Here is a 72,089-nt window from a genome sequence, read left to right as displayed (position 1 = left end):
CGACTCTTCGCGACCCCATGAATCGCAGCACACCAGGCCTCCGTGTTCATCACCATCTCCCGGAGTTCACTCAGACTTACGTCCATCGAGTCCGTGATGCCATCCAGCCATCTCATCCTCGGTCGTCCCCTTCTCCTTCTGTCCCCAATCCCTCCCAGCATCAGAGTCTTTTTCCAATGAGTCAACTCTTCTCATGAGGTGGCCAGAGTACTGGAGTTTCAGCTTTAGCATCATTCCTTCCAAAGAAATCCCAGGGTTGATCTCCTTCAGAATGGACTGGTTGGATCTCCTTGCAGTCCAAGGGACCCTCTAGAGTCTTCTCCAACACCACAGTTCAAAAGCATCAATTCTTCGGCGCTCAGCCTTCTTCACAGTCCAACTCTCACATCCATACCTGACCACAGGAAAAACCATAGCCTTGACTAGATGGACCTTAGTCGGCAAAGTAATGTCTCTGCTTTTGAATATGCTGTCTAGGTTGGTCATAACTTTTCTTCCAAGGAGTAAGCGTCTTTTAATTTCATGGCTGCAATCACCATCTGCAGTGATTTTGGAGCCCAAAAAAATAAAGTCTGACACTGTTTCCACTGTTTCCCCATCTATTTCCCATGAAGTGATGGGACTGGATGCCATGATCTTCGTTTTCTGAATGTTGAGCTTTAAGCCAACTTTTTCGCTCTCCTCTTTAATTTTCATCAAGAGGCTTTTTAGCTCCTCTTCACTTTCTGCCATAAGGGTGGTGTCATCTGCATATCTGAGGTTATTGATATTTCTCCTGGCAATCTTGATTCCAGCTTGTGTTTCTTCCAGCCCAGTGTTTCTCATGATGTACTCTGCATATGGGGCACTGTTTAAGGATACTAATGCCCATTGCTTTACAGTTCAAGTGGAAAATAAGAGATATATTAATGTGCTTTTTAAAATAAAGAACAGATTATATTTATAGATCTCTTTATGAGTAGGAAGGATGTCAAAGAATTTCAGTGAAAGTGAAAGTAGAGTCGCGCAGTCATGTCCTACTCTTTGTGACCCCATGGACTATAGCCCACCAGGCTCCTCCATCCACGGAATTTTCTAGGCAAGAGTACTGGAATGGGGATTGCCATTTCCTTCTCCAGGGGATCTTCCTGACCCAGGGCTCAAACCGGGTCTCCCACGTTGTGGGCAGATGCTTTACTGTCTGAGCCACCACGGAATCCCAGAATTACAGTAGAGCTATTACAAACCCTAAAGGATGATGCCGTCAAGGTGTAGCATTCAATATGTCAGCAAATCTCAAAGACCCAGCCGTGACCACAGGCTGGAAAAGGTCAATCCTCATCACAGTTCCCAAGAAGGGTAGTACTATGCACTCATCTCTCATGCTAGTAAGTTCACTTCAGTCGCTCAGTCATGTCCGACTCTTTGTGACCCCATAGATTGCAGCATGCCAGGCCTCCCTGTCCATCACCAACTCCCAGAGTTCACTCAAACTCATGTCCATTCAACCATCTCATCCTCTGTCATCCCCTTCTCCCCCTGCCCTCAGTCTTTCCCAGCATCAGGATCTTTTCAAATGAGTCAGCTCTTCACATCAGGTGGCCAAAGTATTGGAGTTTCAGCTTCAAGATCAGTCCTTCCAATGAATATTCAGGACTGATTTCCTTTAGGATGGACTGGTTGGATCTCCTTGCAGTCCAAGGGGCTCTCAAGAGTCTTCTCTAACACCACAGTTCAAAAGCATCAATTCTTTGGTGCTCAGCTTTCTTTACAGTCCAGCTCTCACATCCATACATGACTACTGGAAAAACCATAGCCTTGACTTGACTTACTTGCTAGTAAGGTCACACTTAAAATCTTGTATGCTGAGCTTCACCATTATGTGAACCAAAAACATCCAGATGTCCAAGCTGGGTTTAGAAAAAGAAGAACCAGAGATCGAATTGCCAACATTCACTGGATCATTAAAAAAAAGCGAGGAAATTGCAGAAAAACATCTACCTCTGTTTCATCCACTACCCTAAAGAATTTGACTGTGTGGATCATAACAAGCTGTGGAAAGCTCTTAAAGAGATGGGAATACCTGACTATCTTACCTGCCTCCTGAGAAACCTGTATGGGGTCAAGAAGAAACAGAATCCTGCATCAAACAACTGATTGGTTCAACACTGAGCACTGAGCACATCATGAGAGATGTCGGGCTGGATGGGTCACAAGCGGGAATCAAGGGAGAAACATCAGCAACCTCGGATATGCAGATGATGGCACTGTAAAGGCAGAAAGTGAAGAGAAACTAAACAGCCTGTTGATGAGGGTGAAGGAGGAGTGAAGAAGCTGGCTTAAAACTAAATATTATGAAAACCAAGATCATGGCATCCAGCCCCATCACTTCAGAAGGGTAAAAGGTGGAAGTAGTGACAGATTTCCTCTTCTTGGGCTCTAAAATCACTGCGGATGGTGACTGCAGCCATGAAATCAGAAGACAATTGCTTCTTGGCAGGAAAGCTATAACAAACCTAGATGATGGGTTGAAAACCAGAGACATTACTCTGCCAACAACGGTCCGTATAGTCATGACTCTGGTCTTCCCAGTGGTCACGTGTGGTTGTGAGAGCTAGACTGTAAAGAAAGGCAGAATGCCAAAGAATTGATGCTTTCAAATTGTGGTGCTGGAGAAGACTTCCTGAGTGTCTCTAGGACAGCATGGAGACATGGAGATCAAACCAGTCAATCTTAAGGGAAATCAACCCTGAATACTCGTTGGAAGGACTGATGGTGAAGCTGAAGCTCCAGTATTGTGGTCATCTGATGCAAACAGACAAATCTTTGGAAAAGTCCCTGATGCTGGGAAAGATTGAGGGCAGAAGGAGAAGAGGGCGTCAGAGGATGAGATGGCTTGATGGCATCACCGATGCAATGGACATGAACTTGGGCAAACTCAGGGAGATGGTGAGGGACAGGGAGGCCTGGCGTGCTGCAGTCCATGGTGCCTCAAAGAATTGGACACTGGGTGAATGAATAGAAAATGAGTGGGAAAATAGAGAGAAATGTAATCTACTTAAATGTAGGATGATTTTGTTCAGCTAAAGACAGATCTGTATTAGTTTTGGTTATGAAAATGAAAAGCAACTTATTAAAAATTGTGTCTAGATATTATCTTTAAGAAGTATATATATTACAGTCAGACCTGTAATATCTCAGTAGTTATAACCTAATTGAGTCTGCAGTTTTATAGAATACGGACTGATAGTATAACTGTAGGCTGAATTATTTAGATTACAGTTGTGAGATAGAGTAAAACAGTCTAATTTTCAGTTAGCCACAGTTTAATCCATTTATTTAGTAGAAGTTTATTGACAAAGACAGCTAATCTGAACAGATACTTAGACAGACATTGGGGAAACAAAGATGCTTTAATGCAGTTTCTACCCTCATGGGACTTACTCCATTGATAAAAATAATTTATTAGCATTTTAAACATTTATTTTTGCTGGCACTGGGTTGTCTTTGCTGCACGCAGGCGTTCTAGTGCCGTGAGCAAGGGGGCTGCTCTGAGTTGCAGTGCGTCAGCTGCTCGTTGCGGTGGCTTCTCTTGCTGTGGAGCACAGGCTTCAGCAGTTGTGACATGTGGGATCAGTGGCTGTGGTTCATGGGCTCTAGAGTGTGGTCTCAGCAGTTGTGGCACACGGTCTCAGTTGCTCCATGGCATGTGGAATCTTCCTGGACCAGGGATCAAATCCACGTCCCCTGCATCAGCAGGCAGATTCCTATCCACCGGACCACCAGGGACAGCCCCTAGTTTATTAACGTTTTTAAAGAAAAGGAAAGGCTTGCTTTCTTTTTGAAGTGTTAGGGTAAGAGTTAGTTTTAGCTTAGACAATCCAGAGGAATGAAAAGATATAATAGTTGACTAGATGGAGAAGTAGTAATCATGGAAACTAAAAGTATTATCCTCAAAGAATGTTTTTCCTTTTCTCTTCATAGGAACCTAAAAGGGGATCGAGTTATGCCAGAGGAAATAGCTCGCTACTATAAACACTATGTCAAAGTCATGGGTCTTCAGAAGAATTTCAGAGAGAATACTTACATTACCTCTGTATCAAGACTCTACAGAGATCAAGTTGATAATGATGGTCAAGGCCGAAATATCTCAACACAGCATTTACAGATAGAGAAGTCAAAATTTGCCAAGAGAAACTGGGAAATCAGGGGTTATCAGCGAGTAGGAGATGGCTCTCATATTCCCTTCTGTCTCTTTGCTGAAAATGTAGCTCTGGCAACTGGAACATTAGACTCTCCTGGCCGTCTGGAAATCGAAGGGGAAGATTTTCCTTTTGTGTTTCATTCAATGCCTGAATTTGGAGCTGCTGTAAGCAAAGGAAAGTTGCGTGGCACAGTGGACCCCGTGTTAATTGTAGGCTCTGGGCTTAGCGCAGCTGATGCAGTCCTGTGTGCTTACAACAATAATGTCCCTGTGATTCATGTGTTTCGCAGACGAGTAACTGATCCAGACTTGATTTTCAAGCAGCTTCCCAAAAAGCTTTACCCAGAATACCATAAAGTCTATCATATGATGTGTACTCAGTCATATTCTTCAGACTCAAACCTTTTATCTGATTATACTAGTTTTCCTGAGCACCATGTGCTTGCCTTTAAGTCGGACATGAAATGCATTCTTCAGAGTATCTCTGGACTGAAGAAAATATTTAAGCTCTCTGCAGCAGTAGTGTTGATAGGTTCTCATCCCAATCTGTCTTTTCTGAAGGAGCAAGGGTGTTATCTGGGCCATAACTCAAGCCTGCCAATCACATGTAAGGGTAATCCTGTGGAAATAGACGCGTATACCTATGAGTGTGTTAAAGAAGCCAACCTTTTTGCATTGGGTCCATTGGTTGGAGACAATTTTGTTCGATTTTTAAAGGGAGGGGCACTGGGTGTTACACGCTGTTTAGCTATAAGACAGAAGAAAAAAAAGCATTTATTTGTTGAAAGAGGAGGAGGAGATGGCATAGTGTAGAGCAGGTTTACAAGTAATTTATATGGACACTTTACCATTAAAGAATTTTAATAGAGATTTTACAGTGTACTGGCTTGAATTTTCTGAACTTGAATTAACTAGGAGAGCCTCAAGCGATAGTAACTATTTTTTAAAGTTAACTAGAATTTTTGTCCTGATTACATTGTAATGTATCAAAGGTGTCAATTGTCAGACAAATAATAGAAGCACTGCCAATCTGATATACTTTAAGTTCTCACTTAACGGAAACATTCTTTTCTTCTAAGACTTACTTTTTTGTGATCACTGTTGATTATTTATGGTTGATTCCAAAATATAACAGCATTGAATCTATAAAACCGCAGTCATTAGATGGCCAGAGCTCTCCCTCACTTTATATCTCGAGTTACTGTGCTGGTCAAAGGACGGATCAGAGACAGCACCAGCTCCATTTGTGGCTTGTTAGAAAGGGAGTCTCTCAGGCCACATAGCAGACTTATTGAATCAGAAACGGCATCTTAATGAGATCCTCAAATATGTGTGCTTATTAAAGTGTGATACACACTGGTCTAACAGAAAATGGGATATAAATGTATATATGCTGAGGGTGGGTGGAAATAGAGGGCATAATCAACTCAGGTTTTATTTATTTTGAAATTATCAATTGTATAAGTCTAATTTATTGACAAATATGATGGGATTTAAATTGTTTTATTGTTGAAACCTTGACAGGCAATTCATATTCCCAGCTTCTAATAAACCATTTAATAATGTTGGCATATATTCAGGAACTTGCCAAGGTAGTTTCTGGAGCTATATTCTCTAGTTAACTAGCATAACCCTTAAACGAATTTGCAGTTCAATAAATTTTGAATGCAACTACTTATTTCTGTGTGAACACTGAGTTAATTTCTGTCACTGAAACTTAAAATGTTTGGCTGTAAGTACTTTCAATATTGCAGTACTTTTTGAGTATTACCAGAATTATTTTTATCAGAATTATTAAAGTTTAAAATATAGAAGGTTAAAATCTGCCTTTCCTGTTCTCAAGATGGTTACTTTGAAATTCTTTGTTGGAGATGACATAGCATTTAATCCTGTGGTTATTTATTGAAGTATGTGTCCTGTCTTGGTTTATACCTAGGTGTGCTTAACGTCTGTATTTTCATACAAGTCTCCAGACATTTTGTGTTAGACAAAGAAGTGTTACAAAGTTCTCTGTGGCAAATTGAATTTCCCGGTCTTTCTCTCTCTCTTTTTTCTTTTTGGTTAAATTTATTTCATCTGGAATGTGTTTATTGAAAGTCTGTTTCTGTTTTTTTGGTATAATGGACTAGAAGTCAGTATTTATCTGTCCATGTGCTTATAGATTTATTATTATTAAGAATTTATTAAAATTATTAATTCACCTTAAAATATTGTTTGGAATAGACATCTACAACTAGTTTTGGATGAATTCTTATTCTCTGATAATGTCATGTCTCATTAGCTTGATTTTGGAACTGATGTACCAGCTTTTATCATAACTTTTTCAAATTAATTTCACACCTATTGATATGGTATGACATCCTTTGGTACACTTGATTGAGCACTTTCTTGTTTGTGATTTTGAGCTCTGAAGGAGTTGATGGGATGCTTTTCTTGATGTTGCTTCTAAATTGAAAATGAGTTTGTTATGAAGATGGTTTCTTGTTGTTAAGTTGCCAAGTTGTACCAACTCTTTTGTGACCACATGGGCTGTAGCCTGCTAGACTCCTCTGGCAGGAGGAGTCCCTTTTACCCATTCAATAGCATTTTTACAATGAGAACATTCACCAAAAAAAAAAAAAAAAAAAAAAAAAGACTTCAGGGAAAATAAAACTTCAGCAGGGCCCTAATAAACCTGGTTGATAATTCCGTTTTTAGTAACCTCCCATTTCTAAGTTCTCCCTCAGACCTAGCTGCCCTGTGTTGTGAGCAACATCAAAGTGTTTTCTCTGTTGTAATATACTCTTGATCAATTTCTGTCCTATTATTTTAAATCTGTGATTATCCATCAGTACCAACTACTTATTCAGGGAGGGAGGAAAGCACTAAATATTTTGACTAGTCATACTGTGATAAGGGCATCTCCTTCATCCCTCAAAAGTGTAGCTCTTGAAAGAATCATTGAAAAGCAGAATCTCTTTGGAGTTTTGGAAATAATACAATAAAAATAAGATTTAGTCGTAGCTCTCTGTTTTAAGCAGTCTGAGTATGTGAACTTCTCACAACTTTACTTTGGTAAAAGTTAAATAAAGGCCAGACATTCAGTTGAGACCCTAAACTGGCCAAGTCTTGGAAATACAGTTACTATAAATCTGCATTACCCTAAAATCAGTCCTCAAAAAGATCACAATAAATGTGCCAGTAAGTTAAGTAACTGCTGCCACAGAACCTGACACTCTTCAAAGACAACAAAATCCAGGTCCTCAGCGGCATTACAGCATCTGCAGTGTACAACGTGCAATAAAAATTAGGTGTGAAGACAAGACATGATCATGAGCAGAGGGAAAAAACAAGTCAGCAAAATAGATCCAGAGTTGACACAGATATTGCAAATAGCAGAAACTTTAAAAGCTACTACATAGATTTCAAAATATTAAAGAATATTTAATTCTTAAGTGAGTGAGTCTGAGAATAACAAAAACCTCATATATTCTACAGCTTAAAAATACATTCTGAAATGAAAGATTTACCACATGGGCATAAAAATACACAAACCACTAGGAATAAAGATCAGTGAACTTGACAGTTTAATTGGAACTGTTCAAACTGAATATTTAAAAGGAATTTAAAAAAACTGACATATGAGCTAATAAAACAAGTGGTCTAACATGTATAGTTGGATCCAGAGGAAAGCAAGTGTGACTGGAACAGGAAAATATATGTGGAGAAATAAAGGTTAAAAATTTTACAGACTTGATTTAAAAAATAAAAAGCAACCCACGCATCCAAGAAACTCAAACTGCAAACAGTACATATTAAGACAACAATCAATTGCTAAAAAAGATGAAAAATTGTAAAAATCAGATTTTGACACATAACTGAACAATGGAAAGAACGAACAACTTAGCCAGGACAACATAATCAAGAATACAGTAGAACAATGTCTTTAAAATGCTGAATTAAAAAAAAAAAAAGTCAAGCTAAACTTCTATAATGAAAACAAAAAAGATGACACCAGGAAATATGCACAAAAAGAAATGCTAAAGAAAGTTCTTCACACTGAAGGCATGTGATATCTGCTGAAACATACCTACATGAAGGAAAGAAATTTCAGAAATGAAAAATTTCAATTATTTTTCTGATTCCTTAAATTATTTAAAGTCCAGTTGAGTATTGTGAGGAAAATGACAGCATTTAATGAAAATAAGCTTAATTCAGAAATTGAAAAGGAAGACTTGGGATATGTAGAAGATATGGGATGAATGGAAATGCATATTTCCTGAGCCTGGCACATCAGAGCAACCCAGAAATCTGGGTCTTGCTCGGGTGGTCGGCTACTCCATTTCTTCTAAGGGATTCCTGCCTGCAGTAGTAGATACAGTGGTCATCTGAGTTAAATTCACCCATTCCAGTTATTTTAGTTCGCTGATTCCTGGAATGTTGATGTTCACTCTTGCCATCTCCTGTTTGACCACTTCCAATTTGCCTTGATTCATGGACCTGACATATTGGTCTTTACAGCATCAGACCTTTCTTCTATCACCAGTCACATCCACAACTGGGTATTGTTTTTGCTTTGGCTCCATCCCTTCATCCTTTCTGGAGTTATTTCTCCACTGATCTCCAGTAGCATATTGGGCACCTATTGACCTGGGGAGTTCCTCTTTCAGTATCCTATCATTTTGCCTTTTCATACTGTTCATGGGGTTCTCAAGGAAGAATACTGAAGTGGTTTGCCATTCCATTCTCCAGTGGACTATACATTCTGTCAGACCTCTCCACCATGACCCGCCCATCTTGGGTTGCCCCACGGGCATGGCTTAGTTTCATTGAATCAGACAAGGCTGTGGTCCTAGTGTGATTAGATTGACTAGTTTTCTGTGATTATGGTTTCAGTGTGTCTGCCTTCTGATGCCCTCTTTCAACACCTACCGTCTTACTTGGGTTTCTCTTACCTTGGACGTGGGGTATCTCTTCACGGCTGCTCCAGCAAAGCACAGCCGCTGCTCCTTACCTTGGACAAGGGCTATCTCCTCACCGCCGCCCCTCCTGACCCAGCATCAGGGTCTTTTCCAATGAGTCAGCTCTTCACATCAGGTGGCCAAAGTATTGGAGTTTCAACTTCAACATCAGACCTTCCAATGAACACCCAGGACTGATCTTTAGGATAGACTGGTTGGATCTGCTTGCAGTTTATTAATAAAACCAAGACTCCATTTTAAAGAAGTGATCACACTAGTTGGGAGGCTAGCTTATACCAATAGACATATCAGAGTGGCACTCAAGCCTGTGGTTTCAGTTCAGTTGCTGTCGTGTCCGACTCTTTATGTCCCCATGGACTGAAGCACACCAGGCCTCCCTGTCCATCACCAGCTCCCAGAGTTTACTCAAATTTATGTCCATTGAGTCGGTGATGGTATCCAACCATCTCATCCTCTGTCATCCCCTTCTCCTCCCTCCTTCAGTCTTTCCCAGCATCAGGGTCTTTTCAAATGAGCCAGTTCTTTCAATCAGGTGGCTAAAGTATTGGAGTTTCAGCTTCAGTATCAGTCCTTCCAATGAATATTCAGGACTGATTTCCTTTAGGATTCACTGGCTTGATCTCCTTGCAGTCCAAGGGACTCTCAAGAGTCTTCTCCAACACCACAGTTCAAAAGTATCAATTCTTCGGCACTCAGCTTTCTTTCTAGTCCAACTCTAACATCCATACATGACTACTGGAAAAACCATAGCCTTGACTAGACAGACTTTGGTTGGCAAAGTAATGTCTCTGCTTTTTAATATGCTGTCTAGGTTGTTCATAACTTTTCTTCCAAGGAGTAAGCGTCTTTTAATTTCATGGCTGCAATCACCATCTGCCATGATTTTGGAGCCCAGAAAAATAAAATCTGTCTCCATTGTTTCCCCATCTATTTGCCATGAAGTGATTCCATGGTTTAGAGCAATAAAATAATTTCTAGTAAGTCTGCTTAGCCCACATCAACCTCTTATGAAGGTAAGCAAAGTGACTTCACAGCATCATATTTGTGAATTCACAATTGATAACAGCCTGACAAAAGAGCAGTTCAGTTCAGTCGCTCAGTTGCGTCTGACTCTTTCGACCCCATGAATTGCAGCACGCCAGGCCTCCCTGTCCATCACCAACTCCCGGAGTTCACTCAGATTCAGGTCCATCGAGTCGGTGATGCCATCCAGCCATTTCATCCTCTGTCGTCCCCTTCTCCTCCTGCCCCCAATCCCTCCCAGCATCAGAGTCTTTTCCAATGAGTCAACTCTTCCCATGAGGTGGCCAAAGTACTGGAGTTTCAGCCTTAGCATCATTCCTTCCAAACAAATCCCAGGGCTGATCTCCTTTAGAATGGACTGGTTGGATCTCCTTGCAGCCCAAGGGACCCTCTAGAGTCTTCTCCAACACCACAGTTCAAAAGCATCAATTCTTCGGCGCTCAGCCTTCTTCACAGTCCGACTCTCACATCCATACATGACCACAGGAAAAACCATAGCCTTGACTAGACGGACCTTTGTTGGCAAAGTAATGTCTCTGCTTTTCAATGTGCTATCTAGGTTGGTCATAACTTTCCTTCCAAGGAGTTAAGCGTCTTTTAATTTCATGGCTGCAATCACCATCTGCAGTGATTTTGGAGCCCCCAAAAATAAAGTCTGATACTGTTTCCACTGTTTCCCCATCTATTTCCCATGAAGTAATGGGACCAGATGCCATGATCTTTGTTTTCTGAATGTTGAGCTTTAAGCCAACTTTTTCACTCTCCTCTTTCACTTTCATCAAGAGGCTTCTGAGTTCCTCTTCACTTTTTGCCATTACGGTGGTGTCATCTGCATATGTGAGGTTGATATTTCTCCTGGCAATCTTGGTTCCAGCTTGTGCTTCTTCCAACCCTGCATTTCTCAGGATGTACTCTGCATAGAAGTTAAATAAGCAGAGTGACAATATACAGCCTTGACCTATTCCTTTTCCTATTTGGAACCAGTCTGTTGTTCCATGTCCAGTTCTAACTGTTGCTTCCTGACCTGCATATAGGTTTCTCAAGAGGCACGTCAGGTGGCCTGGTATTCCCATCTCTTTCAGAATTTTCCACAGTTTATATGATCCACACAGTCAAAGGCTTTGGCATAGTCAATAAAGCAGAAATAGATGTTTTTCTGGAACTCTCTTGCTTTTTCCATGATCCAGCAGATGTTGGCAATTTGATCTCTGGTTCCTCTGCCTTTTCCAGCTTAAACATCAGGAAGTTCACGGTTCACATATTGTTGAAGCCTGGCTTGGAGAATTTTGAGCATTACTTTACTAGTGTGTGAGATGACTGCAATTGTGCAGTAGTTTGAGCATTCTTTTTTTTTACTTCCACTGTATAATCATAAGGGATTTGATTTAGGTCATACCTGAATAGTTTGAGCATTCTTTGGCATTGCCTTTCTTTGGGATTGGAATGAAAACTGACCTTTTCCAGTCCTGTGGCCACTGCTGAGTTTTCCAAATTTGTTGGCATATTGAGTGCAGCACTTTCACAGCATCATCTTTCAGGATTTAAAACAGCTCAACTGGAATTCCATCAACTCCACTAGCTTTGTTTGTAGTGATGCTTCCTAAGGCCCACTTGACTTCACATTCCAGGAAGTCTGGCTCTAGGTGAGTGCTCACACCATCATGATTATATTGGTCGTGAAGATCTTTTTTGTACAGTTCTTCTGTGTATTCTTGCCACCTCTTCTTAATATCTTTTGCTTCTGTTACGTCCATACCATTTCTGTCCTTTATCGAGCCCATCTTTGCATGAAATGTTCCCTTGGTAACTCTAATAAATGTTCAAAAGCAAATTATACAATCATTCTTGTTAAACTTGGGAGGAGAACATTTTACCTACATCACAATGTGATTTGATCTCTTAAGGCATCTGGATCATGATCATTCAAAGAAGCAAAGGTAGACTCCCACTTAGGTGACCACCCGCAAGGTTTCAGTTAGGAAGAAAGGAGGATAGTTCTGGATAGAAAGAACTTTATAGCTAAAGAAAGGAAAGGGAGTATACCACTGCCAAAGTGCTGCTGGGCAATGGACAACTGTGAGATTATGGCCAAAGGTTAGGCTACTTCTTCCTTGCCACCACCTAAAGCCCCACGTCAAAATGGGGACAGAGTTCTCATTCATTAAAGAAAGGGAGGTGGCAAGTTTCACCCCCTCTTTCTCCTAAAACACATAAAGGTGCTTAGGAAAAAAAGAGTCCCCCCAGAAATCCAATGGAAAAGGTACACACCATATCCAAGCATGGCTGTGACTAAAGTTGTTCAGGGCAGAGCTAACAGTTTTATGAAAACTATGCAGCACAGAAGGATCCATGGAAAGCAATGGTAAACATCTTCCATTTGTTTAACAATACTTTCTATGCCAAACAGAACTTTAAGGAAATTTAAAACACTCGGACCACCAGTTCTAGAGTGTTTGAGCTTTTAGACTACTCCTAAAGGGAACAGAGACTGTTAGGGGAGTAGAGAGACCGTTATTCATTTATCTTCGAATTCTTTCAGTGTTGTGGACAGCATTATGAATACACATTTAATAATGTTTCCTTAACAATGAATTTGAAGGGATAATCAAACAAAAATAAATAAGAAAAATTTAGGACATTTACAAACTATCTCCTGAAAGGAAATAACGTGTTCTGAAGGCTGGTCAAGAGTGCAAAGGGCCTTAGTCAGGTATTTAAATATGGTGACTTCCCTTGCGAATATAGTGGAACACTAGATCTTCCATGAAGCCTTAACAACAATACAAATTAATTTATGATATAACTTTTCATGCTAGGCTATCTCTCATAGCCTGTTTGTTAGGGTGGCAGAAAACTAGGAAGTTTTCAGTTAGTATAAAAAGCATGCTCTATCTCGTAAGACCAACTATATCAGTCTTTAGAGTAGACAAAAAGAGTTTACCCTAATTAAAATGTACAGTGAAAGCTGTCTATATTAAAAAATTTGGAAAAACAAAGTTTTTCCTTACCATCTCCGTTTTAGGTAGAGAGAAGACAACCTTACCATTTCTACTTTTTAGATTAAAAAAACTAGGATTCTAAAAAGCTCAACTTTTTAGACTGTTACTGAATACCCAGTTTAGTAAGACCACCAAACAGGTCTTATCTCGTTTTAGGGAGATATATCCCCAAGCTTGATGACATTCTCCACAGTCATTTCCAATATTAGTATAATATGTGGGTGGCATCTTCAATTCTAGAATTCATTTCACTTGGGTTACTTCAGTTCAGGAAAGACTACAGCATAATGGAAAAGAAAAAATTATGAAAAGGAAAAATATTATGCTTTGATATTACTATAACCTTCCAATCCAGTCAATAAAAAAGGGTAAGGTATATAACACTGTATCATTTCTATAGGAAATTACTGAAAAATGATATGCATAGAAATTTGAATAGGCACTACAAATCTCTGTAAAGAAATGAGTATCATGGATTTTTTTCAGAGGCAAGGAAACAGACAGCCAGGACAGTGGTAGAAGGGAGCCTTTTTAAGCTTTTACCTTTTTATACTTTTAGAATTTTGAACTATGACTATATTAACTACTCAATAAGTTAAAATCACATTTAAAAATGAAAAAAAATTATAAAAGATGAGATGACAAAGACTAAAACAGAACAAACAATACTAATTTTCCCAAACAAAAGAAACTTGAGTTTTGGGCATTTTATTTAACAAATTTAAGCCATGAACTTAAATCTTCTATACATGATATGAATGTACTGCAGAGGAAACTTGAAGTAAATACTAAACAGGAAATGTTTTTCTGTGGCTTCTTCATAAAACCTTGTTATCTTCTCCTTTTAACATTAGGATTGTATCTGTAAAGAAAGAAACTGAGTCAAATGATATCTAGATAAATGATAGTGTTCCTTTCACAAGTTAAAAGGCTTTCAAAATATAGACGCACTTTGGCAAACAGAATGAGAATGCCAGTTTTATCCCTAGGATCAAATATTAAGCAAAGACATTTTTTACTGTAGTTTATACTTTTGATGTTGCTTTGATGATTATTTGGTAAAAGTAAAACATCATCAAAAATCCTATAAAAGCCTTAAAGTAATTAATGAAAACAATGGTTTAAAAATTAATACATGTTTTTATACTTCCTCCAGACTAGCTGCAAACAGATCTCTCCACTCCCACATTAAATTCTACCATTTGCCCAAAAGAGCATAATGAACCTAAAGTATAATTATGTTATAAAAGTCTTCTCCTATAGCAACTGAACAAATGTAGTTGGGCATCTGACTATACTAATGAAAATCAGCACTATTTGTCAACATTTTCATCAATGATTCATATATTCAATAATGAAATTAAAAATCAAATTGGCTATAAAACAGACTCAAAATTACAGTATTTCTTGGGAAAATGTTATTCCACCCTAGCCAGTATCTACCTACAATATTGTATTTTATGCATATTTGAGAGCTAATTATTATGAAGTTTGTTGGGGCTGCAAGAATGCTGAAAATGTTAAATCTGAATTAAATTATTATTACCCATTATAACTCCTCTAACCCTTTCACAAAAACCTGCTTTGAAACTCTAATCCAGCTTCTTATTTTCATGTCTGGTATTTTACTTATCTTATTTCAAACTCCATTCATTCATAATTCTTTCTACTCAGGGCTGAAAATCTCACAAATGTATCAGTCAAATTCACTCAGCTCAGGAACCTTCATTGTCTAAATGCTCCAAGGTGGTGGTGGTTTGGTTGCTAAGTTGTGTCTGACTCTTGCAACCCCATGGTCTGCAGCCCGCCAGGCTCCACTGTGCACGGCATTTCCCAGCAAGAATACTGGAGTGGGTTGCCATTTCCTTTTCCAGGGGATCTTCTAGACCCAGGGATCAAACTGCATCTCCTGCACCAGCAGGTGAAGTGTCTACCACTGAGCCACCAGGGAAGCCCAAAGGCCCATATTTTAAACATCTTGTGATACAGTACAAGTGAATTAAGCCCAAGCCTTTATCCAGTAGTAAACAGGTGCTCAAGTAGTTAAAAAAAATTAAAAACAAGACAAAATATTATTTAGGTGAAGGTACCAAGTGCCTAATTTTAAGGAAAGGGGTCGAAACATTTAAACTCTATCAACAGAACTAAGTGTTATATACAAAAATGCACAAGAAAGCTGAAATTAAACATTACCTAAAGAGGTCATCAGCAAGGGAGTCTTCTTTTGCATGCTGATTTTGAACCTGTCAAAATTAACATAATTTCAAAGATTTGCTCAATGACGAATATACCGTTAATGAAACTGCCATGCTGGTTGACTGCAGAGGTTAACAGCTGCCTGTTGCTCTAAGCCATGAGAAAATCACCATGGGAAAAGAATAAAAGCAAAATATAGCAATATAGCATAACCCAAATAAAAGTACATTGGGTTGATTCGCTGGGGTCGTCATACCCTGCTAAACTAAAGAAAAATAGTGTGGACCTTGGAATTTCCAGATCAGCCCAAGTTCAGAACGCTGCTTGTGTACATGCCAAGATGTTTTCCCAAGGCATATGCAGGTCTATGACCTCCAGTTAGGTGATAGCCCTTGTACAAAAAAATAACAAAGGTAGTTTAAAGTAATTAATAAAATGGGAGACATGACCGGGGACACAGGAGGCTGACTTCATGCAGTACAACAGATTCATTCTGTTGCCAAGACACGAAATGAACGTGATGGGGCTCCAAGGAACAGGGCTCTTGATCCAAGAGGTCTTGAGTCCCCTGGTCCTTTCTTTAAAACTTTCATTCTGTCTCTAGTTTCTTTTTCTCCAACTGTGCGTCGACCACTTTCGACCCTTACCTGCTGCGCCAGCTGCAGCAGCTGACCACATCCTGGAGGTCGCCAGTCCTCACCCATGGAACAGATCTGTTCCATTTTCCCTTCGTGCCAAGATCATTGCAGAAGTCCCCTAATCAAATTTCTCCAGCCAATCTCCTCTCAAAGGCAACCAGCACATATACTGCTAGTTTGTTAAGTTTTTAAACATTTTTTTCCAGCAAAACCCTTTTATTAAATGAAATGTCAATGTTTTGAGATCATACCACTGACAGAAGCCTGAGAGGGTAGTATTTACCCTGCCTTCAACCAAAGCAGCTCTTCAGTTAAAGAGGCTCTCCTCAGAGCCCCAAATCAGGCCTCAGAAACTGGTACTGAATTACCTCATCCACAAAATAATTTTACAAACAAACTCACCAAACTCCTAAAGCACCTTTGAGACTTAGGACGAGAATACCCTGAGCTGCATGCACCCTTCCTCAAGTCCAGCTGTGATCTTATTGTGTGCCATTCAAAACCGTTCAATGACTTCCCCAACCTACCAAAGAAAACACACACTCTTGAGTCTGACGACCCCTAAATGGCAAAGTTCTTCATGACCTGGCTCCATTCTACTTTCTCAATCACTTCTCACCCTCTTCTTCATGAACCCTATAAAGACAGATAAACTGAATCACACAAAAACAAAACACCACACATACCGCCCAACAAACATACTGGTCTCTCTCTGCTTTTGTTCATGATTCTTCCTCTATCTAGAAATTACTTCCTTTTCCTCCTCTTTCCAAAGCTGACCATCTTTCAAGGTGCATTTGCTCAATAATCATTTACTGCCTCCTATGTGTCAAGGAACATGTTCTTCACCTCTTTCACAATGGCTTTCTGAGTCTCTTCATTTAAAAACAAGTCTGACACTGCCATGATTGAAATGCATGACCAACAGGGACCTACTGTACCATGCACGGCACTCTGCTCAATGTGCTGTGGCAGCCTGGATGGGAGGGGACGGATACACACATGTGAAGGGACTCGGGCCTGAGCCCCTTCACAGTTTACCTGAAACTATCACAACATTGTTAACCAGCTATGCCCCAATACAAAATAAATAACTTAAAAACGTAATAAAAACAAGTCTGATATGAAGAACTCCCACAAAACTTTACCTATGTGACTCCTAGATTCGTATTCATTTCTACCTGTTATAATTATTTGTATCACGTCTCCACTAAAGAAGTCTAAGTTCACTGAATGCAGATACTGTTTGTTTACTATAAATAATTTACATTTATATATTTCTAGATACTATCTTAAAACTATTTCTAAGAAAAACTCACTTAATCTTCATATAACTTCATCACTGTTTTACACTTTTATCCCAATTTTAACCAATAAGGAACAGAGACTCAGGTTAAGAAAAATCAGAAAACTGTCATATGGAAGAACTGGGACTGACCAGGTCTACTTGAATAAGAGCACCAGCTTATACTTGCAGGATTCAAACTTACCAGAATGATTTCCTATTTATCAAATGAAATGTCAAAATGAAATTACATCTTTTTACACTGCCTAATAAGTAGAGCAGAACACAAATGGAAGACACAAATAGATGGAGAAATATACCATGCTCTTGGATTGTAAAAATCTATATTGTGAGATTAGATACTTTTGGTAATACCAAAATGAGTATTACCCAAAGTAATTACCCATTCAATGCAATCCCTATCAAACAACCAACAGTATTTTTCACAGAACTAGAACAAATAATTTCACAATTTGTATGGAAACACAAAAGACTCTGGAGAGCCAAGGCAATCTTGAGGAAGAACAGAACTACAGCAATCAACTGTCCTGACTTCAGACTATCCTACAAAGCTACGGTCACCAAGACAGTACAGTATTGGTACAAAGACAGAAATACAGACTACGGGAGCAAAACGGAAAGTCCAGAGATAAGTCCACAAACCTATGGACACCTTATCTTTGACAAAGGAGGCAAAAATAAACAATAGAGAAAAGACAGTCTCTTCAACAAGTGGTGATGGGAAAACTGGTGAACTATGTAAAAGAATGAAACTAGAACACTTTCTAACAGCATACACAAAAATAAACTCAGATGGATTAAAGATCTAAGTGTAAGACCAGAAACCATGCAGAATACTCTGACATAAATCACAGCAACATCCTCTATGACCCACCTCCTAGAGTAATGGAAATAAAAACAAAAATAAGCAAATGGGACCTACTTAAAAGCTTTTGCACAATGAAGAAAACTATAAGCAAAGTGAAAAGACAGCCCTCAAAAAAGGAGAAAATAATAGCAAAAGAAACAACTAACAAAGAATTAATCCCCAAAATGTACAAGCAGCTCATACAGCTCAATACCAGAAAAACAACCTAATCAAAAAGTGGGCAAAAGACCTAAACAGCTATTTCTCCAAAGAAGACATACAGATGGCTAATAAACACATGAAAAGATGCTCAATATCACTCATTATTAGAGAAATGAAAATCTAAACTACAATGAGGTATCATCTCACACTGGTCAGAATGCCCATCATCAAAAGGTCTACAAACAATAATGCTGGAGAGGGTGTGGAGAAAAGGGAATCATTTTACACTGTTGGTGGGAATGCAAACTGATACAGCCACTATGGAGAAGTGTGGAGATTCCTTAAAAAAACTGAATAGAAATGCCATACAATCCAGCAATCCCACTGCTGGGCATATACCCCATGGAAACCAGAATTGAAAGAGACACATGTACCCAAATGTTCATTGCTGTACTATTTATAATAATTAGGAGATGGAACCAACCTAGATGTCCACTGACAGATGAATGGATAAGGAAGTTGTGGTACATACACACAGTGGAATATTACTCAGCTATAAAAAGGAATGCACTTGAGTCAGTTCTAATGAGATGGATGACTCTGGAACCTATTATAGAGTGAAGTAAGTCAGAAAGAGAAAGACAAATACTGTATATTAACTCCTATATATGGAACTTAGAAGATCCTACATGCAGGGCAGCAAAGGAGACACAGATATAAAGAACACTTTTGGACTCAGTGGGAGAAGGCAAGGGTGGGATGATGTGAAAGAAGAGTACTGAAACATGTACATTACCATGTGTAAAAGAGATGACCAGTGTCCATGCATGAAGCAGGGCACCCAAAGTCAGTGCTCTGGGACAACCCAGAGGGACAGGGTGGGAAGGGAGGTGGAGGGGGGGGTTTACGATGCGGGTGACATATGTATACCTATGGCCAATTCACGTTGATGTATGGCAAAAACCATCATAATATTGTAATGTAATTATCATCTGATTAAAATAAATTAAAAAAGAAAAATCAGCTTTATCTTGTATATCTCAGTAAAATTATTAAGTAAAATAGTGTTAAAAAACAGAAGTAAATGGCATTTCTATTACTGGCATTTTTCAGTGGCTTGGGAGAACTACATGATCACAGTCTTTCAAAATCAAAATCAGGTTGGGTAGAATTCAAAGAGTTATTATGTTTAATGCACAGAATGAAAATATCCTATATTCAAAGAGAGTATGGGAACTAAGTGATTGTGAAAACTAAGACTGGTCTGCAGTAAAAGAAGAGAAAGAAGGACTTAAAAAAACAAAAGGCAGGGAACACAGAAGAGTAGCTAGAGCAAGCACAGGGAAATGAGACATCAAGACAGTAGCACATGTGTACAGGAGCTGTAGCAGAAGAACAAAGTCAACTCTATTATCTTAGAGAGCAAACTCTACTTAGAGTGCCTGAAATTGCTCTAGAACAAAAAGGAGATTTGGCAGAATAAATCTAGAACACAGTCTCTCTACTAATGCTAATGAAATAAAAGAAACAAGTCAGCAGCTGCACCATCATTCTCTCAGCTTCACCCCATTCAAGAACAAATAACACTCACCAGTTATAAACTAACCAAGATGTAGCAATGGCGCCCCACTCCAGAACTCTTGCCTGGAAAATCCATGGATGGAGGAGCCTGGTGGGCTGCAGTCCATGGGGTCGCTAAGAGTCGGACACAACTGAGCGACTTCCCTTTCACTTTTCACTTTCATGCGTTGTTGAAGGAAATGGCCACCCACTCGTGTTCTTGCCTGAAGAATCCCAGGGATGTGGGAGCCTGGTGGGCTGCCGTCTATGGGGTCACACAGAGTCGGACACGACTGAAGGGACTTAGCAGCAGCAGCAGCAGCAGCAACAGCAAGATGTAGACTTCAAAACCGTGGCCGTGCAAAGAACCCAAAGACTAATGCAACTGATTCCTAACGCTCCTCCAACTCATTAAAAGGTGCTACAGAACTGTCTAAACCTGAGAATTCTTACTAATACTACAAATTTGGGAAAGAGCAGTCTGAGTAGGAAAGAGAAAACAACTCCTGGTGGACTGCTGGGAGGGGCTAATGGCACAGAGAGGTGAGTCAGTAAGACTGGCACTGACCAAAGACAGGCTCCAGGCACCCCTGACAGAGCAGGCAAGAAACCAGAAACTCCAGGTTATTCTCTTCTGGGAGGAGAGACACTCCCTGGTACATATTTAATTCCATTCCCAGAAAGGGCAGCACACAGCTTTACCTGACCACCCCACCACCCCACGTCACTTCAGTGTTTTCAGGCAACAGCAAGTAGATGGGCCATGCTACGTGCCTTTGACTGAATACATTGCCATACTGACAAGTATGGATGCACTAGGGTAGGAGTGATTTTCTGCCTCAAACTGCTTCCTTTTTAAATAATTTTATTTATTTATTTAGGCTGTGCTGGGTCTTCACTGCTACGCAGACTTTTCTCTAGTTGCAGCAAGTGGGGGCTTCTCACCGAGGTGGCTTCTCCCATTGTGGAGCATGGGCTCGAGGGGGTGTGGGCTCAGGAGTTGCGGCTCCGAGGCTCCAGAGCACGGGCTCAGTACTTGTGGCTCACCGGCTTAGCTGCTTGGCAGCATGTGGGATCTTCCCACATCAGGGATCGAACCCATGTCTCCCACACTGGCAGGCGAATTCTCTACCACTGAGCCACCAGGGAAGCCCCAAACTGGTTTTAGAACGTAATCCCTGCATAAGACGTCACACGCTGTGTCACACATCAAACAATATCTGGACAGGTCTTTTAATAGCAGCAAAATTAAAGAAAACAGCAAAGCCACTTCACATCCAGATGGGGGGAGAAAAGACTAGAACAGAACATGCCAAAGACAGTTAAAGAACCTGGTCTGCAAGAAATAATAACCCATAAATAAAAGATACATAAAATTAATAAAATCATGAAAGCAATAAAATAACAAGTTAAATGATAGGAAAACACAATGAAATGAAATGGGAATGAATGTTAAGTAAACAAACTGAAACTATAATGACACCATTTCAGAATTAAGAAATGAGAAATAGCTAACATGGTTTCCACTATTATAAATGTTGTATAAAGTAATATCTTCTATAATTCTCACAAAAAGCCTGTGAAATGTAGGTACTATTTTTGTTCCCATTCTGCATAGGAGGAAACACAGGAATAATAAAATAATAATAATGTTTAAATGGGTAATTAGGATTTTAATTATTTCTAATTAGGTAAAATGAAGGCAAGATCATATAACACAGCTAGTGAGGAACAGAACCGATACAACTGAAATTTTAACTTCTGATATAGTTAAAGAGCTTAAAGAAAACAACAATGAACGTAGAATAATGGATGTGAAGCAGAAAGATGATTTAATAAAGGAGAGTAATGTCTTAAGTGTAGTAATCCCAGCAAATATAAAAATATCTTTAAGGAGGTAATAGAAAAGTTCCTTGAAATAAAAAAGAACTGTATCTACAAATCAAAATCGCATACTGTGTTGCAGGAAAAAAGAAGGAAGAATGATCAATACTGAGATATATTCTGATTATTACTGACTTTCAGACCTGAGAAGAAATATGGTAGACATGCAAGTCACCTAAAAAGGGGGAAAAGGGCCCTGGCATGAGGTAGGGGTGTGGAAATACAAATGCCCACTGCTGGGCATATATACACCAAGGAAACCAGAATTGAAAGAGACACATGTACCCCAATGTTCATCGCAGCACTGTTTATAATAACCAGGACCTGGAAGGAACCTAGATGTCTATCAACAGATGAATGGATAAGAAAGCTGTGGTACATATACACAATGGAGTATTACTCAGCCATTAAAAAAAAATACATTTGAATCAGTTCTAATGAGGTGGATGAAACTGGAGCCTATTATACAGAGTGAAGTAAGCCAGAAAGAAAAACACCAAGACAGTATACCAATGCATATATATGGAATTTAGAAAGATGGTAATGATAACCCTGTACGTGAGACAGCAAAAGAGACACAGATGTATAGAACAGTCTTTTGGACTCTGTGGGAGAGGGCGAGGGTGGGATGATTTGGGAGAATGGCATTGAAACATGTATATTATCCTATGTGAAACGAATCGCCAGTCCAGGTTGGATGTATGATACAGGATGCTCGGGGCTGGTGCACTCAGATGACCCAGAGGGATGGGATGGGGAGGGAGGTGGGAGGGGGCTGCAGGATGGGGAACACATGTACACACATGGCAGATTCATATCAATGTATGGCAAAACCAACAGAATATTGTAAAGTAATTAGCCTCCAATTAAAATAAATAAATTTATATTAAAAAAAAAAGAATATACACTAGGGACTCACAACACCCAGAAAGTAAAGGAAGCATATTTTTGTATTCTCTGAGTTCTCATTAGAGTTTATAAACACTTGCAGCTGATTATCTGTAAAACAGTGGGTTTTTGGAAACCACATCCTAACATGGAGAGCTGTATAGCTGTTCATATTTTCCCAAAAGAGCAATTTTATAACTGAGGTTTGGGTTCCTGAGGCATAGGCAGCAAATTAGTTGCACATATGATCAGTAAATTTAGAAGTCCCTTAAGAAGTGTTATGAAGGTGAAGGTAAAGTCGCTCAGTCGTGTCCGACTCTGCGACCCCATGGACTGTAACCTACCAGGCTTCTCCGTCCATGGGATTCTCCAGGCAAGAATACTGGAGTGGATTGCTATTTCCTTCTCCAAGGGATCTTCCCAACCCAGGGATCAAACCTGGGTCTTCCTCATTGGAGGCAGATGCTTTAACCTCTGAGCCACCAGGGAAGCCCACGGAAAGGTGCAAATTAATCTTAATGGTCTGTAACTCAGGAATTTTTCTGAATGAATAACCTTAGGTCACTTATCTTAAGTTTGGTTTTTAAGAAGAATTTGCTCTAAGGAAATCACAAGGGATCAAATAATCAAACAAGTTACTGAGTCTGGGTTCCTACTAACCTCCATCTCCTGCCTCAACCACTCTTCTAATTCTGTATTCTTTCGAGCATGATGAGCTATTAGATCTGATCCTCCAATGATGTGTGGAAGTTTTCCTGCTCCAGGAAACGTGACCTGTAAAACAGTAAACCTTGTTAAATGCACTAAAAAATTAAGACAATCATATTTTTTAAAAAACAAAAAACCTTCAAAACACAAAGACTGTAAATAACATATAAGTACTAAACATATTTATATCCCATAAATGAAAATGAGTGAAAGAGGGAAGAAGCTGAGTCATTTCATTGATTTGAGTATATACAGAAAAATTCAGACAAATCCTTTCATTAGAGGCAATCCCGTTAAACTTCTTTTAGTATAAAAATTTAATTTCTTTTAGTCTCAAAAAATTTCCTTGGCCAAGGATATTAATATTTTTAAGGGTTTTAAATTTTTCCAAACTATTTTCCAGAAGTTTATACTACTTTATACTTTCACCACTCCTGTGCCAGCAGTGAATATTATATTGCTTTTTATGTGGTTAACCTCATTAATTAAAAATTTAGTATGTCTTTTGCATTTTATTTAATGAGATCATGTAATATGATATTGAACGCAAATGCCCCTGTGCTATTCGCATGGGGTGGAAAATAAGCGGGAGTTATTTCCCACTGTCCACTCTAAGTAGAAGAGATTCTTCCTGTTAAATGGTGTTCAGAACACTTTAATAATATGATAATACTCTAAATGGGTCTAAAGTCATAGGCAGAAAACTAATGTTAATAGTAGCTCACATTTGAGAGGAAAAAGCTACAAACACCCTGTAGTCATAGCAAAAATCATACAGATCATGTTCTAGAGAAAAGCAGTCTTTCACAGAAATCACTTTTGAAAAAATTACTATATTCTGATCAAATGCATAAGCAAAACCTAGCAGGTCAATAGTAGTATGGAGCAAGAAACAAACACCCTAGAATAGACAGCAAAAAGAATACAGATAGGGTGAGAAATATTCTTTCAGCACTCCATGCTTTCACTGCTGAGGACACAGGTTTGATTCTTAGTTGGATACTAAGATCCTGTAAGCTGCATTGAGCAACCACAAGATGACCAAAACAAAAAAGAAAGAAAAAGAACTAGGAGGACCCTAGCCAAAAGCCTGCTGTGTAAGGTAGAAAAAAAATGGGTAAACAGCATCCTTTAAAGAATTCAACCTTAATAAAGTTTTATATATTAATTTAAGTGGCAGGGTATGTATTTACTAGAGTAACTTTTAACTGTTTTAAGCAGAAGAAATAGCATCAGTTTTCAACATAAATCACTTTTATTACTATTTAGTATATTTCTAAAAACATTTCAAACACTGCACTCTTGTTGCATTTTAAAGGAATACATACCTTTTTGAATTTCTTGAAATTCTTTAGTTCACCATAATCATTATTCACACTGAATGCATTTCTGGAGGTGGAATTACAAACCACCAGTGATCGAAATTCAGTCAGTAACACTTTCTTTGGAAGCATCTCATCACCATCCTGAAGTTCACCATTGTTCTTAAACAGTGTTAAGATGGATAAAATAAGAAGGAAAAGGAAAATTACTTGTCACTTAAAGAACTTCTAGAAAAAAGTTCAAATATCTGAAAAAACAGTAAAATTTTTTAAAAAAAAGGTTTATTTCTAACATCTGAACTTTGTATGAAATCAAATCTTATCTATTTCAAAACCAGAAAAATTACTCAAGTAGTATTTCTGACTCTAACTTCAGAAACATTTATAACATACTCATGTATGACAAAAGACTAAAAAGCCATAAAATATTTGAAATTTAATAGCATCTTCTAGTAAAAACCATCCCAATAAACAATTTATCTTCCTGTATATATTTTCTTGGCAAGAAACAGTTTGCTTCTTTTCATTAAAACCATACACTGAGATTATTATATAATCCATTCTACAAGTTATCTGTACTAAAGTTTTCTTGATTTTCAATAATGTATGTTTTTTATTAGTTTGGACACCTCAAAAAACTCAACCACTAATTCTGGGCACACCACCTCATTAACTGAAAGCCACTTTTAAAATTCCAGATTAACAGTTATTTAACCAGTGTGAAGATTCCTTTTTGTTGCTGGAAGAGACTCTTTGTATCATTTACTATTAACTAAGTACCTACATATACACGTTCTTATAGCTGCCCAAGGCTGACCATCTTAGTTTTTTAAACTGCTTAACTATATATCCATTTGCAATCTGCTAACAGGACTAAGATAAAGACAGTCAGGGAGAGATGAAAAAACAGAAAAATCAAAAGAAAAGGTTCATGTGACAGTGACAGAATATAATCAGGAACTCTAATAAAATAACAATAGCCTAATATTTTTGTAGTTTGTTCTAGAGTTTACAAATATTTCATATCCATTACTCTATTTTATATAAACAACAACGCTATTGTAGAAATATCAATTGTTTTTATAAACAAAAGACCTGAAGTTCGTAAATGTGAAAATGACCTATTAAAGGTCTCATATCTACGGAGTAGAGGGCAGAGAATTACACTCAGGCTTTCTCCACATTCTTTTTGCTATAAAATGTTTATAATATGATCTGTCCATTTCCAGAGGAAGTATAATTATGAAATAGACCAAAATTATAGAAACAGAATCAGTTTTAATCCTAAGAATGAAGACTCATAAAAAAATCAATGAAGTGACAGTCAATATAAGTCAAATCTTTATAAAATTAAAAAATTCCTCACAGATAGTTCTTTAGTTGACCAGAGTGATTCTTTCTTGAGCTCACACTTCTTCTCAATTTCATTTTCTTGCTAAAGAAATAAAAAATATTGTTCATAAGAGTTACAAGATGGAACCTTTCTGAAAACCTTAGAGATTATCCATGTTCTTGATCTATGGTTTTCAAGTATCTTTCCTAGAGAAACTATGAGATGAGAATAGAAATATATTTAGAAAAAGACTGTAGGAGGAGTTATAAGAGTAAAGAACTGGAAGCCATCTAAGTTCATATAAGTTATATAAAGAGTATAATATGAGAAATGATCATAATATAAAGGAATTACAATGGCTATAAAATGGCATTAACATTTGAGTCCAATTTGAAAAATAAGGTTTAAAAAAGAAAATACCAAAATATTAACTGTGGTTATCTACAGAAGATAGGATTATCAACAAATTATTTTTATTTTTCATATTTCTACATGATTGTGTATTACTTTTATAGTTAAAAAATTTTAAGGAAGTCTATCTAAATTTATTTAGAATTGAATGTTAAATATCCTTAATCCAGGAAAAGTTATTTTAATTGTTCAAGGTATTTATCTATAAAAAAAGAGACTACCTTGCATAAAATCATACTATCCTTCATATTCATATATCCAGCTCACATACTAGATAAAAGTACATTACACAGATAGCTTTCTAATACTTTCAATAAAAACTACAATCCCTTTGGATACAATAGGGGGGCATATCATTTTACATCAAAATTTCAATGATTCAGTAATAAAAATGCAGAAAAATGTTAATAATAAGTTGGAAAGAAAAAGCAAAATGTACTCTGAGCTTGCTTAGAGACTAAAGAAATTAATGTTATTTATCAGTAGTAAGATTAAAAATGTCTATGCCAAGGCTACCATATACCCTTTAATTGAGTATTTTCACATACATCACCCACTATAAGTTGTTACCACAATCACATTTTAACCCTCTACCTATTTTTCCCCATTCTGTCTTACTCCCTCAAACTTGCTCATCCCCTTGAGCAAGTTTTTATTTCCTATCTCAGAGAATCACACTATGAAACCATACCCAGAGCCTTGGTCTGTAAGCTTGGGAATTTTCCAATACTTTTCCCTCTCTCCTCATTTCTCTTATTAAGTCAATCACTATGTCCTAGAGACTCTACCTCCTGAAGTCCTATCAAACTTATCCTCTCAGACTGCCTTTCATGTTAGCACGCCCAATGTCTAGAATGAATGAGTGGCATTCTGAGAAAGCTGACAAAGGGAAAGCGGAAAGAATAGGCTCAACCAAGGATTTCTGTCCCAGTCGTTCAAACCTAGATAAGCCAGCTTGGCAAGTTACATAACTCCTATTGTCAGTTTCCAAATCTGTTCAGTGTGTACAGTACTACCTCAGTGTACACTGCTGTAGACAGTATGATGGTATCCAGTAAATGACAGGTACAACTGCCGGGCTCTCAAAGATGCTATAGGCTTCACTGGTGGCTCAGACAGTAAAGAATTCGCCTGCAATGTGGGAGACCTAGGTTTGATCCCTGGGTTGGGAAGGTCCCCTGGAGGAGGAGGGCATGGCAACCCACTCCAGTATTCCTGCCTGAAGAATCCCCATGGACAGAGGAGCCTTGTGGGCTCCCGTCTATGGTGTCACAGAGTCAGACACGATTGAGTGATTAAGCATACAAAAAGAGAAGAAGAAACCTTAATTCAAAATAGAAGGGTAGAAAACAGGTGAAGAAGAGATTTCTGTAGACAGCGGGTGCTGTTAGGAGGTATGTTAACAAGGATGTGGAGTCATGTTGGCATTTTATGAAGACTGGAGAATTGAAAGCAAAGCCAAGATTGGCACAGCTGTCATTCACATAAGGATAAACCCCTAACAGAGGTGTCTAGCCAGTAGCTTTCTATTTTAGCTTATAGGAAATCTTACAGACATGCTAGAATCCATATTTAATCCCCAAACAGAAAAATGATAGTTCTAATATCAATGTATTTTAGAAAACATCCTTCTGATATACAGCTAAGGAATCTAATGCCAGAGAAAAGTATCATAATTTTGCCTTCTTGAGCTTCCCTGGTGGCTTGGTGGTGAAGAACCTGCCTGCAATGCAGGAGATGCGGCAGGAGCTGCAGGTTCAACTCCTGGGTTGGGAAGAGCCCCTGGAGAAAAAAATGGCAACCCATTCTAGTATTCTCGCCTGGATTTCCTTTTTCAAAAAAGTTTTAAAAAATTATCTTATATTGAAAGCAAAAATGCTTTTGTTAACAAGGTTCTTACTACAAAACTGTAAATATAGTGATTTAACTTTAGTATTTCCAGAAGCATGTCACAATCAAATCGCTACTCACTCTCCAAAAGTATGCTACAACATATTTATGTTGCACTATGTTTTTATTCAGAATGTCATGAATTCTTAAAAAAAAAAAAAAAAAAGGACAAAGGAAATCATGCTGTAGAATCATAGAGCAAAATAAAGTAATTACATTCCCTGGTATCATTATACAGCATATAAACCTAGGCATTAAATGAAAGGTCTTTCCAGGTCCCAAAAATACTGTTTAATGGTTCTCATACCACTGGAGGGTATATGGTGCTCACTTCTTGTCTCTCCCACTCTGTCCCCTAATGCCCAGTTCCTTGGGTGACATGAGCCTTGGGAGAATGTGTGGTCAAAGCAGGTCATAGGAATTAATTAGCAGACAGGATTGATCAAAGTATTCTGTGAGTACAACTACAACTCTGTCAGACAGAGCTGTGGTACTGCCGAGTGGTGGACCCATCTGCAAAAGAATTTAAGAAAAAGACATCTTTATAAAGGGATATAAATTTATTAAATTTAGGACATCATCCCTTGGATTTCATCAACTGCCATATTAAATCAACTTAATTCTCCACTACAATGGAAACTGCTACAGAAGTGACTTGTAAGATATATAAACCGCTTGGTTCAATTAATCTTTTCTGTCATGTGACAACTAATCTTAAAACTTCGATAATAAAGGACTTGTCTGTCTCTTAAGTTCTCAGTCTTGCTAACAGATATCTCAGTATCCATTCTCTTTCTCCCTTATTAATATAACTTTTATATTAATTAAGGGACAGTGTTGTCCTAAGTGATGTACTAAGTTTAAAGCATTTTCCAGACCCTCTTGGAGATTGCGGGTTAGGGCTGGGGTTGGCAAAGACCATAACTAAATCCTGGCCAACAACCAAAGTTGTCAAGTGGGGCTGCTGAGAAAGCTCCTTAGAATGGACTCAAGCGGAAAGCCCTTTACCCTGTTTCCTTTCCACCTTCCTCTTCCTCCCAGGCAAGCTGACCTGATGGCCAGAGGTGCCATCTCATGGAGCAGAAAGACAGACACCTAGGAAATTAATACCAGCAACCATCAAGCAGCTTTGGTTACCTACCTCTGGGCATCTTCTATAGGAAAAAAAGATAAATAACCCTATCTTATTTAAGCCACTGACCTTAGAATTTTTAAAGACAGCAAAGGAATTCTTAACTAACACAATGCAGGAATTTTTTCTGGAAAGAAAACTGGACATGCTGAATCAGGATCTCTGGGCCTTTGGTCTGGGAATCCTTATTTTTAAAAGCTCACCAGGTAATTCTGATGCACTGGTCCAAAGAGGGTATTAAGTATTCACTCATAAGAAGTAATAAACAATGAGGACTTTTTCCTTCATATGAAGATACCAGTGTATAGGCTAAGTGAAGTGAAAGTCACTCAGTCGTGTCCAACTCTTTGTGACCCCATGTACTATACAGTCCACGGAATTCTCCAGGCCAGAATACTGGAGTGGGTGGCCGTTCTCTTCTCCAGGGTATAGGCTAAACAGGACATAGATTCTGATTCTTCAATAATAGTTATAGATTTATATAGTGCTTGATACACACTAGGTTCTCATCCTCACTCACTCGTGTCTGACTCTACAACCCCATGAACTGTAGCCCACCAGGCTTCTCTGTCCATGGAACTTTCCAGGCAAGAGTACTGGAGTAGGTTGCCATTTCCTACTCTAGAGGATGTTCCTGACCCAGGGATCGAATCCGCACCTCCGGCATTTGGCAGGCAGATTCTTTACCACTGCACTACGCGGAAATCTTCAGATTCTCAACAAACGCTTATCACATCCTTGCAACTGTGCTCTCACCTAATGCGGTAACTAATCTACAAATAGTAGGCTACTTAATAATGCATAAAATATGAAATAATCTAAAAAGTAATCTTTGTTGTCTTAGAACAAAGTGAGTAAAACAAATTACCAATATTCATGAAAAGACAGAACATTAAAGATAAAAATGAAAATTAAAAATCTCTAATGCTGTTACACATGCTCTATCTTAAAATTTTATTTAAGTAGATACTTTGTTTTGCTAACTTTCTTCATCTTTCAGTGCCTGTTTACTCTATTAAAGCACCTCCTATACTTAACATCATGGCCAAATGTCTGATGTAATAAAACAGTACAGCCTGGAAATCTATTAAAACAATCATGAATAACAATTAAAGTTGTTGTCATCTATTATGAATAGTCAAAGAATCATTGTATTTTTAACATTTATCAACCAACAAACTCTTATACTTAATACGGGGTATAGAAGATTCTAATTTTTTCTCCCAAATAAACAGGAGTACTGCTCATTCTGTCAATACAAACATCTAAAGTACTTTTTAACATTCCAAGTTCCTATTTGCAATACTTCTCAATAAATAATGTTACTTACAGATATTTTGTTACTTTCTGGTATTGTTTCATCATTAAAAGTGGCATTTGTTTCTATATCCAATCGTGGCCTTTTTCTAACACTGGTGTCTTCCTCTTGTTTTTGACCTTTCACTTCGCTTTCTAACCCTAAGTCTGGATCCTTGAATAACTGTTCCAATACTTCCTCTTCTATGGCTAAATCATCAACTTCTTTTCTTTTTCCTGATTTTAGTTTTTCTGTAAAAAGAGACTTATTGGCATAATTTTTCACAGTAGGTTTTAAATTGGTATCTGCATATGAATTATCTGGGTTTTTTTCCACAAGCACATTCTGAGATAGGTGCTCATCCTTAATTTTCCTTATTGAGGATGTAGTTGGTTGTGTTTGTTCTAAAAGAGAACAAGATATTTCCATTCTTGCCGATTTGGATAAAGACATTTCTTGATTTTCTTCATCCCTTTCCCTTGGGTTCAAAAAATGAGAGAAGAAAACAAAAACAGAAAATGAGCACAGCTAAGTAATTTTTTAGTTTGGCAATACTCACCCCCTTCTTCATTTAATTGACAATATTCCTGGTTTTAATGATTAACTACCTCACCAGAAATAAAAAAAAGTAGACATCTGAAAAGAGTACATAATTCATGCACACTTGATTGTTTCGATAGGACTGATCAATCCCATAGCTTAAATAACAGAGAGGTGTTTATCTTCTTTTTTAAAAGTTGCAATAGTTGATTAATCAGTGTTATGGAAAAGGTAGAAGAATATAAAATACAAAAGACTTGTCAGGAAAAAAACAGCTTACTTTGTAATGTAGGGAACTTGTGAGCAAGGAAAAATTACCCTGGGACTAAAACCTGTTCAGTTCATGAGAGCCAGATTCAAGTTGAAGTGGCTAAATTCAGAATACAGTGTAAGACTATATATGTGAATATATGACTAAGTATATTCTATATAATACTGTATCATTCACTCAGTAAGTGCTGAATACTTAGCTCATTTAAATGGTACTGAGGCCCACAGAGGACACACAAACGGGGTCTCTGCTCTCAAGTTTACAATATGCATGTTGAACTGGAACAGTTAAGAGTGATACCTTAATGAATCTAAACTAATGTCGGGGTCCGGATAAACCAACCAAGAGGTTTTTGTAATAATTCAAATAATCAGAGTTTGAATTCAAAAGATAGCAACACAAACAGATGGAAAGACAGATAATTATAAGACAATTAAAATAAGAATCAGCACTACTGTTTTGGGGAGGCAGAGCAGAAATGGTCAAAGATGTTGACACAGTTAACTGCTAACAAAATTACATATACAGTGCAATGACAGGGGTGAAAAAGTTTTACACCTATGATTAGGGAAAAAAGCAGATTTCTGTGGAAAAGTAGGAGTGATATACTACTAAGTCAGGACCAAATATACTGACCATTTATAACCTGAAATGAAACATACATAGTAGGAAGAAAAGAAGTCCTCAATGGGAGCAAAGTCAGAGAGGCAAAAAAAAAAAAAAAAAAAAAAAACCTGGGACACTACCACAAAAAAGCAAGAAGAAATCACAAGGAGAACAAAGGATGAAGAGTTGAGCGTTACCAAAAGGCCACTAGAGGTGTGAAGTGTGTCAGTGATTACTTTCAAGGATGTCAGGTTGTGATGAAACACTGTTAGTTAAGAAATATTTCATATAGAAATAGGAACAATAATGTCCTCTTGTAAGTTTAACAGTGAATTTAAAAGATAAACAGCAGTAGCTTCAGGAAGAAGTCAAGTCAAGGGAAGGTTTTAAAAACTAAAAGTGAGACAGTCTTTGAATATAGAAGAAAAGGACCTAGAATAAGATACTAAAGGTGCTAGAAATTAAGAATAAATGAGGAAGCATGGTCCTAGAGGAAATGAGAGACCTAACCAATGGAAACAGGTAGGTCAGAAAAACTCAGGTATGGGAAAGCTTCTCAGGAAAGGAAACAGCAGAAGGAAAAAAATGAAAGAAAATCTATCTAATGAACTTAGTGACTCTTGAGAATCCCTTGGACTGCAAGGAGATCAACCAGTCAATCGTAAAGGAAATCAATACTGAATATTCATTAGAAGGACTGATGCTGAAGCTGAAGCTCTACTACTTTGGCCACCTGATGCAAAGAGCCAACTCATTAGTAAAGACCCTGATGCTGGGAAAGACTGAAGGTAGGAGGAGAAGGGGATGACAGAGGATGAGATGGTTGGATGACATCACTGACTCAGTGGACATGAATTTGAGCAAACTCCAGGAGATGGTGAAGGACAGGGAAGCCTGGCATGCTGCAGTCCATGGGGTTGCAAAGAGTCGGACACCACTGAGCAGCTGAACAATAGCAGCAGAAATGAACTTAGGTAAGAAGGCAATGTGGACATTTCTGAGAGGGAATAAGCTCAAAGGGCCACAGCTTTCTACACAGAAATACTACACAGCATACTTACACAGAATATGAACTTAGTACCATTTTACCATCATAAAACAAGTATTAATATTTTTAGAGGCACAAAGCACTATTATTAAAAATTATACCTTTTTTTGGGAGAGGTAAGCGGCTGAAAATAGTCTTTGATGGAGTTGGTTTGCTGATGCTGAGAAGGCCAACCTCTACTTTTATTTACATGTGGGAATTTAGTCGGTGAAAGCTGATAGTTTGGGATTTTCATCCTAACCAGAGTATTTGACACTATATTATTATTAGAGCTTATTTTGTGGGGTTTCTTCACAGTGGACGTTTCTTGTGAAAGTATTCGACATTTTGGTTCCATTCCAAATATTTTGATTTCTTTTGGTCTTTCACTCAAATCCATACTGCAGCAAAAGAAAAGAATGTATGGTAAACAAATTTACAGCAATTTTTATCCAGAAACAAAGTCCTTTAGTAGCACTAATATAATACAGCTTTAGAATATAGTTGTCTTGAAATAACTGTTTATTCAATATATTTTATAATATATTGTTCAAGAAAGCAGCTCCTTTGACATCAAAGCTCCCTGAAGATAGATGATATCCTTCTCTCCATCCCCTATAGCACATACTGTCAGGCATGCTCTATAAAAAAACTGCTAAACACACATAAAATAATAACCCTGTATCTTATTATAAATTAAACCATCATATTCCTAAGTGTTTCTTGCTTTATTTAAAATTTTTAGATTACTTGCATGTAAGAAAAAAAATGATAAAAACTAGAAATTCAGAAAAAGAACAGAAAGTAATTCCATTAGTAAATATAATGTGGTATTTCAATCACTTTCAGTGAACGGAAATGGTGACATTCCAACCAAAAGGCAGTCTAGATTAACAGAACTCTAGATTAACAGAAAAATATTTTAAACCCACACATAAACACACAGCTCTACAATGTATAGTTAAATATATATTATCTTTGCTATTCTTATGGTTTTTTTGCCATTCTTATTTTACAAAAAACCGAGTTGTCATTCAACTGACTTTCAAAAAATTAATAGTTTCTCTTTTAAAAGTTAAACACAGTTTCAATACAAAACATAGGTACAGTGAAAATGTAGTTATGATATAATATAGTGCTACCATAAGTATCTTTCAATATGAATAATTCATTATGGATTTAAAATAGTGTCTTAAGTAAAAAAATGCCATAGGATACTTATGAGCTACCCCTGCTTTCCAAAAAAATTAAAAAACAATTTTAAAAAAGCCTCTTTACATAGAGAACCATAAAATACCAGTCACAAATAAAACTGTAATTCTTTGTAGTCTTCTGTGTACATTTTCAAGGAATTTAAAAAAAAACACAAAATTATCTATTTTAGGAGTTGACAAACTACAACTTGTAGGACAAACGTGGCTGACCACTTGTTTTTGGAAATTCAGTTTTACTGGAGTATAGCCACACTCATCCATTTACACATGCCTATGGCTGCTTTAATTCTAAGTGGCAGAGTTGAGTAGCTGTGACAGAGGTCGATAGCCCATAGAGCCAAAAATACTATTTTCCAGTCCTTCATAAAGTGTGTTAAACCCTGTCCCCAAATATGATTTTCCCTGGCATCCCACACTCCAAATACTTCGTCTCCCAAGAAACAACTTGATAAGGCACTGACTTTGCTTCTTGAATATATTATTACTTTTTGATAGAATAGTAACAATAGTTCATTATCAACAAAGCTTTACCATGTATCTGCTTGTTCTGATTCTGTGTCAGCTACATATGCTGTATTATTCACTGAGGCATCTGGCATTAAATTTTTATTGGCTGGTAAGGCTTGGGAAAGGCTTGGACCTGGAGTTGTGGTCTTCAGTCCTGTAAATCACAGAAGTGAAAGAAAGAATCACAGCTGCTAGACACAAGAAGGACCTTTGGTCACAGAAAGTTGCTAGGAGTGCACCACACTGAGGGAATGAACTATAGCACCCAGTTTTCTCCAAATACTCAGCCTGTAAGCAGCAGCCTGCTGGCATCTGTGATGAGCTTATCTGAACCAAATCATGTTAAAATTACATCAAACCTTTCCTGTTAAGTGATTATCAACTTAAATAAAAAAAAACTCAACTTAAATTCTAATTCAAATTATGCTTTAGTCAGGAGACCAAAACATTAAAATTTCTCCCCCCATGAAAAGTATATCTACTATATCTACACAAATCAAAATCAAGGTGAATTTAATTTTCAGAAGGACTATACTACTTGAAGAGATAACAGCTTTAGATAGACATTTACTCCAGAAAACCATAATGATCACTTCATCATTTTATACACCAAGAGAAATTTAACTCAAGTGCCACTCTTCCAGAATACTTTTCTTAAACCTCCCACACTGAATTACATGCCCTTTATTTTGGCTCCCCTGCCATCCTTTACATCACTCTATCAATTGTTAATGCTAGCTGTGTGACCTGTATTACTTAAAATCTCTGTGCCTTAGTTTCCTCATTTATGAAATGAGGATAACCATAAAATTTTCCTCACATGTTTTAAGGGCAAAATGAATTGATAGATGGATAGCACTTAGATAAATCTTGGAACACAGTAAGGACTATGCAAGTGCTGCTGCTGCTAAGTCGCTTCAGTCCTGTCTGACTCTGTGCGACCCCACAGACGGCAGCCCACCAGGCTCCTCCGTCCCTGGGATTCTCCAGGCAAGAGCACTGGACTGGGCTGCCATTTTCTTCTCCATGCAAGTGCCTGCTGTGGTCCTTATCATCATGTTATACATACTTGTTACTTGCTCTCACTAGACTTGGAACCTCCTTGAGAACAGGAACTGAGTCTTGCTCATTTCTACATCTCCAGTCTCTGAGCAATGTTTGGTATATAATGGATATAAACAAGTTAATGGAATTTAAAAAAATGGAAAAAAATTTTAAGTTGACATTTACTAAGTATCAAAACTAAGTTATCACTGTTAGATCCTCCTGACATAGGATGTATTTAATAAATGTTTAAAGCTCAACATTCAGAAAACTAAGATCATGGCATCTGGTCCCATCACTTCACAGCAAATAGATGGAGCAACAGTGGAAACAGTGTCAGACTTTATTTTTGGGGGCTCCAAAATCACTGCAGATTGTGACTGCAGCCATGAAATTAAAAGATGCTTACTCCTTGGAAGAAAAGTTATGACCAACCTAGATAGCATATTGAAAAGCAGAGACATTACTTTGCTAACAAAGGTCTGTCTAGTTAAGGCTATGGTTTTTCCTGTGGTCACGTATGGATGTGAGAGTTGGACTGTGAAGAAAGCTGAGCGCTGAAGAATTGATGCTTTTGAACTGTGATGTTGGAGAACACTCTTGAGAGTCCCTTGGACTGCAAGGATATCCAACCAGTCCATTCTGAAGGAGATCAGCCCTGGGATTTCTCTGGAAGGAATGATGCTAAAGCTGAAACTCCAGTACTCTGGCCACCTCATGGGAAGAGTTGACTCACTGGAAAAGAATCTGATGCTGGGAGGGATTGGGGGCAGGAGGAGAGGGGGACGACAGAGGATGAGATGGCTGGATGGCATCACCGACTTGATGGATGTGAGTCTGAGTGAACTCCAGGAGTTGGTGATGGACAGGGAGGCCTGGCGTGCTGCGATTCATGGGGTCGCAAGGAGTCAGACACGACTGAGTGACTGAACTGAACTGAACTAATTCCAAATTCAGGTATTTAACTGACTTCTATCACTCACATTATATGGACACCTTAAAAGCTCACTGGCATACATACATATCCTAAAATTCATTTTAGCTTGAACAGTTTACAAAAAACAGTAATTAAAACTGGGTATATAATCACTGCAAGAAACACTTGGTGGTGGTGGCTCAGTCACTCAATTGTGTCGCTATCTTGCGACCCCATGGACTGTAGCCCGCCAGGCTCCTCTGTCCATGGGATCCTCCAGGAAAGGATACTGGAGTGGGTTGCCATTTCCTTCTCCAGGCGATCTTACCAACCCAGGAATCGAACCTGGGTCTCCAGCATTACAGGCAGACTCTATACCAACTGAGCCATGAGGCAAGCCCAAAAGAAACACATAAATTGAACCTAATGAACCAGAGTAACTGTTTGTCAACAGTAAGATTAATGACAAAGCTCTCCTTGCTAAAATACCATAATGAGAGGGATTTGCTCTACCCTGTTCACCTCTTTATTCCAAGTTTTCAGAATAATTAAAGGCATATAACAACTGTTCAAAAAATACTTGTTGAAAGATAAATGAATGAATACAAAAGGAAAAGAGGAAACAAAGGATGAAAAAAAAAGGAGGAAATGCATTCACTCTGTTACCCCCAAACTGTGTCCTAAAATTTTTTGTAAGTCAGATGGCTATGATTTGGAACCCACACAGACCTACCTATGAATATGTGCAAGAAATTATAACACAGATTTTACCAATTTCTTATGACCATGTTTCCATATGAAATAACACAATAGAAAAGGTACTGGTCTAGTAGTCAGAAAACCTAAATTTTAGAACTGTCTTAGCCATTTTGGAGCTTTTCCCAGGAGGTTCAGCAATAAAGAATCTGCTTGCCAATGCAGGAAACACGAGTTTGATCCCTGGTTTGGGAAAATCCCCTGGAAGAGGAAAGGCAACCCACAGCAGTATTCTTGCCTGGAAAATCCATGGACAGAGCAGCCTGGCAGGCTATAGTTCATGGAGTTGCAAAGAGTCAGAGATGACTTAGCAACTGAGCACACACACTCTTGGCTATTTTATTTATAGGACCTTAACTCCAGTGTTCTTGCCTAGAGAATCCCAGGGATGGGGGAGCCTGGTGGGCTGCCGTCTATGGGGTCTCACAGAGTCGGACATGACTCAAGCGACTTAGCAATAGCAGCAGCAACTTTGCTTAGCCTTCAGGTCTCTTACGTTTTAATATTAGAAAGATTAGATGATCTCTAAGGACCTTCTGGCCATAAATACCTTTCTAACAGCAGAAATGTAATAAAAATTTTGAAAAATGATAAAATTTTGTTGGCCCATTCAAGCAAAGATAATCTTATGTACTAATAACTTAGTTCAATTAAGCAAATATTCATATCAACTACAAACAAGTATCATGCTTGGTGATATCAGAGAATTCAAAATTAATAAAAGCTTACAATCAATCTAGTGGCTGAAAGAGGCATGGAAACAACTGGTGATATTTCAAAGTAGAAAGGAACTCTAACTGGAATGCAAAAAAAAGTTACTGGGATAAAGAAAACAGAATAATTAACTTGGAGAAGAGTAGTGAGAGAGGAAAAAAAACTTAGAAAAACTTCATGAAGGAGGTATGCATTTGTGAAATAGGTCAGATTTTGAAGAGCAGTGTTGGCATTCTAGGAACAAGGACCATGATGAGCATGGTCAAGGAGTATATTATATATAAGTTATTTTATTTGTAAGTTAGAATGACTCCCAAATAAGTTAAGAAATTCTAAAAAACATGTCATATATATTCTCTAGTGAAGTATACTAAACAAAAGAGATGAGGATGGGAAGAGATAGGCCACAGCTAAACTGTTGAAAGCTCAGAAGTCTAGACAAAGGGCTTAAGGATCTATTTGACAGATAATAAGAACAAGCAAAAGATTTTAGGAAATGGGAAAGTGATTCTAGTGGCAAAGTGAAAAATTAACTGTACAGATGAATACGGAGGTAGGACTCTCACTGGGGGCAATTGTAACAGCCCTCAGGAAAGAAAGATACAGAGGGTTCAAATAGGGCAGTATCTTGATGGGAGCAAGCCTTGCGAGCAGAAGCTACAGAGGGAGAATTTCAGGTCTTGGATGAGTAAAAAAAATGACTGAAGTTGATGGTCTGAGTACCTCCTCTCTAGCTCAGTCCTTCCTTAGTTTCTTGGAGTTTATATAATAAACAGGTTAAAATCAAGCAAAACAAACCAAAAAAATCTGATGCCTTGGCTGCATCCCACAATATCCTGAATTATATAGAATGTGACTCTGCATTTAAAAAATGTTTCTGAAGCACCTATCTAACTGATAACTAGTTTTCTGAAAGAAAAACAAAGGACAGTTGTCCCGAACAGGTACTGAGAAAGGGGAGCCACACACAAAGACTCAATGATTGTTTATTTTTACATGTTTTTGTTGTGTTGTTAAAATCTGAAATTATACATAGGGTTTTGTTTTTTCTATAACAGAACAGAAATCCACTGTCAACAAAATAGTATCTACAATATATGCTATTTCTAAAGGGTTGGGAGCTCGCCAGTGGACAGCTTCTCCAAGAATATGGCTCACTTTTGGTATCTACATCAAAGTAGTTTTCTAAAAGAGGCTGAAGAGATACTTTACTTCTGACTCTCAGGATAAATTCCGAGAATCTCAGTCATGAATTTTGAGGAAACAGTCACCATACCACAACTATAATGAAAACTCACAAGCTCTTAAACTGTATTTGAAGGTTAACTGTTTAAAGACAGAAGTATGTCCAGTGTACTCATGGGAAAGGGTAGAGATTTCAGGTGAATAAACATTCTCGCTGAATCATAAAATCTAAGGACTAGCTGTCTATCTTTTTATATCTGCTCCCAGTAACCCCGACACCATCAATCACAAGAGCAATACAATATTATCATAACAGCTTTGACTTAAAGAGTCAGTTTGAATTCAATTATTTCTTATGTGACCTCTGGCTAATTTCTTAACCTCTCTGTACATCAGTTTCCTCACCTATAAAATGCAAAAATGTCATCTCTCTTAAAAGGATTGTTTTGCATATTAAATTGGAATGCCAAATGTAAAGCACTGCAATCTTTGCAAATTCAAGCGATGGCAGCTATCATTACCAAGCAGAAGGTACACTGTCCAGTTCTACAGGTGCCATTCAGTAGGCTACAACAGAAATGATACCTCCTGTGATACAGCCTGGAGCACATAATCAGGTGGTGCTGTCACAACTTGCCTTTTGGTTCAAGTCCAATAACTGCTGATAAGTAACTATTAAAAAGAATCTAGGATGGAAGTAAATGTATAAAGAACTACTGTGGATGCACTGATAGCTAGACAAAGAAAAGTTGGAAAGGACAATAAATGTAAGAATATCTAAGGTAAAGAAGCGAGAAGGAAAAAGTAAATGAACCACTTTCTTAATGGCAACATCAGCTTATCAAGAAAGTAGGGGAGTGTGTTTTTTAAAAAAGGGTAATAGTTGCTCTGCGTAAAATGGCTTTGTAATAGTCAACGTGGAGATGATTATAATATGTATTCTTCATCTCCATAAATGGCACCATGATCCAACCAGTTATTCATGCCAAAAGACTAGACCTAAGTTGTTTCTAAATCCTACACAGGCAACACCTGTTGGGTCTAGCTCCAAAACCTGGCCTCCGTTTGTTTTTCTGCTCTCTACTGTGCTGCCCACCTTGGTCCAAGGCACCAGGCTCCTCTCAGCTGGACCTTCACAGGAGCTTCTACCCATGTCCCCACTTCCATTTGGGGCCTTTGGAATCCATTCTCCACACAGGTGTGATTGTGATCTGTTCCTTCTACCTGGAATTCTGCTACCCAGATCCTTCCAATGCTGCCTTTCCCCATCACTTCCAGACATGAAGTGCTCAAACATGACATACTAAGTGAGACCATACTTGACTCCCAATCTAAAAGAGCCTACTCCCAGGCACTATCACGTCACCTTGTTTCAGCCTTCCCTTTGTACTTGGCCTTAACAGAACTTATCAGATGTGTATGCTTGTTAACTGTCTGAATCCTGACTTCTAGGATATAAAGCTCACAGTAAAGGTATCTTGTTTACTTTATTCACCACTGTTCCTTCAGTACTGACAACCGTGCCAAGTACTTAGTAGCCACAAATATTTACTGAATGAATAAATGAATGGATAAACATATGACCTTTAAAAGATGGTAAAAATGGTCACCCTGGCAAGTATAATGTACATACAGCTTATCATCCATTTACATATAAAGTTGCTGAAGAATCAATAAAATAATATTTTAATTACCTGTACTGGGCTGGCCCTGTGGATCACAGTAATTCTCTGTAGTAACAAAAATAACTGCTAATCCAATTTCTGCTTCTGGAATAGGTCTAAGACCCTGCCTGTTAGAATAAAATAGTTTAAGCATAATAATACATTAAAATTAACAATTTTTATTAAGATGATATCAACTGAATCTATCCTTTTTTCCCCTCAGGTGATATCACAATTTAATGGTACAGAGAGAATTGCAAATACATACAGTACTAGCTTGGAGAAGGCAATGGCACCCCACTCCAGTACTCTTGCCTCGAAAATCCCATGGACGGAGAAGCCTGGTGGGCTGCAGTCCGTGGGGTCGCTAAGAGTCAGACACAACTGAGCAACTTCCCTTTTGCTTTCCACTTTCATGCACTGGAGAAGGAAATGGCAACCCACGCCAGTGTTCTTGCCTGGAGAATCCCAGGGACAGGGGAGCCTTGGTTGGCTGCCGTCTACGGGGTCTCACAGAGCTGGACACGACTGAAGCGACTTAGCAGCAGCAGCACAGTACTAGCTTATTCACTGGAGCAACATTACATTGTGCAAGTTCATCACCTTTTAGTAATTCAATTATTTCACCTGTAAAATACAGATCTAAGCTAAGGGATATAGATCCTTCCAGTTCTAAAACTCTATAATTTTAACACTAAGAACAGTAATATTCAGATGAAGCAATAAAATAGATCTTTTTAAAGCAAATCTATGATTACTAGAATCCTAAGACTTAAAAGAGAGAAAGAAAAAGGGGGGGGAAGAGAAGGAGGGGAAAAGAGTACCAAGAACTATATACAAATTACATCTATATCTGTATTATAATTTTAACTTTAGTAAATCAAATCATTTGACCAAATTTACATGTATAACTGAATCTTATTAAAAGAATCTATGGTGAACTCATTTTTTGTTATTCTGTAATGTGAATAATGACATAAACCAAATATAATTTAACTTAATAATGCTATATAGAAACTACACCTCAAGTTTCAAGGGCTTTAAAACCCTTTTTAATAAGTATTACAGAGATATTTTAAGTGGTTGTAGTAGCTTAAAAGGTCTTTTTCAAATGTTTAACATTTGAAAAATGTTTCATTTTTCTTTGTAAAATGAAAAATTTTGGTTTTGTAAAGTTTTTAAAAAGATGACTCTAAAACGTATATGGAAAAATAAAAAGCCAAGAATAGCCAGGATGCTTTTGAAGAAGAGCAGAAAGAAAAGATCTGTCCTACTAGATTTGAAGGCTTAAATTGTGCTAGTAATTAAGACAATGTGGTAAATGTGGTATTGGTACAAGAACAGTTATACTGCTCAATGAAACAGACAAAAGCCAAATAGGTTCCCATGCATGTAAGATCCCTTGGTATAAAATAGAATGAGTTTCAGATAGATTAAAGATAAATTTCAAAACCAAAATATCAAAATATTAGTAAAAAAATTGAAGAGAATATCTTTTTGATCTATGAGTAGAAAAAGATTTCTTAAGTAAAATTAAAAAAAAAATACTGACAATGAAAGATAGTTAACTTTTAGGATACTAAAATTAAGGACTTTCATTCATCAACCCAATAAAAAGATACTTTACAAAGTGGTAACAGATTCTGTAATACATAAAAGTGACAAAAGGATTAATGTCAAGAATATATAAAGAAAAAAATTTTTTTAAGCCACACAAATATGCAATTACCTTAAAATCCAGAAACTGCACTTGTGGGCATTTATTCCAGAGAAATGAAACTTATGCTCACACAGAAACCTGTACACAAACGTTCACAGCAGCTTTATTTGTAACAAAAACTGAAAAAACGCACAAGTTCTTTCACGGGTGGATGATTCAACAAACTGCAGTATATCCATACCACAGAATAAATAATATATATATATATATGCATATGTATTTTAAGTGGCTGAAGTAGTTTAAAGATATTTTTTCAAACACTTAACATTCATTGTTTTGAAAGCAACCCTGAATATTCATTGGAAGGACTGATGCTGAAGTTCCAATACTTTGGCCACCTGATGTGAAGAGCTGACTCATTGGAAAAGACCTTGATGCTGGGAAAGATTGAAGGCAGGAGAAGGGAGGGACACAGGATGAGATGGTTGGATGACATCACTGACTCAATTAACATGAGTTTGAGCAAACTCTAGGAGATGGTGAAGGACAGGGAAGCCTGGAGGCTGCAGTCCATGGGGTCACGAAGAATTGGACACAATTTAGCGACTAAACAACAATTTATATTAGACTTGAACTCTGTGCAATTATAACAATACTAAAAAAAAAAAATAGATTTTTAAAAGTATCATCAGATATATATGAATACCTACTTAATATTTTAGGCAATTCAAAATTTACTACGCTATTAACACTTCTGAAACTATATACTATATTATGAAAATTAGTTATAAAGATGGGCTTTATAAAATACACACTTCATAACAATGTTATACAGACATACATCATCTTAAATGGAAAAACACTGGAAGCATTCTTTTTAAAGTCAGTAGTACGAAAAATGTGGCTACCATCACCACTTTGGATGTCCCAGTTCATCCAAAACCAAGAGAGAAAGAGAATAACAGAGAGCAGTACCAAAGGCATAAGGATTAAAAAGGAGAGAAATATCATTTCAGATGATATGGTTTACAGAAAAAAAGACTACAGATAAATCAGAAATAAAGGGTAGTCTGACAAGGTGGTGGGTTATGATATTATTATCAATGTCAGCTGAACTTCTATACATCAACAGTAAACTGGAAAATGTAATTAAAAAATGCCCATGTATGGTTGTTGATACCATGAAACACTACTCAGCAATAAAAAAGGACTGATATACAAAACCTAGATGAATCTTTGAGGAATCATGGTGAGTGAAAAAAAAATTCTAAAAGGGTATATGCTGTGATGATTTCATTTATATATATATTTTTTTAACAATAAAATTTTAGAAATGGAGAACAAATTTATTGGTTGCCAAAGTTTAAAGACAGGGAGTGGGAAGTGGGGAGGGATGTGTGGTTATAAAACAACAACATGAGGGATTCTTGTGGTGATGGAACTGTCCTGTATCTTACCTATGGCGAGTACATGAACCTACACATGTAATAAAATTATAGAGAACTATTAATATATATACACAGACACCACCACACAGAACAACATATAAAACTGGGGAAATCTCTACCTTAATAAAACGAATACAACTATCCCAACAGAAAACTGGGCAAGAGACATGTATTTCACAAAGGAGGAAAACTAAATGTCCAATAAACATCTGAAGAAATGTTAGCCATCACCTATGATCATGCACTGGAGAAGGAAATGGCAACCCACTCCAGTGTTCTTGCCTGGAGAATCCCAGGGACGGGGGAGCCTGGTGGGCTGCCGTCTATGGGGTCACATAGAGTCGGACATGACTGAAGCAACTTAGCAGCAGCAGCAGCATGATCAGAGAACTATAAATCAAAATCTCAAGATATGATTAAATATCCATTAAATTGGCAAAAATGATAGCTGAAAATACCAAGTCTTGAAAATGGTGTGCATCTAACTTGATCTCTTATATACCATGGGTAGAAGTATAAAGTGCAAAACAGTTTGATACTGTTGAATGTTCTAACCCTAGTAATGTAGTAATACATCCCAAAGAAAATCCTGCACAAGTACCAGCAGGAAACATACAAAGATGGTCTCAATAGTTTACAATAACAGAAATTTATTTAAAATAATTAGTGAACAAAATGAATATATATTATTTTAGTCCAATGATGACAGTGTATCATATAATCCAAAGATTGTAATTCATTCAATTTTATGCAAAGCCATGGAACAGGTGAGAAGAGAAGGCAGAGAGGATAAAGAGAAAAAAGTCAGCAACAAAAAGAGTTCCTAAATTTGGACTAAGATACTGGGAACGTATCTCAGCAAGGACAAACATCACGGTTATATTGTTCCCCTAGGCTTCTAATCTTTTTCAGAGATATTTAACTGATATCCTATAGCCACTTCTGACAACGAATCAACAGTCATGGCACTAACCAATCCCACTGTTGGCAGATTGTATGAAATTCAGTCAATAGCTGAAGTTACTGGTTTGACATAACTGCACTTTCCATGACAATCAATGGCTTAGACTAACTGGACAGGTATTTTAAGTGATAGTCTTTCTCAAACTGTAAAATCACCCTCCTTCCAAAACCAAACTGAAACAGGGGCCGAAGACTACAGAACAAAATGTCGCCTCATGATCTGGTCACCAGCCTCTGAGCAACCTTGCACCCTGGCTCCGTTCTTACCTCAGGGTCCCTATACATGAAAGGCAGCAAGATGGAACGGTCTCCGGACCCAGACTCTGCGGGTTAACACGCTGGCTCCTCTCATCAGTCCCAGTGTTCTACTCAAATCCCCTTTTGCCCTTTCTGCACAATAAGAATCATGACAAAAAAATACACAGGATTCTGTGTGGCTTAAATATGTAAAATATGCCTTAATATATGTAAAATGCTTAAAACAGGGCCAGCTTACAGTAAGTTATTATTGCTGTTGTCCAGCATGTCTTTTAAAAACTGGTCACAGGTAAAATACCGGCTGAAAGAAGCTTTCTCTGTTTAGAATAAACTCCCCCCACCCTGCTCTGTTACTCTGCTTCCTTATACACATTTGTAGTTATCTGTTTACTTGTTTCTATCTGTCTTTTCCTCTAGACAACCATGGCTATCTTGTTTACCATTATATCCCCAGTGCCTAAAACATAATTATAGTACATTTTGGTTGTAGTAATATGACGGTACCTTTGTTATACAGGTATTTCCTTTTTCACAGCAGTTACTACATCTCCATTAAGCAAAATATTTATGGGACACAGACTGAAGTTTTACTTTTTACTTCAGCAAACTCATTTTTTTAAAAAGTCCTTCATGGTCAGAAGAACTCCTGGGATAGGAAAAATGAATACTGGAGATAGCTTGTTTATTTATGGACATTTTGTACATACAAATACCATAAGCCCTAATAACTTTTTACTAAGTGAATAAGAATTTAGTCAACAGACTGCCAAGGCTGATTTCTTACTTTGTACTTCAAAGATTATTAATACCAATAAAGAGTCCAGGAAAAAAATCCTTGCTTTAGTGCTTTCAAATGGTCCTCCCCCCATTACAAACACTATTCTAGTATATTTGATACTTTTTTTTTCTGCTTTCCTATGAAAACTGAAAGTGAAAGTCGCTCAGTCGTGTCCAACTCTTTGCAACCCCATGGACTATACAGTCCATGGAATTCTCCAGGCCAGAATACTGGAGTGAGTAGCCTTTCCCTTCTCCAGGGGATCTTCCCAACCCAGGGACTGAACCCAGGTCTCCCGCATTGCAGGCAGATTCTTTACCAACTGGGCTTCCAGGGAAGCCCATTCCTATAGTAGCCTATATATACAGGAGGGATAAAAATTTTTATATAAATTTTCAATGAGTACTAATCATCCAGGGAAAAATACATTTCTAGGCTATTTCAGAAAACATTTTACATTTGAGAATTAACTTTCTCAACTACATAATCTAGAGGAAAACAAACACTACTTTATAAAGAGATGTATATTCTGAAAATTCTATTAAAGTAACAAAAAAGAGGCAGAAAATATGTATTGAGAGAAAATTATCATGGATAAATCTATTCTACTTTAGGCATACTAAGTCACAATAAATTTTCAAACCATATACAATAAAATCTTTATAATAATTCTTGTATATGTTATGATTCAGTTGCTCAGTCATGTGCAACTAGTTGCGACCCCATGAACTGCAGCACACCAGGCTTCGTGGAACTTCACTATCTCCCGAAGTTTGCTCAAACTCATGTCCCTTGAGTAGGTGATGCCATCCAACCATCACGTTCTCTGTCATTCCCTTCTTAACCTTTGTTTTTTAATTAATTTAATTGAAGGATAATTTCTTTACAATACTGTGGTGGTTTTTGCCATACATTGACGTGAATTACCCACGGGTGCACACGTGTCCCCCCATTCTGAACCTCCCTCCCCACCCCATCCCTCCGGGTTGTCCCAGAGCACCAGCTTTGAGTGCCCTGCTTCATGGACCGAATTTGCGCTAGTCATCTATTTTACATATGGTAATATGTATATTTCAATGCTATTCTCTGAAATCATCCCACCCCACCTTCTCTCACAAAGTCCAAAAGTCTGTTCTTTACATCTGTCTCTTTTGCTGCCTTGCATATAGGATTGTTGTTACCATCTTTCTAAATTCCATATATATGCATTAATATACTGTATTGGTGTTTCTCTTTCTGACTTAACTTCACTCTGTATAATGGGCTCCTATTTCATCTACCTCATTAGAACTGACTCAAATGAGTTCTTTTTAATAACTGAGTAATATTCCATTGTGTATATTTACCACAACATCCTTATCCATTGGTCTGCCGATGGACATCTAGCTTGCTTCCATGTCCTAGCTATTATAAATAGCGTTGCAATGAACATTGGGGTATATGTGTCTCTTTCAGTTCTGGTTTCCTCGGTGTGTATGCCCAGCAGTGGGATTGCTGGGTCATATTATCCTCAATCCTCAGCATCAGGGTCTTCTCCAATAAGTCAGCTCTTTGCATCAGGCTGCCAAAGTACTGGAGCTTCAGCATCAGTCCTTCCAACGAATATTCGGGGTTGATGTCTTTCAGCATTGACTGGTTCGATCTCTATCAAGCGTCTTCTCCACTACCACAATTAGACAGCATCAGTTCTCTGGCACTCTACATTTTTTATGGTACAACTCTCACACCTGTGCATGACTACTAGAAAACCACAGCTCTGTGACTGTATGGACCTTTGTCTCAGTGACATCTCTGCTTTTTAAAATACACTGTCTAGGTTTGCCATAGCTTTTCTTCTAAGGAGCAAGTCTTAACTTCATGGCTGCAGTCACTGTCCACAGTGATTTTGGAGCCCAAGAAAATAAAGTCTGTCACAGTTTCCATCTTTTTCCCCACCTATTTGCCATGAAGTGATGGGACCGGATGCCATGATCTTCATTTTTTGAATGCTGAATTTTAAGCCAACTTTCTCACTTTTCTATTTCACTTTCATAAAGAGGCTCTCTACTTCCTCTTCGCCTTCTCCCATGAGGGTGGTGTAATTTGCATATCCTGAGATTACAGATATTTCTCCCGGCAATGTTGGTTTCAGTTTGAGTTTCATAGCCTGGCATTTCACATGATATATTCTACACAGAAGTTAAATAGGCAGGGTGACAATACACAACCCTGACGTACTCCTTTCTCAACTATGAGTCAGTTTTCGTTGTTCCATGTCTGGTTCTAACTGTTGCTTCTTGACCTCCAGACAAGTTTCTCAGGAGACACATCAGGTGGTCTGGTATCTCATTTCCTAAAGAATTTTCTACAGTTTGTTGTGATCCACACAATCAAAAGCTCTAGCGTAGTCAATGAAGCAGAAGCAGATGTCTTTCTGGAATTGCTTGGCTTTTTCTACAATCCAACGAATGCTTGCAATTTGATCTGTTACCTCTGCCTTTTCTAAATCCAGTTTGTACATCCGGAAGTTCTCTGTTCATTTGCTGTTGAAGCCTAGCTTGCAGAATTTTGAGCATTACTTTGTTAGTATGTGATGAATGCAACTGTGTGGTAGTTTGAATATTCTTTGGCATTGCCTTTCTTTGGGATTGAAATGAAAACTGACCTTTTCCAGTCCTGTGGCCACTGATGAGTTTTCCAAATTTGCTGGCAAATTGGGTGTAGCACTTTTAACAGCATCACCTTTCAGGATTTGAAATACATCAGCTGGAATTTCATCACCTCTATTAGTTTGTTGGTAGGAATTCTTCCTAAGGCCCACTTGACTTCACACTCCAGGATATCTGGCTCTAGATGAGTGATCACACCATTGTGGTTATCTGGGTCATTAAGATCTTTTTTGTATAGTTCTTCTGTGTATTCTTACCACCTCTTCTTAATATCTTCTGCTTCTATTAGGTATGTATCACTTCTGTCCTTTATTGTGCCCATCTTTGCATGAAATGTTCCCTTGGTATCTCTAATTTTCTTGAAAAGATGTCTAGTCTTTCCCATTCTATTGTTTTCCTCTATTTCTTTGCATTGTTCACCTAAGGTGGCTTTCTTATCTCTCCTTGTTATTCTTTGGAACTCTGCATTCAGATGGATGTATCTTTCCTTTTCTCCTTTGCCCTTCACTTCTCTTCTTCTCTCAGCTGTTTGTAAGGTCTCCTCAGACAACTATTTGCCTTTTGGATTTCTTTTGATCACCACCTCCTGTACAATGTTATGAACCTCTGTCCATAGTTCTTCAGACACTCCGTCCATCAGATCTAATCCCTTGAATCTATTTGTCACTTCTACAGTATAATCATAAGGGCTTTAATCTAGGTCATACCTCAAAGGTCTAGTGGTTTTTCCCTACTTTCTTCAATTTAAGTCTGAATTTGGCAATAAGGAGTTCATGATCTGAGCCACAGTCAGCTCCTGGTCTTGTTTATGCTGACTATACAGAGCTTCTCCATCTTTGTCTGCAAAGAATATAATCAATCTGATTTCGGTGTTAACCATCTGGTGATGTCCATGTGTAGAGGCTTCTCTTGTGTTGCTGGAAGAGGGTGTTTGCTATACCAGTGCGTTCTTTTGGCAAAAACTCTGTTAGTCTTTGCTCTACTTCATTTTGTACTCCAAGGCCAACCTTGCCTGTTATTCCAGGTATCTCCTGACTTCCTACTTTTGCATTCCAGTCCCCTATGATGAAAAGGTTATCTTTTGGGGGGTGTTAATCCTAGAAGGTCTTATAGAACTATTCCGCTTCAGCTTCTTCAGCATTAGTGGTTGGGGCACACACTTGGATTACTGGGATATTGAATGGTTTGCCTTGGAAACGAACCAAGATCATTCTGTCATTTTTGAGATTGTATATGCCTTTATATTACTATGTGGAGTATAAACAATTTACATATAGAATAACCTACTTTCCCTTAAAAAAAAAACTAATAAAGAATAATTCTGTACCTTTGGAGTATATCCATAATTGAATGAATCCATTTTTTCTGAGAGTCAGGAATTGAAGTCTGTGAATCTGTTAGTCCTGCATCAACAACACAAGTTCCAGGAGCTGAAAAGAAACTATCATCTTTATTTTCTTCTGTTATCAACCTAGCATCTCCTCCTCCAAATATAACTGCTGCACTTAATTTTTTATGCTAAAAATGGGGGAAAAAAGGAAAAAAGTAATGAACAGCCATAATTAATTTATTGAATACATGCTTAAAATTAAATGATTCTACTTCTTGAAAGGACAATCTGAGCTTCCATTAGGAGAAAACCCCTAGTTCACTAGGTACCATTACAGTCCCTCATTACACAGTTCTGGAACTGTGAGCTTATTTACATTTTTCCACCTATAACATAAACTTCTAGAACTCTCAGTTCATCACATAGAAGACATTCAACAGCTGCTAACTAACGGAACAAATTAGAAGTTAAAAGTTTTTGGTCTCTTCCTTGTATATATTTATATAAACTTAATTAATCAGCCAATTAACAGATATTAAGAAATGCCACAGTCATATACATGAACACTGGGCAAGTTCTGGTGCCTAGGCAGTTTTTTATTTCCCTTCAGATATTGACACAAGATCTCAAAAGGAAATGTACTAATAACTGATAACAATTTATCCTAGTTTATAACATTTTCTTCAGGAAAATTTAGCTTATAACATTACCTGCTTGGCATTTAGAAAGACAAATGTTTTCCCTTTGAAGATTTGTTTTCTTTCCTGGCGTCCTGATAGATCAATTTTTTTACTTTCAATAGCTGGTTCATCAACAGGTGGGTAAAAACTATAAAAAATTAAGTATATTATAATTACATACTACACTGTACATATAACATTAAATTTGTAAACAGAATTTGGCAATCGGGACTAGAAAACTAGAAAGGCTTAATTTCCATAATACAACTGTATTGTTGAAGAGTTTTACCTGGGACTCAAGGACTGAAAGTACCAAAATGCTTTTACTATAAATATAATGACAGGTGCAACACAGAACAGCAGAACTGTTCTTTATTTTCTAAAACTACATAATGTAAGAGCAGGCACTCCTAACAACAGACAATTAAATATATATAAACCAATTATGTGAATTACAAATGGCTGAGAGAAAAAGTAATAGAAAGAAGTTTTTAAAAAGTAATAAAAGTAAAACCAAAACTGAAAAAAAAAAGTAACAAATGGCTGAAATACCATTCATTAGAAATCAGATTCTATTTGCATATTAGACTTGCTTGCATAAGTGTGTGCTCAGCCTCTTCACTGTGCCTGACTCTTTGAGACCTCAAGGACTGTAGCCTGCCAGGCTCCTCTGTCCATGGAATTTTCCAGGTAAGAATACTGCAGCAGGTTGCCATTTCCTACTTGGATCTTCCCAACCCAAGGGTCGAACCTGTGTTTCCTGGTTCTCCTACACTGCAGGCAGATTCTTTGCCACTGAGCCACCTGGGAAACCTCATCGTGTTTGGTTATAAATCTCTTTGGAGAAGCTCAGGAAATTTTAGAACCTATATTTTGTCAGTTTAAATAAAACTTTCAAAGATTTAAAAACACAATCTTTTAGCTCTTTAAGGTAATACTCTCCTTAAGGTAATACTATAAACAAATCTTAGTCATCCATAGGTATTAGGGAATAGAAGAAAATAGAAAAGTAAAACCAAGAAATAATTACTAAAACTTCTCATCAGTCCATAGTTTCAACATTCTATATAGTCAGTTCTTTTGGTAGAGCTATTAACTGACCAGTCTTTTAGTTTCTCTACCTTCTAGTAAAAATTACTAATGTTCATGGATAGAAAGACTTAATATTGTCAACATGTCAGTTCTTCCCAACTTGATTTATAAAAATAAACACAATCCAAATAACTTCCAGCAAGTTACTTTGTGAATATCAAGAAACGGATTCTAAAGTTTATACAGAGAGGAGAAAAATTTAGAATAGCCAACACAATATTGAGGAAGAACAAGATTAGAGTACTGACACTACCAGAATTCAAGACTTAATATAAAGTGGCAGTAATCAAGAGTGTGGTGCTGACGAAAAAAAGAGACAAACAGATCAGTGGAAGAGAACAGAGAACCCAGAAATGGACTCACATAAATAGAGTCAACTGATCTTTTACAATGGAGCTTACAGTCTTTTCAACAACTGGTGATGAAACTGGACACTCACATACAAAAAAAAAAATGAATTTACACTCATATCATACACTTCTCACAAAAAATAACTCACAATGGATCACAGACCTAAATATAAAAGCAAAAGTATAAAACTCCTAGAAGATAACATAGGAGAACAGCTAGATGGCCTTGGATATGGAGATGGCTTTTTAGATATAACACCAAAGGCATGATCCATGAAATAAGTAATTGATAAGTGAGACTTCATTAAAATTAAAAAGTTCTGCTCTGTGAAAGATAATGTCAGGAGAATGCAAAGACAAACCACAGACTGGGAGAAAACATTTGCAAAACACATATCTTATGAAGAACTGCTATCAAAAATATAGAAAGAACTCTTAAAATTCAACAATAAGAAAATAAACAACCTGATTTTTTAAAAACAGCTGAAGACTTTATTAGATACCGCCTCAAAGAAATGTAGAGAGAACAAATATGCATATGAAAAGATGCTTAGGATCATCATGTATCATCAAGAAAATGCAAATTAAAGCAAAAAGATACCAATACACAATTAAACTTTATAATTACCTAAACTTTCATTTACCATGTTTGTTTCAAGCTAATGTATCTTTTGGGTCTGTGATTTTATTACAAGATAATAAGTTAACTTGTACCCATTTCATGGATGTTGGCAGAAGACAGGACACTCCTGGGTCAGAGAAAAGCCAGCAGTAAGCCTCACTGTGTTTGCAGCAGCTCCCCTTCCACACCAAGTTCCATGGGGATGACACAGACTGTACCTCCCGAGAGCAGTGTTACAATGAACCTAGGAATCCACCCATTTTATAAGAAGCTTTCAGCAGCCCTGCTCTTTGTCCTTGGAAGGAGATATTATTTCATCCCTCCAGGTTTCTCACTGTAAACAGAACCCTGAGAAATGGCCTAGGTATAGGGCAGTCAGAGCCTTACACTGTTGAAATATTCAGCTAGTTTTGTGCAATGTAAGGACTCTCTTCCAACAGTGTTTTCTCAAAACAATGCTTGTTGTTTGAAATAAAGTAACTGAGAAAGCACTCTATAATATGAGAAACTCTGCAAATTTTCAAATAAAGGGAAACTCCCTTTTTCTCTTGAGGGATCATTTTTTTAATATTCAGACATAAACAATATTTTAATGGACTTCCTATATTAGAGCACAGAGTATCAAAATTAAATACTTCTTTTAAATGGTATTCTCTATATTGATACTTCCATAACAGTGTAAGAAAATTAGACATCACTAACCACATCAGGTACTCTATCTTACCCCTGACTTACTCTGTTTCATGATAACAGTGCAGAGATGCAGACATAATTGCAACAAAAGGACTACACTTTTTGTTAGGTAAAAATATTATAGTTTGCTTGCTTGCATGTTTATTTTTTATTTCATATCCTTTTATAAACCATCTTACTACTATTTAATATCTTAAATTTAATCTTTTTTCTATTTAATAACTGAGTACACAGTCTTCCATAAACATATCAAAATGGATCCCAAAAGGTATATGAATCTATTAAGGCAAAAAACTACATAATTTAAAATAGTATTAAAACTTGATTATCAAACATGAACTAATAGTCTTTCCTAGTAAACACTGAGTTAGGAGTTATTGAACAATCTTAAGAGTAGGGATGTTTCATTACACCCATTAAAGTTAATACAGTCACAAACTGAAGTCAGAAAAAAAACTATGCTTAACCTAAAGTAAAAAACAACAAAAAAGCAAGTTGAATACACTGAGATTCTAAATAAGTAAGAATCAATGGCTGTTTCTAAAAATTCCAAAAACCATAAAACATATCACCAGTAGTAAAAACTTATCATATCCCTCCATTCCTAAGTAATCTAGAATTAAAATGGTTTATTAGCTGTAACAAGAGTCATTATTTACACTATTTATCAATTTTTCTAGGGAGGCTCATAATAAGCACTAGGCAAGTTGGGCTTCCCTGACGGCTCAGCTGATAAAGAATCCGCCTGCAATGCAGAAGACCCCACGTCTATTCCTTGGTCAGGAAGACCCCCTTGAGAATGGATAGGCTACCCACTCCAGTATCTTGGGGCTTCCATTGTGACTCAGCTGGTAAAGAATCCAGTGCAATGCGGGAGATCTGGGTTCGATCCCTGGGTTGAGAAGAACCCCTGGAGAAGGGAAAAGCTACCCACTCCAGTATTCTAGCCTGGAAAATTCCATGGACTATGTCTATGGGGTCATAAAAAGTCCAAGAGGACTGAGCGACTTTCACTTTCAAGTTAGTAGTAAGTGAAGTTTCAGAGGAGAGATCAGTGCTTTAAAGTTCTCACAGGGATCTAGGACTCAAAAAAGGTTAAGTATCATCTATTTCAAAATCTCAGGAATTCTCTGGTGGCCCAGTGGTTAGGACTCCATGTTTTCACTGCTGAGGGCCTGGATGCAAACCTGCAAGCCACTTGGTGTGGCCGAAAAATAAAGAAAATATGATGATTCCTTTCTAGAGGAAAGCATATTATCTGTTAACCATATAATAAAATACACGAAACCTCCCAAGTGAAAACTGAAAACAAAGAGAAAACCTGATGTTCAGTTACTTTTAAAAGCAAATACACATTATCAGGTATAAATAGTTTGTAAAAACATCTGCACTGGGCAGATCAGTTTAAAACAGCTAGTAATATTTCATATAGATTTATGTACATACAGGCATATGTATATTAAAGGAGAAAGGGAGACTACACTAGCCTTTGACTGTGAGGATCACAACAAACTGTGGAAAATTCTTAAAGAGATGGGAACACCAGACCACCTTACCTGACTCCTGAGAAACTTGGATGCAATTTAAGAAGCAACAGTTAGAACTGGACATGGAACAAAGGACTGGTTCCAAATTGGGAAAGGAGTATGACAAGACTGTATATTGTCACCCTGCTTATTTAACATATATGCAGAATACATCATGTGAAACCCAGGCGGGATGAAACACAAGCTGGAATAAATTTTGCTGGGAGAAATATCAATAGCTTCAGACAAGCAGATAATATCCCCCTAATGGCAGAAAGCAAAAAGGAACTAAAGAGCCTCTTAATGAAACTGAAGAGGAGAGTGAAAGAGCTGGCTTAAAATTCAACATTCAAAAGATGAAGATCATGGCATCTAGTTTCAACACTGGTGGCAAATGGAAAAAAAGTGGAAGCAGTGACAGACTTTACTTTCTTGGGCTCCAAAATCACTGCAGTGCATGCAGCCATTAAACTTAAAGATGCTGACTCCTTGAAAGAAAAGCTATGGCAAACCTAGACAGCATATTAGAAAGCAGACATATCACTTTCCTGGCAAAGGTCCATATAGTCAAAGCCATGACTTTTCCAATAGTCATGTACAGATTTGAGAGTGGGACCATAAAAAAGACTGAGCACTGCAGAACTGAAAATATCTAGTACCAGAATTGTGGTACTAGAGAAACTCTTCAGATTCCCTTGAATAGCAAGACCAAACCAGTCAGTCCTAAAGGAAATCAAATTCTGAATATTCACTGGAAGGACTGATACTGAAGCTCCAATACTTTGGCCACCAGATTTGAAGAGCTGACTCATTGGAAATGACCCTGATGCTGGGAAAGACTGAGGACAGGAGTAGAAGGGGGCAACAGAGGATGAGACAGTTGGATGCCATCACCAACTCAATGGACATGAGTGTCAGGAAACTCTGGGAGATGGTGAAGGACAGGGAAGCCTGGCATGCTGCAGTCGACAGGGTTTTAAAGAGTCAGACACAACTGAGCAACTAAGCAACAACAATATTTTTAAACTGGTAATGAAATAATTAGCATGAGTAAACCACAGTCACAGAAAACTACTCAATCTGATCACATGGACCACAGCCTTGTCTAACTCAAAGAAACTATGAGCCATGCGGTGTAGGGCTACCCAAGATGGAAGGGTCATGGTACAGAGTTCTGACAGAATGTGGTCCACTGGGGAAGGGAATGGCAACCACTTCAGTATTCTTGCCTTGAGAACCCCATGAACAGTATGAAAAGGCAAAAGGATAGGACACTGAAAGATGAACTCCCCAGGTAATTAGGTGCCCAATATGCTACTAGAGATCAGTGGAGAAATAACTCCAGAAAGAATGAAGGGATGGAGCCAAAGCAAAAACTATACCCAGCTGTGGAGTGACTGGTGATGGAAGCAAGATCCGATACTGTAAAGAGCAATATTGCATAGGAACCTGGAATGTTAGGTCCATGAATCAAGGCAAATTGGAAGTGGTCAAATAAGAGATGGCAAAGGTGAACGTCGACATTCTAGGAATCAGTGAATGAAAATGGACTGGAATGGGTGAATTTAACTGAGATGACCATTATATCTACCACTGTGAGCAAGAATCTCTTAGAAGAAATGGAGTAGCCATCATAGTCAACAAGAGAGTCTGAAATGCAGTACTTGGATGCAATCTCAAAAACGACAGAATGATCTGTTTGTTTCCAAGGCGAACCATTCAATATCACACTAATCCAACTCTATGCCCCAACCAGTAATGCTGAAGAAGCTGAAGTTGAACAGTTCTATGAAGACCTACAAGACTTCTAGAACTAACACCCAAACAAGATGTCCTTTTCATTATAGGGGACTGGAATGCCAAAGTAGGAAGTCAAGAAACACCTGGAGTAACAGGCAAATTTGGCCTTGGGAGTACAGAATGAAGCAGGACAAAGGCTAAACAGTTTTGCCAGGAGAACACAATCGTATAGCAAACACCCTCTTCCAACAGTACAAGGGAAGACTCTACACATGGACATCACCAGATGGTCAATACCGAAATCAGATTGATTATATACTTTGCAGCCAAAGATGGAGCTCTATACAGTCAGCAAAAACAAGACTGGGAGCTGACTGTGGCTCATCATGAACTCCTTCTTGCCAAATTCAGACTCAAATTGAAGAAAGTGGGGAAAACCACTAGACCTTTCAGGTATGACCTAAATCAAATCCCTAAGGATTATACAGTGGAAGTGACAAATAGATTGACGGGACTAGACTGGATAGACAGAGTGCCAGATGAACTATGGATGGAGGCTTGTAATGTTGTACAGGAGGTGTTGCTCAAACCATCCCCAAGAAAAAGAGATACAAAAAGGCAAAACCGTTCCGTGAGGAGGCCTCACACACAGCTGAGAAACAAAGAGAACCAAAAGGCAAGGGAGAAAAGGGAAGATATACCCATTTGAAAGCAGAGTTCCAAAGGACAGCAAGGAGAGATAAGAAAGCCTTCCTCAGTGATCAGTGCCAAGAAACAGAGGAAAACAATAGAATGTTAAAGACTAGAGATCTCTTCAAGAAAACTAAAGATACTAAGGGAACATTTCATGCAAGGATGGGCACAATAAAGGACAGAAATGGTATGGACCTAGCAGAAGCAGAAGAGATTAAGAAGGGGCAAGAGTACACAGAAGAACTATACATAAAAGACCTTCACGACCCTGATAACCACGATGGTGTGATCACCCACCTAGAGCCAGACATCCTGGAATGCGAAATCAAGTGGGCCTTAGGAAGTATCATCATGAATGAAGGTAGTGGAGGTGATGGAATTCCAGTTGAGCTGTTTCAAATCCTGGAAGATGATGCTGTGAAAGTGCTGCACTCAATATGCCAGCAAATTTGGAAAACTCAGCAGTGGCCACAGGACTGGAAAAGGTCCGTTTTCATTCCAATCCCAAAGAGAGGCAATGCCAAAGAATGCTCAAACTACTGCACAATTGCACTCATCTCACATGCTAGTAAAGTAATGTTCAAAATTCTCCAAGCCAGGCTTCAACAGTACGTGAACCATGAACTTCCGGATGTTCAGCTGGTTTTAGAAAAGGCAGAGGAACCAGAGATCAAATTGCCAACATCTGCTGAATCATCAAAAAAGCAAGAGAGTTCCAGAAAAACATCTATTTCTGCTTTATTGACTATGCCAAAGCCTTTAGACTGTGCGGATCACAAAAAATTGTGGAAAATTCTGAAAGAGATGGGAATACCAGACCACCTGATTTGCCTCTTGAGAAACCTATATGCAGGTCAGGAAGCAACAGTTAGAACTGGACATGGAACAACAGACTGGTTCCAAACAGGAAAGGAGTACATCAAGGCTGTATATTGTCACCCTGCTTATTTAACTTCTATGCAGAGTACATCCTGAGAAACGCTGGGCTGGAAGAAGCACAAGCTGGCATCAAGATTTCTGGGAGAAATATCAATAACCTCAGATATACAGATGACACCACCCTTATGGCAGAAAGTGAAGAGGAACTAAAGAGCCATTTGATGCAAGTGAAAGAGGAGAGTAAAAAAGTTGGCTTAAAGCTCAACATTCAGAAAACGAAGATCATAGCATCTGCTCCCATCACTTCATGGCAAATAGATGGGGAAACAGTGGAAACAGTGGCTGACTTTATTTCTCGAGGCTCCAAAATCACTGCAGATGGTGATTGCAGCCATGAAATTAAAAGTCGCTTACTCCTTCGAAGGAGAGTTATGATCAACCTAGACAGCCTATTTAAAAGCAGAGATATTACTTTGCCAACAAAGGTCTGCCTAGTCAAGGCTATGGTTTTTCCAGTGGTCATGTATGGATGTGAGAGGTGGACTATAAAGAAAGCTGAGCGCCGAAGAATTGATGCTTTTGAACTGTGGTGTTGGAGTAGACTCTTGAGAGTCCCTTGGACTGCAAGGAGATCAGTCCATCCTAAAGGAGATCAGTCCATCCTAAAGGAGATCAGTCCTGAATATTCACTGGAAGGGCTGATGCTGAAGCTGAAACTCCAATATTTTGGCCACCTAATGCAAAGAGCTGACTCATTAGAAAAGACCCTGATGTTGGGAAAGATTGAGTGCAGGAGGAGAAGGGGACGACAGAGGATGAGATGGTTGGATGGCATCACCAACTCAACTGGCATGAGTTTGAGTAAACTCCAGGAGTTGGTGATGGATAGGGAGGGCTGGCATGCTGCAGTCCATGGGGTTGCAAAGAGCGGGACACGACTGAGCGACTGAACTGAACTGAGTTAATACTTAATTTAAATTTGTAGTAAAATACTTAATTTGCATAGCATTTTAGATTTTTTTTAAACTTCCTCAAATCTGTTATGTCGTTTAGACTATAAGCTACTGACCTACATTTTAAGTATGTTCTTATGTTGACTAAAAACACTCACCATTTTATAGTGACCAGTATTCTAACCATGCAATCTGAAAAGAAAAATCACAAGTATCTTCCTCCCAAACCACCATTTATGTTACTGCAGATGTGATGCTGCAGTAGGTACAGTAGACAGATCCTCAGTCCAGTGGTTTTCAAATTTAGCACAGCATCCAAAACATTACGTAACTAAGAAAGCTATTATGAATCTTTCCAGATATTGCAATTAGTTACATTTCTTTCAATAAGCACCTATTACAATTCAGTAAGTTGAGACTTAATGTATACCAGTAGTTAAAATAAATAATACTAATAATACGAAATACTTAAAACATTGAGCAGGACAGGTATTAGCCTCATTTTTGAAAGAAGGTAATAAGCTCGATTTCTAAGGCCACAGCCCTGTTCATATTCTGGTCCAAGACTCCAGCTTTGTAACAGGGCTGCGGCACCTCACAATTCCAGGGGCCCTGCGTGCACGATGCCTGGCCCCAGCAGGTGTGCCCACTGGTGCTACCTCGGGGTCACTACTATCCTTCAATATTTTTCTTTAAATGTTGGCACACATGTCATATCTGTTTCACCAAGATAAAGAACAATCAACAAAGAATTGCTTGGGAAACTTTCTGCAGATACTAACAAAAAATTTTCATTAATAACGCTGAACTATAACGTTACATCCTGATATAATCAATAAAGAGGGAATTAACCTAAATCAAGCCAGTGCAATCATATTTTGTATGTCATATTCTGTTATATTTCAAATACACAATATACCTTTCAATTTCTGGAGGTTGTTTCTTGGACTGAACTGCTTTAAGAAATTCAGTAAAATATTCTGGTTTTACAATCGGACGCCCACAAATGAGTGCACATATTGTCTAAAAAGAAGAAAACATGTGAATACATATACTCAAACCCTAGTTTTTTTAAAGTCTGTTTTTCTTTGCGTCGCTTTAAATTTATAACAGAGACACAATCTATAAAACAGAAGTCAGTTTTGGGTCATGGCTTAGTTTTAGTGTACAAATCCCTATAAAATCACTTGATTATAAGAAGCTACCAATTACAATATATGGTGGTGGGGACAGACTGGGAGTTTGGGGCTGACATAAACACAGTGCTATATTGAAAATAGATAACCTACTGTATAGCACCAGGGACTCTGTTCAATAATCTGTAGTAACCTAAATGGGAAAAGAATTTGAAAAATAATAGATATATGTATATGTATAACTGAATCACTCTGCTATACAACTGAAACACAACATTGTGAAATCAACTCTATTCCAATAAATACAAAAATTAAAAATAAACTGTGCTAACCGAAATTCATAAAAGTTAAGATCCCTACAAAACAAAGGTCTATATGCTAGAAAAGCAGTAAGACCAGTGAAATAACAAATAAACGTAACACATGGGCAAATTCAAGTATCAATAAACAATAACTATTAAAGGTGAAAAAAAAAGAAGTCACAAATTACAGTACTGATATGAAAACTGCTGGAGGTGGGCCTGAACAACATAACAAAATACGAGTCAATTTAAAAATGTATACCTATTAGAAAAACATTAAAATGTATGTCTTAGAATTAAGGAAATGTAACATTTGCCCTAGAGAAAACATTATCAAGAGATAAACATGAGATAGATCTTTCAGCCTAATTGCCTTTCAAACTGATTATATAAATTATGGAATAGTATTTTTAATGGAGAAGGAAATGGCAACCACTCCAGTATTCTTGCCTGGAGAATCCCAGGGACCGAGGAGCCTGGTGGGCTGCCATCTATGGGGTCGCACAGAGTCGGACACGACTGAAGTGACTTAGCAGCAGCAGCAGTCTTTTTAAGAAAGTATATAAAGGAATAACTGGTGTTGAACAAAAAGCTCAAAGTAAGTATACACAGGTGGAGTAGAGGAAGAAACTTCACCTAGCAGGTGAATTAAACCATAGCCTCAAATAAGTTATATCCACAGTTTGAGAAAGATTAAAAAAATATCACCACTGGCAATGAAAATAAAGAAGATTCAGCATAATTCTAAGAAATAATCCAGCTAAAGAGCTTGTAAGTGTGCTTCTAACAAACACAGGGAATTACCTAAATGTGAGCAAGCAATTTAGGGTACCTCTCAAGAATGGAATCTGAAAGTTATGAACCTCAAATATGAATGAAATAATTGACTTCCTGCGTGAAGCATTAATGAACAATTCAACACTGGACTGAGTAAGCTCCAACACATGTGATCTTGGGCAAAAGATTTAGTTGCTCCAAGCCTCAGTTTCCTCTTTAGAAAACAAAAGCTGAACTGAATGTTTACGTTCCCTTTTGGTTCTAACATTCAATGATTTTAAAAACATAAACTAACCTGTAGTGGGGGACAATTTACAAAAAAAAAATAAATACAGTGACAAATTTCTTTTTGGTACATGATCGATCAGAATATTGAAAAAGGAGTATTGCTCTACAAACCGTAGCTGGAATATATACAGTACTCTCTAATATCCAGGGACTGATGGTCATTAGCATCCCAGTCACTGGAACAGTATGTACTATGGTAAATGGAAGCTGGTTTCCCAGTCTGTCAAAGACTGAGTAAAGTATCTTTCAAGACCACCTAACTGCCTTTGCTCTTACTTTATATCCAGCAAGCAAGGGCTTGATTACCTATTTCATGTCTCAGGGACCTTAGTATCTTTAAGGGGACTATGCTAGAGCCATACGTAAATATTCTGGTCACTATAAAGGTGTAACTCTACTGTAAATTAATAAATGGACATTCTGAATTATGAATCTATTATCTGGGTTTATTAGCATAAATTAGTACTCAAGCTAATCACTTTGTTGAATTTATAAATCAATTTCATAAACTTACAAAGATGAAACAATCTCTGATCAGAGAAAACCCCGCCAAGGCACAAGTTTAACATGAGGTTCAATCTGAACAGCAAGGTTTTCTTTCTCTATGACACCTATTTAGCTATAACACACATATTCTAATTTAATTAATTATACAGCAAAGGATTTTTGTATCACCTAATAAACGAATCTATATATTTGCTTCTTTTCACCATAGATATAAGCCTAAAACAATCTCAGATTATCTATAGTCAAACTGTTAAAAGGAGACAAATCACCTCCCAAAGTCATTCTTCAATTAGTTTTGGATTAACCAAATCTGATGAAGATGCAAAATCTGAAAACATACCAAAATATACCACTATTTTAACAAATAGCATCTTCTAAAGGCTTATATCTACATTATCTCTAGACTGTGACAATACATTAAGGTAATATTAAAGTATAAAAAAAGTTTTTGTGATTAGGGCCTAAAGCCAAATAAAAATTAAACAAAAGAGCATGAAACAGTGAGATATATCAGAGACTAGAGGAAGAAAAGACATAGACTGCCTACTTTGAAGATGGGCAGTTGATCTCTAAATGCTTTGCTTTTAGACTGAAATCATTTCTTGGTGAAAGGATTACATAAGTCATTTAAATGCTAAATCAAAATTTGAAATATAATTTCATGTGCTTTTTGCTTGTTCTAGATAATAAACAATGTTTCTGAAAACCCATTCTTAGCTTACACGGTAGGTATGGGGTTGTTTGGCATAAACATATCTACAGCCAACAGTTCGGATAGTTTTATAGTAAATGACTTTAAGACATTTTTGTATAATGGGTAAATGAAAAAACTTAAATTCACAGAACTTACTTTAACATAATAACAAAGCACTGAACTTACTTTAATGGTAACTTTAACTGATACCATGACAAGATGAGTACATTTCTCTGTCCAATTGTTTACAGTAAGTCCTCCAAGTTGCAATATGGCATGACTTAAAGCAGTTTTCCCAGAGACATCTAAACAAGAAGAGCATGCAACCAAAGGTTCATACTCTACTCTGTAAATAAAAATAAGTTACATAAATTTATTGTAAACTCAAGCTCACATCACACACTGTTATTTTGATTTTTACGTATTACTATACGTTCCAACTTAGCTCCAACAAAACTATCAGTCTTAAGTTGCAATTAAGAAAAAAACCAAAGATCAAAAGATTAACATTACACTTTGACCTATGCAAAATCAATCAAAAGTAGCTCTATCAAGATTCTCAGGGCCCACTCAAATTCTCATTCACTCTTTGTCAGTTCTGTATGATTAACAAAATGCACTAACCACATACAGTGCAAAGTTCACTATTAAGCAAAATTCACTACTATCCTACTATGCTAAGTAGGATCAAAATAGACTAGCTCCAATTCATTATTTATAAATATCCTTTTCCTTTAGAATTTGATTGGTCCAAAATAAAGTTGTCCATTTTAATATCAATTTCGAAATTCTTACCTGAATTTACTTTCAAATACTCCAAAGGTAACTCTATCCCCTGACTTCAAAATTTGAGAAAGACCATTCTGCATTTTCTCCTCATTAACAAAGGTGCCATACTTAGAATTATCTTTTATTGTCAATACAGGAATTTCATCTGTTTGACTCTAAAAAAAAAAAAAAAATCAATAAATAATTTAAAATCTCTTACTATTGCATAAATACTATTCCTAAGGGCAAAGGTTTCAAAAGAAAAGGTTGATAACCTTTGGAATAGGCAATAGGTGGCTAACCTCCCAACACAGTACATAACGCAGTTATTGTTTTGGTTGCATGCAAAGAATGATTACTCAACTAGCAATTAAGAGAAAAATGTCTTAATTTCAGAATCATTCCTCTTAGAACATATATTTTCTTTATTTTTGCTAAGTCAGTGGAGATTTTCCAGACCTCTCAATTTGAGGACTATCTGCTTTTGTATAGACTGTTTCACATATAAAATGACAGTTTCATTCCTAAGGTTTTTGTTTTTTTAAAAGTATTATCAAAATCACATAGAAAAAAATCAATCCAATGAGAAAAGGCTAGAGTGTTTAATTTGAAGTAACAATTTTATTTTTTCTTTAGGATTTTTAACAATAATGCTTTTTTTTAATCCAAAAGAATATAGACACAAAACCTAAACATTACTGAACAGATCCAGTGTTTGCTGCTGATACAGTCTTACCTCAAAATAGTGGTTTTTCTTTCTTCATTATCACCAGCATTACCATGAGCACGGCTCTTGTACATATATATGTTTTTTTGGCTGGTTTAATTATATAACACACCAAAACAAACTCAGTCTTTCAAAGGAGCTGTGGGGCATATATACCAGCTGTTTTCCTTAGTAAAGCAAATCATTCTCCCTCTGAAAACCTAAGATATATGGCAAATATGAGTGTTCATATGGCTATACAACTCTTTAAAGGAGGAATCAAGAGTCCATCCACTGCTCTATTTCCAGGCTTTGGCACAGTACTGACACATAGTAAGCATTCAATATGCAAGTGCTTACATACTGAGGAGGAAGAAATGGCAAACTGCTCCAGTATTCTTGCCACAATAACTCAATGGACAGCATGAAATGGGCAAAAGATATGACTGAGAAGATGAGCCCCGTAAGTTGGAAGGTGTTTGATATGCTACTGGGGAAGAAAGGAGGGCAATTATTAACAGCTTCAGAAAGAATGAGGCAGCTGGGTCAAAGCAGAAACGATGGTCAGTTGTGGATGTGTCTGGTAGAGAAAGTAAAGTCTGATGCTGTAAAGAACAATATCGCATGATTCATGTTAGGCCCATGAATCATGGTAAAGTAAAAGTGGTTAAGCCCGAGATGGCAAGAGTGAACATTGACATCTTAGGAATGAGTGAACTAAAATGGACGGGACTGGGCAAATTTAATTAAGATGACCAATATATCTACTACTGTGGGCAAGAATCCCTTAGAAAAAATGGAGTAGCCATCATAGTCAACAAAAGTCTGAAATGCAGTACTTGGGTGCAATCTCAAAAATGAAAGAATGATTTCAGTTTGTTTCCAAAGCAAACCATTCAACATCAGAGTAAAACAAGTCTACGCCCGAATCACTGATGCCTAAGAAGTTGAAGTTGACTGGTTCTATGAAGACCTATAAGACCTTCTAGGACTAACACCCACCCAAAAAAGATGTCCTTTTCATCACAGGGGAGTGGAATGCAAAATAGGAAGTCCAGAGATACCTGGGGCAACAGGCAAATTTGGCCTTGGAGTACAAAATGAAGCAGGGCAAAGGCTAACAGAGTTTTGCCAAGAGAACACATTGATTATAGCAAATACCCTTTTCCAACACAAGAAACAACTCTACACAAGGACATCACCAGATGGTTAATATCCAAATGGACTGATTATATTTTTGCAGCCGAAGATGGAGAAGATCTATACAGTCAGGAAAAATTAAGACTTGGAATTTACTGTGGCTCAGGTCATGAGCTCCTTACTGCAAAATTCAGGCTTAAATTGAAGAGAGTAGGGAAAACTACTAGGCCATTCAGGTGTGACCTGAATCAAATTCCTTATGATTATACAGTGAAAGAGATGAGTAGATTCAGGGATTAGATCTGGTAGATGGAATGCCTGGAGAACTAAGGACTTCTGTTCCTAACAGTGCACAGGGGGCAGCAACCAAAACCATCCCAAAGAAAAAGAAATGCAAGAAGGCAAAGTGGTCATCTGAAGAGGCTTTACAAGTAACTGAGCAAAGAAGAGGAGCGAAAGGCAAAGGAGAAAAGGAATGATATTCCAAACTGTATGCGGAGTTCTAGAAAATAGCAAGGAGAGATGAGAAGGCCTTCTTAAATGAACAATGCAAAGGAATAGAGGAAAATAAAAGAATGGGAAAGACCAGAGATCTCTTCAAGAAAACTGGAGATATCAAGGTAATATTTCATGCAAAGATGAGCACAATAAATGGCAGAAATGCTAAGGACCGAACAGAAGCAGAAGATTTTAAGAGATGGCAAGAATACACAAAACTATACAAAAAAGGTTTTAATGATCTGGATAACCACAGTGGTGTGATCATTCACCTAGAGCCAGACATCCTGGAATGTGAAGTCTAGGGGCCTTAGGAAGCATTACTACAAACAAAGCTAGTGGAGGTGAGGGAATTTCAGCTGAGTTATTTTAAGAACCTAAATGATGACGCTTTTAAAGTGCTGCACGCAATATGACAGCAAATCTGCAGAACTCAGCAGTGGCCACAAGACTGGAAAAGGCCAATTTTCATTCCAATCCCAAACAAGGGCAACACCAAATAATGTTCAAACATACAATTGTGTTCATTTCAAATGCTAGTAAGGTTAAGGTCAAAATCCTTCAAGCTAGGCTTCAGCAGTACGAGAACCAAGAACTTCCCAGATGTTCAAGCAGGGTTTAGAAAAGGCAGAGGAACCAGAGATCAAACTGCCAACATTCACTGGATCACACAGAAAGCAAGGGAATTCCAGGAAAACATCTACCTCTGCTTCATTGATTATGTTAAAGCCTTTGACGATATGGATCACAACAAACTGTGGAAACTGTTAGAGAGATGGGAATACGAGACCACCTTACCTGTCTCCTGAGAAACCTGTATGTGTTTCAAAAAATGACCAGACATTAGAACCAGACATGGAACAACTGATGGGTTCAAAACTGGGAAAGGAGTACAAGGCTGTACACTGTCACCCTGCTTATTTAACTTCTATGCAGAATGCATCATCCAAAATGTCAGGCTGGATGAATCACAAGCTGGAATCAAGATTGCCAGGAGAAATATCAACAACCTCAATATGCAGATGATACCACTCTAATGGCAGAATGTGAAAAGGAGCTAAAGAGCCTCTTGATGAGGGTGAAAGAGGAGAGTCAAAAAGCTGGCTTGGAACTCACCATTCGAAAAACTAAGATCATGGCATCCAAACCCATCCTTTCATGGCAAATGCAGAAAAAGTGGAAGCAGTAACAGACTTTATTTTCTTAGGCTGCAAAAGCACTGTGGATGTTTACTGCAGTCATGAAATTAAGACGCTTGCTCCTTGGAAGGAAAGGTATGACAGAACTAGGCAGTGTATTATCGCAAAGCAGAGATATCACTTTGCCGACAAAGGTCTACATAGTCGAAGCTATGCTTTCTCTAGTAGTCATGTAGGGATGGGAGGGTTGGACCTTAATGAAGGCTGAGCACCAAAGAATGGATGCTTTCAAACTATGGTGCTGGAGAAGACTCTTGTGAGTCCCTTGGACTGCACGATCAAACCAGTCAACCTGAAAGGAAATCAACCCTGAATATTCATAGGAAGGACTGATGCTGAAACTCCAATACTTTGGCCACCTGATGTAAAGAGCTAACTCATTGGAAAAGACCCTGATGCTGGGAAAGACTGAAAGGAAAAGAAGGGGATGGGAGATGACAGGGTTAGACACCATCACTGGGTCAACGGACAGGAATTTAAGCAAACTCTGGGAGACAGTCAAAGACAGGGGAGGCTGGCATGCTGCAGTCCGTGCAGATGCAGAGTCAGACATGAGTTAGCAACTGAACAATGACAACAACAACAATCACTCAGTAAGTGTTCAAGTAAATATAAACGTGGTCTACTTCATTTGAGTTTCTAAATCACTAAAGCCAACAGTAAAATACTGAAATAGAAACTTCAAATCTCAAAATAAACAAATACCACCAGTACCACTGCCAAAACATATTTAATTTTGCTAACATTTAAAGGAAACAGTTTTAGAAAATGAAAAGTCTCCAAAACTCTCTTACATATATGCCAAGGTAGTCTTTTGTGACTTCAATTCCGTTACTGTCAGCAAATGAAACAGTGACTTACCAGGTTGGTTACAGAAAAGTTAGCGGTTAATGTAGCATGATTTCGACTGATTGACTGATCATCTTCAATTAGAATGCCACAGTTTTTTCTTCCAACAATGTACTCAACACCAGTCAAAAGTCTGTATGGTTCTAAGAGAATTTTTTCAAAAAGTAAACTTACAGATACACATATACATAAACATGTAATTAGATATAGGTATGGCAAAATTTAAATATTTTATCTCGCTATTTAAATGCTAATAACCAACTTTATGTAAATCAAACATGTTTTCTATTAAAGCTTCACTGAAGAAGGCAAATCTAAACAGAATGCTCCACTTTTCTAAAGAGAAAATAATTTTGAAAACTGTCAGTGCTTGCCCAAATTAACTTATAAATTTAATGCATTACTAAATGAAATCAAGAATACTCTTTGGCGCTTGATAAACAAATTCAAAATTCCGTCAGAAAAATACGTGAAAAACTGTCCAGGAAAACGTAAATATTAGGGGAACTTTCTCTACCAGGTGACAAAATATCCCACAAAGTCATAGCAGTTAAAAAGTATGGTATTGGATGAAGAGTAAATAATATAGATCACTGCAAGAAAACTCCAAACCAGGTTCAAGTGCATAATTTTGGGAATTTTTTTTATATTAAAGGTAACTTTTAGAACAATGGGTAACTTTTGGAACAAAATTAAAAAATTTTGTAAATCACAAATTGGTGGAATGGTGTATATGTTGAAGACTAGTAGACTTTAGTCTGGGACCACTGGAGTGGTAGGGTGATTAGGGCAGCTAAATTACACAAGAGTCCAAGTAAGCCTTGACCAGACTTAGATTATATTTTGTCAAACAGATTTTTAACCTAGAGTGGAGTCTTTCAACAAAAAACTTTTGCGGTTGGTTTGGTCACATTTTTCCTAGAAGGATGGCACCCCATAGCTTCCATTACATTCTGAAAAGAGTTCAAGATCCTCTGAAAGTTAAGAATGCTACCCATTGGCACTAGGGACATTTTTCCTCCGCGAACTCAAAAAGCCAGCCATAGGCTACAAATGTTAATGGAAACTTGTCCATCACAGTTTATGTTCTATCTCTGCAATGCTCCAAATCCACAAAGCGCCTTATCTTTGAGTCTTTATAATATTTAATACTTACAGTATTATTACAGTATTTATTTTCCTTACCATTCGTTTGGCCCTCTCCATACTGCCTTACACTGCCGGTCCTTTTAGCTTCTACATAGATCTTTTTTTTTCCAATCACAATGTAAACTTCCTAAGGGCAAAACCAATCATAGGCTACACCTGCTTAGCTACCAACTAACAAGTGCTTACACATTCTAGGCAACCAATTTACATGCAATTTCCATTTTCCATTGCTAGAAATGCAAAAGAGGAAAAAAAAATAACTTCCTCAGTTGTTCTGATGACTAAAAGGTTTAAAAAAAAAAAAAGGCTCGGAAACAAAATCGAAACTGTTTTCCCGTAATTGCCATTGACACGTCATCTCCGTGGTTCCCAACAAAAATAAAGGACGTGCTCAAAACAGTGTCGCCAAGGTCCTGTAGCCTCTGTCAAGGTATTCTGGGCGCTTCCTCAAAAGCCTGAAAACACTAGCTGTCACAACAGGGTACCCGGCCAAGGCTCAATGGGGCGCATCATCGAAGCCCGGCTCCGAGCGGACGGAAAGGGCCCGGGCGGTCACCGAGCGGCCCAGCGCCCCATGCCTACCCCACCCGCCAGGCCAAAGCCGGGTTCGCAAGCACCAGCCAGCCTGGAAGGCCGCGCAGGCCCTCACGCGGGCCTCACGCAGCCTTCGCACCGGCTCCCGCCGCCTCTCAGCGCGCGACCGGAGGCTGCGCGGGAAGGCGGCGGAGGAGGCGACGACGGACCGGAAGTGCGCTCCGCAAACCCCTCACCCGCCGCAGCTGCTCTCGGGAAGTCGGGTCCCCACGTTTCCACCTTCTGTCCTTACCTCGGGCAGGGCCCGCGGCGGGGACCAGCTTCCACATGGGCCTAGGTCCCCGAGAGTCCGGCCAACGTGCGGGAGCTGACCACACTGCTGACGGATAGGCGCGGCGGAGACTCTGCAACGTGCGCGCTGAGGGAGCCCGGAAGCCCAGAGACCCGGAAGCCGCGCCCGCCTAAAAAAGGGTAGGGACAGACAAGAGTGACATTGGCACTTGGTTGCCACCCGGTGGTTAGGAAAGGAATAGCCGCTCTATATCGAAACGTGCTGTCTAGGAATCCACACGATTATCGATTTTTTGTCCCCTGCTTGTGAATGTAAGTTAATTTTAAAAATCAGCTTCAAAGCAATCGAAACAGATTTTCTAATTAAACATATTAACGTCGTGACCAGTTATGTAGTTTCTTGCTTTTGCAGTTTCTTAAATTGCAGTCACTCCTTGATATGGATCCTAATGATGATGGTAATTACGGTGACTATAAGACTTTCACCCAAAATAAAGTCATTAGTTTTACCCTTCTCTAAGCACAAATCAACTTCTCCTAACTTGTCTGCTTCTTAATGTTGTGCTTTCATCATACTCATGCTCGTGACTCCATGGCTCAGTCCCCATTCAACTCTTTGCAACCCCATGAACTCTATGTAGCCCACTAGGTACCTCTATCCATGGAACTTTCCAAGCAAAAATATTAGAATGGGTTGACGTTTCCTACTCCAGAGGATCTTTCCAACCCAGGAATCAAACCAGTGTTTCTTGCTGTTGTAGCCAAGCACTCCGGGAAACAAACTCACTCAGAAGGATAATGCAGCTGTGGAGTGCAGTTTATTACACCGGCGGGCCCAAGGCAGAGTCTCCTCTTAGCCAAGGATCCCGACCAGTTTTTTGTGAAAACCTTATATGCCCTAAGTGTATATGCCCAAACCCAGCTCCCCAAATTCCCTGAAACTAGTCTGAACAAAGGAAAAGAAAGATACAATCAAAGTTAACCTGTGATTCATATGCCTTAAGCCTAGGTAGGTAACAGTGGACAATTATCAATAGGTCTGTGGTCATATCCCAATAAGCATAATAGAATTTATGATTCTATTCGGTTACACAGATAATTAAGGTATACTTTTATGTGAGGGAAAGTCTAGGTATGATCCCTGGGGCTCTTCCTTCTGGTGGGTCTGGTTTTCCAGTTGGTATGTCGTTTCCATAGATAGTGGGCATATAACTCGAAGTCCACAGTCCGGCCCGAGATGAAGCCTGTTCTGTCTGTTTCCTCCTTCATTCCTCCTCTTGAAGCTCTTAATTCATAGTATGAGCGTCATTCATATTGGACCCTGGCTCTCCGACTGCCAGTTTGGGAGAACGACACCAACCTTTGGGTTACAAAGTTCATAATACATTGTAAAATAAAGGGTCTACAAAGCAGAACTAATAAGGCAACTATAACAATGGTAAATATAGTTTTCCACCAATCACCCTTCACCCAAGATAGGACTGAAGTCCAAAAATGAATGTTTTCATTTGACATTCCTTTTACCTGGTTTTTCATGTCATCTAAAGCAGCTGATACATTGCCAGATAAATCAGGGATATATACACAACATTTAACTTTAATTATAGCACAGGTCCCTCTTTGTGCTGAAATTATGGTTAGTCTCCAAGATGATACTGGCAAGTCCTTGTAGCAGCAGTTGATTGTAGAGCTTCATCTCTTCTTCTTTTTTAAGATGATCTTGGTTTCATGGGGATCAGTGGGGTCCTTCTGTG

The 72,089-nt window shown here is 37.9% G+C and overlaps 2 protein-coding genes across 5 annotated transcripts in view; one reads left to right on the top strand and one right to left on the bottom strand.

Moving 5' to 3' along the window:
* The window catches only part of OSGIN2 (oxidative stress induced growth inhibitor family member 2), a 29,100-nt gene extending 22,709 nt beyond the window's left edge, over positions 1-6,391 (top strand). The window contains exon 6 of the mRNA XM_040261117.1: positions 3,964-6,391. Within this exon, the coding sequence (XP_040117051.1) occupies positions 3,964-4,996 (1,033 nt within the window). The 3' untranslated portion in view covers positions 4,997-6,391. The remainder of the gene's footprint in view (positions 1-3,963) is intronic.
* Positions 6,392-13,853: 7,462 nt separating this feature from the next.
* Positions 13,854-70,513, bottom strand: NBN (nibrin). Of its 4 annotated transcripts, none has more exons than XM_040261112.1 (16): positions 70,337-70,513; positions 68,374-68,504; positions 63,997-64,145; positions 63,388-63,547; positions 60,417-60,520; positions 50,980-51,097; positions 50,267-50,457; positions 41,215-41,312; positions 34,930-35,059; positions 33,307-33,585; positions 30,774-31,218; positions 26,044-26,112; positions 24,684-24,839; positions 23,308-23,421; positions 15,360-15,409; positions 13,854-14,028 (listed from the first exon to the last, which is right to left on the bottom strand). In XM_040261112.1, the coding sequence occupies exons 1-16, from the start codon at positions 70,371-70,373 to the stop codon at positions 13,998-14,000; spliced, it is 2,262 nt and encodes a 753-aa protein (XP_040117046.1). In that variant the 5' UTR covers positions 70,374-70,513; the 3' UTR covers positions 13,854-13,997. The 4 variants fall into 4 exon arrangements, with proteins under 4 accessions (XP_040117046.1, XP_040117048.1, XP_040117050.1 ...); XM_040261114.1 differs by having other exon boundaries at positions 63,388-63,506; positions 70,337-70,488; XM_040261116.1 differs by lacking the exon at positions 70,337-70,513 and adding an exon at positions 69,547-70,231 and having other exon boundaries at positions 63,388-63,506.
* Positions 70,514-72,089: the final 1,576 nt, after the last annotated feature.

The sequence above is a fragment of the Oryx dammah genome, unplaced genomic scaffold (genome assembly GCF_014754425.2).
Source record: "Oryx dammah isolate SB20612 unplaced genomic scaffold, SCBI_Odam_1.1 HiC_scaffold_19, whole genome shotgun sequence".
Classification (NCBI taxonomy): Eukaryota; Metazoa; Chordata; class Mammalia; order Artiodactyla; family Bovidae; genus Oryx; species Oryx dammah.
This window is presented reverse-complemented; position numbering and strand designations above follow the sequence as displayed.

Coding starts and splice junctions, on each gene's coding strand:
- NBN (XM_040261112.1), bottom strand. CDS start 70,373: ATGTGGAAGCTGGTCCCCGCCGCGGGCCCTGCCCGAG. Junction 50,458..50,979: donor TCTTTCTAAATGCCAAGCAG/GTAATGTTATAA, acceptor CCCCATTTTTAG/CATAAAAAATTAAGTGCAGC. Junction 24,840..26,043: donor GGTCAACTAAAGAACTATCT/GTGAGGAATTTT, acceptor ACACTGTTTAAG/AACAATGGTGAACTTCAGGA.